The sequence below is a fragment of the Watersipora subatra genome, chromosome 3 (genome assembly GCF_963576615.1).
Source record: "Watersipora subatra chromosome 3, tzWatSuba1.1, whole genome shotgun sequence".
Taxonomy (NCBI): domain Eukaryota; kingdom Metazoa; phylum Bryozoa; class Gymnolaemata; order Cheilostomatida; family Watersiporidae; genus Watersipora; species Watersipora subatra.
In genome coordinates, this window is record NC_088710.1 from 36,947,417 (window position 1) to 37,004,761 (window position 57,345).

General features: G+C 37.1%; 1 protein-coding gene across 1 annotated transcript; it reads left to right on the forward strand.

The window, feature by feature from the left end:
- The first annotated feature begins 247 nt into the window (after positions 1-247).
- LOC137391258 (ninein-like protein) lies at positions 248-30,178 on the forward strand. The gene is made up of 20 exons (XM_068077673.1): positions 248-349; positions 1,944-2,095; positions 2,481-2,647; positions 6,134-6,296; positions 6,832-7,020; positions 9,686-9,843; positions 12,378-12,505; positions 15,062-15,162; positions 16,598-16,690; positions 17,814-17,964; positions 19,331-19,428; positions 20,528-20,629; positions 23,586-23,789; positions 24,423-24,521; positions 25,513-25,694; positions 26,003-26,063; positions 26,276-26,494; positions 27,320-27,803; positions 28,843-28,947; positions 29,419-30,178. Exons 1-20 carry the CDS (start codon positions 250-252, stop codon positions 29,637-29,639), a joined length of 3,177 nt encoding a protein of 1,058 aa, XP_067933774.1. The 5' UTR covers positions 248-249; the 3' UTR covers positions 29,640-30,178.
- Positions 30,179-57,345: the final 27,167 nt, after the last annotated feature.

Here is a 57,345-nt window from a genome sequence, read left to right on the forward strand (position 1 = left end):
TGAACGCATTTGAAAATGCATTTTGTAATCAGTTCAGCTGCTGCTTAGATGCATTCATTATACTAACAACCCATCAATGACTAAATGGTTTAAAGGTACACTCACTCTTTTCGTGTTATCTTCATATTTGCACCATGCTTCGGTGAGGTAGTGCAAATAAAACCTGTGACACGCATTTCTGTAGATGGTGAGAACAGAAAGTTGGACAATACTCCTATAAATAAAGATTTGGCTTCCATGACATCACTTATGGGTGAACTAGGAGTTCATCCTTTGTCAGTTTCAGACAACAGTGGTGCCGATGTCTATGAAGGAGAAGGTCTGCTTAACAAGTCTATGGGTACTCCAGGTATAGTAGTTCATCAAAGTGCTACCGTAACGTGAAGTTAAACCTTTAGTCTCACCTGACAGGATATTTGCAAGTAATTCATTTACTTTTGAACTATTTATTTACTTGTACGGCTTTCAGAAAGTATCGTTTCATTATCTATAAATCTCAGTGTTTGTCTGTCATCTGTCCAGTTATAGTGATCAAGTTTTAGGAATGAAAAATCCACTACGCGCTGGATTTGAACTCCGCACCTCCAGTTCTGGAGACAGGCGAGCTAACCCACTAAGCCACATAGCATACTTGTGACGCAATGGAATAATTTTACACATACTTATTACATCGGTTAAAATATGCATTATGACATTGTGTGACGCGTAACGTCACATGACCTGGCTTCATGGCTTTTATTACAGTAAGTTTACTAGTTTAGCAATATAAGCAAGTTTAAGTCACTAACTCAAGTTACTTAAATTAGGCAATTTGCTAATTTTGTCATTGGTTAATTAGCCAATTTAGCCAATGACAACTATATTCTCTGCCACTGTTTATAAGCTGTTTTTTATTACCCGTGCAACACTGGGCATTCAACTAGTACATTCTATAAAGAAGACTTTTGACTAGGTGATTGCATCTGGATTAATAAGGTTTTTCGGCCTTCGCCACACGTGTGAACAAATTTCATTCCCAACAAAATTAACAGTTCTTAATCATTGTTACCAAATGAAATGCTGAATAAAAGACAACTAGACAAAATGGCTGATTAGGTTATTTTTATTTATATTTCTCTAAGTTATCATAAGTTTCCGTAGGATTTTTATATTAGTTAGTAGCTATTGAAGCATTTCATGCGTCTTTTCAATTGGGACGAAAGACAGCAGCCGGCCCAGGGCTGAGGGAGCTGTTACGGTCAGCCAGCCGTGCCGAGATTAGCAGCACAGCCCAGTCCCACCAAGCCCAGAGGGACTTGGGCCTGCCCTGACTGACCGAGGCCCGCCCTGTCGGACTGAGGCCAGAGGAGACTGGGCCAGCTCATGATTTGTCCGGGCTTGCTGGAAGCACGGCTGCCATTCAGTGAAGGACAAGCCGGCCACCGATCGAGCTTGCACCAAATAGACCGACCTGCTGCCAAGCGGGCACTAATTGAACTAACTTGCTACCGAGCCGGCCATGAATGGGTCAGCCTATTACCGAGCCAGCTCTTCCGAAGAAGTGGCTGAGTCTGCCAGCGAGAAGGATATAAGGATATACAAATACTGTATTCCTTATGATGTATAAGTAGTTCGATGAACCAAGAGAAGACAGAGCACGGGAGAGCTTTGCATTGCAGCTCATATTTGCACACACATTCTCTGTATTTATATTTTATATATTGATTGCCAATGTATAAAGCCTTATACTCTAAAGTGGTTTGGTTCTCTGTGGAGTAATAATGGGTCACAATGGATCCTTTACGCGTTGAAAAACTGAATTTCAGAATTATCCTATCACCTACTGTACTCGCGACAATTACTCATGTGTGTAAAGGTTTTTACCCTTATTGACATCTATTTCTGTTGCAGTTTAAATTATGTGAAAGTTTTTGAAAAGTTCATATTTGCAGATACTTTTGTAGGTCCAGAAAGCGATGAAGATGCTGACATAGACAATGCAGCGGTTCTGAGAGAGATTTGGACTAAACAAGGGGTTGGCAAGGATGGCTATCTGTCAGTCGATGAATTTGGGGCAATATGTGAAAATATGGGTTTGGATAAAATGTCAGACAAGGTTTGTCTTGTTGGGGTGCTTGTAAATTGAAGTTGATTTGTTTCATGATTGTTTTCTTGATTATTGAGCAAAAATATGGCATATGGTTTTTTCAGTATACAGTTTTTATTTTATAGTTTGTAATTTTAATGTTTTTTTTTAATTGTATGTGTTTTGTAATTCCTAATAATGGTAATGGTAAAAGTAGGTTTCAAAATGCATTCTGTATTGTAGCTGGCAGTTGGTTCTGACAGAACTACAAGACAAGCTACTTTCTTCTTTGTAGCTTATGTCTTGTAGCTGGCAGTTGGTTCTGAAATTAGTTATTTTCAACTCCATAAGCATGTATAACACCTTAGTTGCGGTCAAAGATGAAATATTTCTTTCATAAAGACTAATTTTTTAGGACTTGCATGAGCTCTTCGATAAACTAGATGCAGATAATGATGGCAGAATTGGGTTTGAGGAGTTTGTCGCTGGACTCACCCAACGAGGAGGCCAAGACCTGTCCACTTCCAGACCCCATAGTTCCCAAGGCAGACGTCCGCTCAGATTTGGGTCTATCACAGATCCGTAAGTTTTGGCAGTATTATCTTTTGTAAGTAGATTTTGCTGTTGTTTTAGTCTAAATTTTATTAATTTCCCAATTTCCATCCGAATTTCAATTATTTCTCTTAGTTTTATTGTAGAATTACTGTAAAACCTCTATTTGAAGGCTGTCTTTATATGAACACCACCTCTAATAGAACGCCCCTATGGGAAAAGGGTTGAAAAATACAGCGCCACCCTTTAATTGAACATCACCTCTATTTTATCTCCACTTTGACATTCTTTGATCTTTTTGATCCCATGATAGAAAGTGATCAGTAAAGAAGTGTCCGCAAAATGGTACTAATAATTTTATAATAATTATAACAATACTTACATTCATTATAATAATACTAATAATGTTTTACCAATAATGATTAATTCTTTCGTTGTTTTGGTTGTCATGGTTTTACTGACAATGTACCTGAAAAAATCGATCGTAACAATCATCAGAATTAAACTTTGATTCAAAGTCATTAGGGTCTAAATCTGACTCAATGTCTTTAGATTCATCCATAATGGTGTTTGCGATTTTACCTGAAGTCTTTGAAACGGTTTGATGAGCTATGAGAATACTCTTCAGAAACACCATACGACGTAATAGCAGCCATTGTTGATATGTCTGTATTATACTTAGTAGCAACAATCACATGTAGGCATTTGAAAGCGTATTTTTATTTTATAACCACATGTATATTTAATAATGTTGCATAAATTTCATTTCACGCATTGATATGTTTGCTACAGTTTGCAGCCTGAACTGGCTTTTTATGTGCACTAGAAGATGAGTTATGGGCGTCAACTTTTCGAAAGCCGAGTTTGGATAACGGCTATGATGCTATCAAATAATATTTTATAAATCCACCAATTTATAAGTTAAAGTTATAATCATAATTTATCAAATGCTGCAAATATATATTCAAAAACCCGTGACATAAACTAAAAACATTTATAATACATGCAGAAACAAAAATTAGCATTTTTCAAACTAAAATATTGCATCGTTTGCTCGATCAGATGCGTTCTGATTGGTGCTTGTTTGGACTCATTTCATTTTCTTCTGGCTGTTCAATACTTTCTACAGTGTTTTTTGACCTTCGCTCTTCATCTGCACTGTTGAACTAGTCAATATTAGTGTCCAAAAGTTTTTTGGCAGGGCAAAACTGTTGCTCGTTGCTATTTAGAACACATACTTTTCGCATAAATAAAAAACATTTTACAGCCTGCTCATGCATGGTAAGCACAAATTTTAGCCTCAAAATAGCAGTACAATTGCTATTGTAATTACTCAAGCCAATAATCAAAGCTGGTTGTCTAACTCCAAAACTTCACAGTTTTTTCTTTGAGAACACAAAATCGAAATAATTACTAACTGTGTTTGGCTATTGTTTTATGTTGCATCACCTGTGAAAGGCTTGGATAAATTTATCTATTCAAAATTCTGATGAGCTATTCGAACAATACAATGCCACCCTCTATGTAAATGTCACTGCTAATCAGATGCCAGTGTAGGGGAAGGGTCAGAAAATTGAGCATCGTGGCCATAGACCTATTAACTATACCTATTAATATATAAACCTATTAGGTATAGCTAATAGGTCTATAGTCGTGGCATTCAAATAAAGATTTTACAGTGCTTCTACGCATTCCAACTTGATTGTCATTTGCTAATTTTAGTGTCTTCGAGGCAAGATTGCTTTTGATCTTGTTTGTGATCGAGCTACACGGCGCAATCTAATTCATTTTCAAAAACAGAGTAGCTAGTCTGTCTGTTCATAGAGGTTTCACTAGTCAGTCTGTTCTTAAAGTACTTACTAGTCTGTCTGTTCATAGAGGTTTCACTAGTCTGTCTGTTCTTAGAGGACTCACTAGTCTGTCTGTTGATAGAGGTTTCACTAGTCAGTCTGTTCTTAAAGTACTTGCTAGCCTGTCTGTTCATGGAGGTCTCACTAGTCTGTCTGTTCATAGAGGAATCACTAGTCTGTCTGTTGATAGATGACTCACTAGTCTGTCTGTTCTTAGAGGACTTACTAGTCTGTCTGTTCTTAGAGTAGTCACTGGTCTGTCTGTTCATAGAGGTCTCACTAGTCTGTCTGTTCTTAGAGGACTCACTAGTCTGTCTATTCATAGAGGACTTACTAGTCTGTCTGTTCATAGAGGTCTCACTAGTCTGTCTGTTGATAGATGACTCACTAGTCTGTCTGTTCATAGAGTTTTCACTAGTCTGTCTGTTCTTAAAGTACTTACTAGTCTGTCTGTTCATGGAGGTCTCACTAGTCTGTCTGTTCTTAGAGGACTCACTAGTGTGTCTGTTCTGAGAGGACTCACTAGTCTGTCTGTTCTTAGATGACTCACTAGTCTGTCTGTTCTTAGATGACACACTAGTCTGTCTGTTCTTAGATGACACACTAGCCTTGGTATTTCGTGATTGTTAGTTTTGAAAAGACCATTATTCTTGCGGGCAGAAAAACCAACTAGTTCATGTCAGGTGTGTTAGCACAATTCCAACCCATTCTCGTATCTGCCACTTCTCTATATAGTATATCTTTGCAAAAAATAGGTGATTGAACATAGTAAATCATTTCTTATCTCATCAAATACCATCCGTCGGTTAATAACATACCTTACAATTAAAACATACAGCGTGATTACATCTATAATGTCTTCAACCAAATTAGCTATGCCACTTTCTTTTATATACATGTGTATATTTCTCAAAGTATGTCTGTGGATCTGTCATTTCGGCTATAGTGCACGCTGATTATTTAACCTATGCGGCCGCGCGTTACGATTCCCATGTTAAGAAATATTTTTCGTATGGTTCGATTACTATATCTGGGGTCAAGGCCAATTCTTCTCTTGGCGGGCAATATAATTGTCCGCGCGAGAAGAATACCAGTACCAGTTTTGTCGTTTTCAAAGTTTGGATGGATAGCTTCTGGTGGAACAGTAACGTTTTTATACACACACACTTCTATGCAAGAATTGTTATTATTAATTCTAAATTTTCAGGATTTTTTTCTCAGTTCATATTAATTGTATCATTATCAAATCATATTTTATTTTAATCGTAGCAAAACCGACTTAATTTAGCTAATTATTTCACATTTACATCTAAACCTTTTTATAGTCGTTTTATTTTTTTTAAAGTATTTGACCTACCTGAAACATTTTCCTCATGATATAAAGTTGAAAAGTTGTTTGTCAACGTTGAAAAACCTTTACAGTTGTCTTTATTTTCTCTCTTAATTTATTTCAATTACACAAAACGCTTTTCTCATGATATATAGTTTGAAAGTTGGAATGGCAAATGTTGTTATATGCCAAATACAAATCAATTATTTGACCAAAGACTTTTTCATTACCCTGGCAACGCCGAGTAGCACCTATAGTACATATTTATATGCATGCCTTTCACGATGACAAAAACATGCTAGAACAGATTTTATTTCATGCTTTACTTGCATTTAGCGACAGAATGACCCAAACCCCAAGCATACTATCAGCCATCACTGGCTCAGGCTATTTTTCGTGTATAGACTCTGAAGCTACTGGTTATGCGAAATCTGAAGACATCATTGAATTCTGGGAAAGCTTTGGTATAGCTTATGACGATGTCATCGCCATATTTGATGTAAGTTGTACCAGTTTATTTTGACACTAAATGTTTTGCGCCAGCATTAGTACTTGTTGCGTTATCACAAGAAACCATCACTTTGTTTTTTTATGACCGATCTTTCATTGCATCGTTTATTACATGGAAGGGCATTACACTTTCTTCTTTGTATTCAAGACATCGTCTCGTAGTTTCTGCCTTTATCATTTCTCTCCATTACACTCCGACATGATTTTTATTCCAAGTTAAAATGTAGAAAGCTGGTTAATAGTATAATTGTAAGTATGTAAATATACATGTAAATAAATATTTATGATGATATAATTACACAACCGGAGTATGTGAACTCTACTTGGAAGTTAATTAAATTGTGAAGGTAGCCAAGTCTGTGCAGATCATCAACTACGATTGATAAGCTTTAGTTAAATCTTCTCTGCTCTCTGATCATATATGTATATATATTTTAATGATGTGTTTAAATGAATGACGACACCTACCAAAGATACGGTGAAGCAGAGAACTCGGTATATAGGATGTACCGGTTTTTCTGCAGTCACTGGCATTTGACGTTCATGAGAAAATGAGTCTTCAGGAGTTGTCGAGCGCTCTCGAACAGGAACTGCTCAGTCACGATCAGAACTCGCTTGTTTACCAAGCAGCCATCTACTCGTGTCGTCATGAGCTCCGATACATTAAGGGTTTGCTTGAGACCAATTCTATGGAGATGGAGAAACTGTTGGAGGTTGGTGACTAAATGCATTTGTTGATGTTTGAATCTTATAAGATTCATTTGAATTAAAATAAATTGAAATAATCTACCAATTTTATTTAACTTTGTTACATATTTGCATTTTGTTTGCTGTCATGGTTAACATGGCTCCCATACATGTAGATCAATTTTGACCTCCAATGCTTTCAGAGCCAAATATATATTTCCTATTATGGTCGGTCATTATAATTTAATTATTTGTACATTTGGAATGAGTTATCTTGAAAATGCAAGCGCAGTAAGAGACTGGGTGCATGCAGCGTTTTTGATATGTTTTGTATAATATTCCGAAAGTGTGTTTTAATATTTTGTGATTATGTATTCATAATTAACACTACATTCAACGGTAACACTAAGAATGAGCGATAATTTATGCCAGTCTAAGAAGCAGCTGTTCACACGTTATAAGAGTTTAATAATGTGATTGTATATGTGAGACAGAATGATGATTAATGCCGTTGTTGTGTTTAACATATCACATCTAATCAAACTTGGGCCAAAAATGCCGGAGAGCAAAAGTTTTTCAAGTTTCTAAGTAGTTCTAAAGTTTTGCGTTAGTAATTTGCTCTATTTGAGCTGGTATATAAAGGTTTCTTCAGCAGAATTGAGCTGGTAATGTATTGCTGACATCATGTTAAACCTTCATTGATTTAACCTTTGACCTCAATGATTAGATCTTTGTTTTTAATTACCATCTATTTATAGTAGACATTCCTATAAGGTATACCTCCTACAACGTAAATTTCACATAATGTAAAGAATTTATGTGAAATTTTTGCTTTGTGCTAGTTAAAAAATTCCATATAATGTAAAGTATCAAGTCTGTGGAAACTTTCAAATTCTCTTTGAATAGCAAGAATCTCATGGTCAGCCTTAGAAACATCGCTTTCTCTTTTGCCACACTTGGGAAAGAAAACGAAGTACGTCTCTATTACCTTATATATACACACAGTCTAGTTCGCTGTGGAAGAACGTCAGGTGTCTCGATAAAGCATAGAAAATCAGTAGCTCGGCAATCAATTATTCAGTATTGCTACAATTGTTGGAGTGTCTGTCAACCAATCTGAATTTCATGAGGGGGAATACCGTCGAGCTATCTATTATCGTAACCCTGGAGATGAATAGACTGATGGACAGATAGACAATGCTTCCATTATAGTGAAATAGATTTTTCTTTTACTTTATTGCTTTATTATTTATTTACACGTATGGATTATTTTTCATTGTTTTCTATGCAAAATAGACTTTGCTGTCTACAAAAAATGGGACAGATCATTGTAAATTGATGTATGAGTTGTGCGCTCTCCTTTACTTATTTAAAGGGAGGTGTATGCCCGGTGTTGCACGGCTAATAAAAAAGGTTTTTGCACAGAAAATCAACATTTAATTACCATCCAACCTTTACATGAAGGTGTTTATTTATTTCTGTGCGTATACCCTGAGTTTAAGAAAGTTACATATATTCATAGCATGTTGGGAAGTCTAGGCACGTATTTTCTTCTGGTAAAATTTTTTTTTTAGTAAATTGGTTCAAACCTGAAACGTATGTCTGTTAACCAATCACCATTAAAGATTGGCAGATGCAATAAGTACACATACAATTATTCAATTATATCAGAAGTAGGCCATGTGGCTTAGTAGTTAGTTTGCCTGTCTGTAAATCTGGAGGTTCCGAGTTCAAATCCAGTGTGAAGTGGATTTTTTGTTCCTATAACTTTATTAGTATATCTGGACACACGAATGACAAACAGACAAACACTGAGATTTATATATATAGATTACTGCAATCATGGATCATAAACCGAGTAAACAACAGTGATAACAAAAATGAGAAAAGTTATCGATACAAACAAATAATACTATAATTATGGTACATCCAATAGATTAAAAAGTTGAGTCTAGTTTTTTCCTTTTTGAAGGTCCAATTGACAGAGTTCTGAAAGATTTTTGAACGGATTAGGCAATTTATGTACTTTACCGTTCATCTAACGTAACATTTTTATAACGTATTATTTTCATTATGAGGATTCAAACGGATTATTTACATTGTAGGAGCATCTATCGTATGTAAATTTCAGTGTTTGACTTTGTCTGTCATTCGTGTGGCCCGTTATAGTGTTTACAATCTTGGAACGAAAAATCAGCTTCCCACTGGAATTGAACTCGAGCTTGGAACCATCAATTTTGCAGACTGGCAAGCTAACAACTACACTGTCCTTGCCATGCTATTGAATAGTTGTGCACATACTTATGCAGTGCTTGCGAAAATATTATTGGTTACTACTAGCACTCTTCACATTTCACCTAGTTTGCTTAAAGATCATGACTGCGTGAGAGATCATGACGCAATCTTTTTCTTAACGCTAGCTCTCAAGTTATAACAACAGCTCTTATTATAGTAAAGACTTAGACTAGCTTAAGCTACTCAAACTCATTTGGTAAAAAAAACTTGGCCAAGTTAAAATGAATTTTTTATGCAAAAACTTTTTTAATTGCCCATGCAATGCCAGGTATTCTTCTAGTTATGCAAATAACTCATTATAATCAGTTTTTCTAGGAAATCGTCAAAATTCAATGTTAACAAATTATGTAAAATTAGGTATGCATGTTTGTCTCACAGTAAATTTGGTACATGTAGGACATGGAGTCCTGTAAGAAACACAATGCAGCATTAATTAAAGAGGCAGATGAAAGACTAAGCACCCAAATTAAACAACACGAGGTGCAAATAACCGGCATGGAGAGAAGAAGTCAAGAGCAATTGCGATCCCTTCATGCAGAGTTCGAAAAAGACAGGTGAGGCATATTTGAAGAAGAAATGACCCCAGGATACTTGACTTTGCAAAGAGTTGTCTTTGACAGCAAAGCATAGCTAAGCTTCCTCAGGTATAGTTGTCAGGTATATATCCTCAGGTATAGCTGTCAGGTATATATCCTCGGGTATAGCTGTCAGGTATATAGCTGTCAGGTATATACCCTCGGTATAGCTGTCAGAGTCAACTCTATAAAAACTACTTTACAAACCGTTTTTATTGCCTATTCAATGCTGGGCATTCAGCTAGCATATTCAGCTATATAAACTTCTGTGTTTGTTCGTCGCTCATCTGTCCAATAATGGCGATAAAGTTATAGCAACGAAAAATCACCTTCATACTGGTTTTAAACTCGCAACATTAAAATCGCAAGTCGACTAACAAGCGCGCATTAACCACAAGGCTACGCTGTTCTTATCATTCCCATTGCTCTTACATTGTACTCTATATCCTCTTTGGGTTACACAAGCCCGGCGTTTCCCAAAAATAAGTATATACGGTATATATATATATACCATATATATATATACATACATGTATATACAGTGCGTATTAACTTGCAGTGCATATAATAAGTGATAAATATAAGTTTACACTGCATATACAGTGCAGTGTAAACTTATATATACATTTTTTGTAAATGTATATATCTATATATTTCTCAAAGTATGTTTTATGTCGTGTGTCGTATGTCTGTCTGCAATCTGGCTATAACTATTAAAATCTTGATATTGAACTTACGCGTCCTGATAGATTTGAACTCACGACGAATGCATCGACAAGTTTCTTAACTGGACGCTCTATCACTGAGCTAGGCCAGAATAGTAATCAGATATGTTTTTATATACCGCATACACCATGCGCGTGCTAATTATTTTAGCCTTGCATCTGCGAGTTGCGATATCCCTGTTTAGAAATATTTTGGGACCCAAGTATGTGCAACCCGATGCTTCGTCGTTTTTTTCTCGTTAGGCTAATTTATTCCGCTCTACGATATCGACAATAATTTATCTCGAACCTAGAATTTAGCGCTTTGTATACGATTATATACAGTGGGACCTCGGTTCTCGAACGCTTCAGTTCTCGACCAACTCTGTTTTCGATCAAAGATTCTGAGATTTGTTCGTTTCGGATCTCGAACATAAATTCGGTTCTCGACCAAACCGGGGCATTCGCATCGGAGTTGAAACAGCTCCGGAAACAGTATGGAAAAATTTGTTAACAAATGGAGAAGCAATTTACGCTTGATAAATTCTTTACAAAAAGAGAGGAACCATCTGGGACGACGTCTCCTCTACCAAAGAGATTTGCTAGGGAGATAACTCCTCCAGACGACTTACCCTAAATTGTTTTGGTGGAGGATCCTCCTTCAGAGATGTGAAGTAAACATGCCATTGCTGTTTATATTTTCTTTTTCCTACGATTTTTTATGTAACTGATTTGTTGCATCTTTTTGCTGTTTCTTTATCAATTTCTGCAATATTTGTCATTGCATCTTAACCTTCAATGTTTATGATGATTCAGAAGCAAAACATACGAAACGTTTATTTTTGTTTTCTTTTTTCATCATCATAAATTGAAAACCTTTTATTAAAATTAAACACGATCTAATTTTACCTGTTTTTATTTATAGTATACAGTAAAGTTTTTGGGGTGAAATGTTGAAAAAATACTTTACCAAAGCTGTTTTTTTGGCCTGGAATGGTTTAAAATTTACATAAATTTGTTCTAATGGGAAAACTCTCGAACGACTCATTTTTCGAACAACCTTCTGGAACAAATTATGTTCAAGAACCGGTGTTCCACTGTACTTTATTAAAATGTATACGCGCTGAAAGTTATGAAACTTTAAATTTACAGTAGTTTGAAAACCTTTACAGTTGTTTTATTTATTTTTAATTCAGCTGTCTTGCACAAAACTTTTTTCTCATGCTATGAAGTTTGAAAGTCACAGTTGTTTAACAAAGTTTGAAAACCTTTACAGTATTTTTTTTCTTTATTTATCTGAACTGCTCAAAACACTTCTCTCATGATATGTAGTGTGAAAGTTAGAATGGTAAATGTTGATATATGTTAAATACAAATCAATTTTCTGTCCAAAGGCTTTTTGTTACCCGAACAATGCTGGGTAGCACAGGTAGTATATATATAAAGATGGCTTGCAGCAAGCATGAAACTATTAGTAATGAAGTGTTTTATCTAAAGTTATAGTCTGTTTTACTGACATATATATACTATTTATTATCACCAGTACCCTGGCACACTAGTGTGCCATGAGTTATTATCAGGTGTGCTGATAAGGCTCGGAGAATAACTATCTACACAGATAATTTGGTGAACAGAAGGTAGTCTATTGGCTGAGTGTTAGAGTGTCAGATTATCAAGCTGTAAGTTGTAAGTATGTTTGTCTACCAAGCTGAAGGTGATGGGATTAAGTCTCGCTGAAAGCACTCGTTGATAACCTTCAACCTTGGTTTCGGATAGATGGACAAGAATGGAGTATGTTGTTGGTTTTAGAGAACTGCTGACAGCTGCCGCTCAAACCGAAAAAGCAAAGCTCGAGTCGGAAGTGAGTCAATTGAAGGAAGAAGAGAGAATACTCAAGAAGGAACTCGTATTCCATCAGCGAGAAATGGAAAACTTAGGTATGTTGTTTGAATATTCGATATAAATGGTTGTAATGATACCTGTAACTATGGTAACTATACAAACATGGTTAGCTAGCTGAATAATTAACTTAGCTTATAGTTGAATAACTAGCTGGTTGACTAGACTAGTTTAAGTTACTAGCTTAAGTTGTTCAAAGTCATTGGGTAATTGTTGCCTGGGTATTAAAAAAGTCTTTGCCAAGAATTTATTTTTATTTAACATATAACAACGGTTACTGTTCTAACTTTTAAACTTCATATCATGAGAGAAATGTTTTGTTCAATTCAAATCAATTAAAAGAAAAAATCAAACAACTGTAAAGGTTTTCAAACTTTTTCAAACAAATGACTTTCAAATTTCATATGGTAAAAGTTTTTTTTTTAAAATAAATTAAGAGAACACAAAAAACAACTGCAAAGGTGTTCAAATGTAGATGTGAAATAATTAGCAAGTAATCGCTAAATAAAGTCTGTTTTGCAATGATTACAGTGAAAAATGATTTGGTATACAATTGTATGATTTTAATTTGTTTCAGTATTGGCATCGTAAGGCGAAAATATCGTATAGAGTGGTATAGAAACCCATAGTTATTATCTAATACAAACACCCCCTGGTAAAAATCATCAAAATTTTATATACACACTGTACATATTCAAAGTTAGTAACATAACAATATGTTAACCTTAGTAACTATAGTTATTAAGGTTAACATATCGTTTGTTAACCTGTACTAAATTCCCACTAAATACACTAAAATTACCTACAGTGATTTTAGTGTATTTACTGATTATGACCTGCAAGAAAATGTAACATCACAATGTGCTACATGCACTACGTAGCGTGGAGAGCCATTACCTTCGAAACAGACATATAACATAAACCCTGAGTTAACTTTAAATAAATTTAGCCTACTAAACATGTACTTGAAGCTAGTTTTAGTATGTATTTTACTAAACTAAATTTCAACTTTGTGATAGACTAAAATTTTATCACTCATCTGTTTTTGAATTCGTTTTCACTAACTTAGAATGAATAACGCTGAACTGAGATAACAAGCACCGAATATCTCTTTTAGACATTGTAGGAGTGATTTTTGCGAATAGTATATTCGCATTTTCGTTATTTCAGCGTAATCAGTACACCGACTGATAAATTTTAATTTTAAGAGAAACTTTAGTTGATGTCGTATTGGAGAAAGAATTCGCCCCAGTATGGTGAGCACGAACAATCGTCTTGTTCCATAAACTAAGGCGAAAAAATCCTATAATCGGGCATTGTAACCAGTGGGCGTATTGTATTAATTAATAATTCATTGTACGCAATAGCGAAAAGGGTATACAGTGTATGATAAGAAGGTGCGATAAGAACAGTCTAGCCTTGTGGTTACGTCCGTTTGTTAGTTTGTGATTTGAATGTCTCGAGTTCAAATCCAGTATGAAAGTGATTTTTCGTTGCTACTCCTTTATCGCTATAACTGGACAGACGAATGACAGACAGACAGACAAACAAACGATCTCAATGTTGGGTGTTACAGACACTCAAGTTTGAGATTTGTGTGTACCGTAAATCCTCATGCTCAAACCGCGTGGCTTGTGCTCACAAACAGATGACTCACGAAGGAAAAATGATCCTCCAACAAGCCGTCTGTAGTATCTAGCCGCCCTTACGAACAAGCCGCATATGCCCACAGGCCGCGGCTAACGACTGAGGTTTTGTTTTCCTTGACCCCTTAGGGAGCGAGAGTGTTGAGACAGGTTTTGCTATACCCCCGTCCTCTTGAATAAGAAAAACTGTTTTGCACTCAGTTTGGTCCATAGTTTCTGCTTCAATGTCAGCAGGTATTAACACGCTCCCAACCACTTATCTCGCACTCGTGCGTCACGAATTCATCTCGACTTAGAGCGATAGATTCTTCTTTAGTCTAAAGTATTCCATAAGCCTGACCTTGAAAATAAACGAGTAGGTCGCCAAAACCCCCATATATAAAAGTGTATCATGATTGAGATTCTATGGTTATAGCGCAGGAGCTGAGTAGAGACCGCATTTATCGAGAAGCCGCCCTGAGCCTCAGGTAGGTTTTAAAAGCATGGCTTTAAGCCGTGGTCTATAACCTTGAACCAGAAGCCCCGCCCAACGACAAGCCGCGCAGCTTGAGCATGAGGACTTACGGTATATACATGTATATATATATGAGTATTAGTGGAGAGTTATCCTATCTTTATGGTCAACCATGAGCAATTCTACTATTAAACATAAATAAATATGATAACGTAACTAGTAAAAAGTGAAGTAATTGTTAAAGCAAAACTTATCTGGTAAGTCAAATTATATCTACTATATATACTGTTGCAGTAAATAAGTTTTCAAAAGATGATTACTCATGTAGAGTTAATAAAGGACGCTTAACAGAAAGTATGGAGCTAAATCTACAGTGATATACATATATTTTTATTTTAATCAATTTTTTATAGCATTTTAATGATGCACTCTTAGTAGAGATGTTTGCCTTGTTTACCTGATGATGTAGTTAGTAGCTACATTTCTGCACGCAGAAAAAGACTTGCATTCACATATCGAGAAAAACTCAGGTCTTGCAAAAGACAACCAAAGACTAAGGAGGGAGTTGTCTGCTTTGAATGAAATGAAAATAAAGGTAAGTCAAAGTATATATTTAGAATTCAGTGTTCCTAGAGAGTGTTTTGAGTTCTCTCTAAAAAAATCTTCAGGTTGTTTTATACCTTACAAGGATACAAAGAGCTTTGTTGATACATGTATGCTATTTTGTTAATATCATACCTTTGTTATTGGCTGCCTTTGCTATAATATATGTTTATATATAATATATTATTATATATATAATATATATTATTATATATGTATTATTACAGCCTTTACAGTTGTTTTTATTTTCTTTTAAGTTATTTCAATTACACAAAACACTTTCCTCATGATATGTAATTTGAAAGTAAGAATGGCAAATGTTGTTATATATTAAATACAAATCAATTTTCTGTGCAAAGACCTTTTTATTATTGTATCGTCATATTCAAAGTTTGGATGAATAGCTTCTGGTGGAACAGTAAGCTTTTTTATACACACACTTCTATCCAAGATATGTTATTATTAATTTAATGTTTTGAGATTTTTATTTTGTTTTCTCAGTTCGTATTAATTGTATCATTACCGAATCATATTTTATTGTAATCGTAGCAACACAGACTTAATTTAACTAATACTTGCTAATTGTTTCACATTTGCATCTAAATCCTTTTATCCTTTTATATTTGTTTTATTTTTTTTTAATTCATTTGACCTGCACAAAACATTTTTCTCATGATATGAAGTTTGAAAGTTACAGTTGTTTGACAAAGTTTGAAAACCTTCACAGCTGTTTTTATTTTTTCTCTTAATTTATTTCAACTACACATAACACTACAAAAAAACTACACAATCGATACTGGTGCAAATGTAAAAAGGAGATATTATACTGTCTTTGTCTGACCGAACGGAGAGAGAATGTCGAAGCTCTTCCCATCAATGTCTGCATGAAAAGAATTGCTCTTGACCCCATATAGAGTAATTGAACCTTACGAAAAAAAGAATTTTTTAACAAGGGCATCGTAACATGTGGGCGTATTGATAAAATAAATAGCGTGTGGTTACGGTATATCAAAAATAATAACACCTTAGATTGAAAGTTCTTAACAGGGGCTTTGTAGCATGTGGGCGTATTGATAAAATAAATAGCGTGTGGTTACGGTATATCAAAAATAATAACACCTTAGATTGAAAGTTCCTAACAGGGGCTTCGTAACGTTTTGGTTTAATGCTAAAATAATAGCTATAGGTGAACAATCAAAACAACGAATACACATACGACAAATTTTGAGAAATATATATAGATATGTATATATATCATCTGTTAGATACAGTATATGGTATGAACTTCCCAGTTTTTGCACTCGAGTCTACAAAACATTTCCTATCATGACCATGATTTCCATATCCAAATTAGCTGCAGTGGGAGTGGTGTCACAATACTTCATTACAAATGTTATTGGTTTGGACATGATTCTCTGGATTGACAGATGGAGGAGAGGGAGACTCATCGCACCCAACTTACAGACACCCAACATCGGTTTACTGAGCAAAAGATTCTCTCTTTGGAAAATGAAAACAAAGTAAGACCTGTTTAGTCTTCACTCATTCCTTCAGCTACATGTACTGTATGTATGTACGTATATGTACATGTACTGTATGTATGTACATGTACGTGTATGAATGGCAAGTAAATTAAAGTTAATATTACCAAGTGATACTGTCTAAAACAGACAAGTCATATAATGTTAACAGTTAATATTAGCCAATTGGATTACATCTAATAAGAATTAAAGATTTATGTACTAGCCAATCACTAATGCTCTTACAAAATCAACAGTATCAGAATGTTTCGGTCAGCCTGTTAACTAGCTTTGAATAAGAGTTTGTTATAACGTAACTTTGGTCCACAAACATGCTTCATCTTTTGACCTCTGCTATCCTAGGTCTATTCTGATATAATTGCTTTAATTGCAAACTTCAGTCTGAATATTAAATTAAGATGTGGATAGTTTGTGGAAAAGATGAAAACAAATGTAATAACTAAATCTTTCCAAGCAGGTTTATTTACCAACCTAAACTACTTGGCTGAGAATTCAGAATATTTTTTCAAATTCCTGCCTCATATACTTGTTAAATGCCAGCCTAACCTAGCTTTTGAGTTTAACAATAGCATATCTTTGCGTTTATAGAGGGTCATATAGTTTGTACATGTAGACATTTATCAATTGCATATCTTTGAGTTTATAGAGGGTCGTATAGTTTGTACATGTGGACATTTATCAATTGCATATCTTTGAGTTTATAGAGGGTCGTATAGTTTGTACATGTGGGCATTTATCAATTGCATATCTTTGAGTTTATAGAGGGTCGTATAGTTTGTACATGTGGGCATTTATCAATTGCATATCTTTGAGTTTATAGAGGGTCATATAGTTTGTACATGTGGACATTTATCAATAGCATATCTCTGAGCTTATAGAGGGTCGTATAGTTTGTACATGTGGACATTTATCAATATCTTTGAGCTTATAGTGGGTCGTAGTTCATATATTTAGTTTGTTGGTGGATGGTGAAGCACTCCTGCTATTAAACAATTTCAGTAAAATACTGACTGTTTATCCATGAATTTGCTAGACAGTCGCTGTAGATAGACAGTCAGTATCACTACATCACTGAGTCGCTGTAGATACTGGATTATTGTAGGCACTCAGGGACCGAGAGGACGAACTCGTTCTTGAGCTTGAGGAAGTGAAGACGAAGAAAAGTGCAGGTAAAAAGGAGGGTCGAATGTCACGACGAGGTTCGCTGCTCTCTGACTACACCATGATGAAGAAAGAGGAAACTGGGTGTTCTGGTGAGCTGAAGCAAGCTTCTATTTTAGCTGTAAGGAGCCAGCAATAGAACTCATTCAGAGATATTCAAGCTTTCCTTGTTCAGCTTGTTATTATACCAGCATTTGAGTTCCTGCTAGCAGTGAAATAGTACTGGCAGTGGGCTAAAACTAGCAATGAATTAGTACTAGCAGTGGGTCAACACTAGCAGTGAAATAGTACTAGCAGTGGACTAACACTAGCAGTGAAATAGTACTAGCAGTGGGCCAACACTAGCAGTGAAATACTACTAGCAGTAGGTCAACACTAGCAGTGAAATAGTACTAGCAGTAGGTCAACACTAGCAGTGAAATAGTACTAGCAGTGGGTCAACACTAGCAGTGAAATAGTACTAGCAGTGGGCTAACACTAGCAGTGAAATAATATTTTAAGACCACTATCAAGCAGTGGTCTTAATTGGTGTTTCTTTTTGATAGATTCTGATTCTAGATTTTGATAGCAGCATAACTGGTTAAATGTTTTTTGCACAAGTAGAAGTTATCAGATAATCCTTGCATAGGTTCTTTTCTCAATCTTAAGGTTGGACTGTGTTGACAGCAAAACGTTATTAACTTGCTCGATAAGAATATTTCTTCTCTATCAGTCATGATTGTGTGGGAATCGACCAAGTCTTATCATTCGCTTCAGCATTTTTCACCAATGCTGCATAAGAATTTAATTGAACAATGTTTAATTTCATTTCACTTGTTTAATCACTGGAACATTCTTTTTACCAACACAGTGTACAGGGAAGGTGTAATAAACAAGTCTCTAGCAGTCAAAATAGTTTGTACTATCGTTTGTATGTGTGTGTTTGCGTGCATGCATGAGTGCGTGTATGCTTGAGTGCGTGCTTAAGTGTGTGCATGAGTGCGTGCATTAGTGCATGCATGAGTGCGTGCATGAGTGCGTGCATGAGTGCATGCATGAGTGCATACATGAGGGCGTGCATGAGTGTTTGCATACATGAGTGTGTGCATACATGAGTGTGTGCGTACATGAGTGTGGTCTGTGTATGCATGAGTGTATGCATGTGTACGTGCATTGGCATCTGCTTGCGAGAGTGTGTGCATGCATGTGTTCATGCATCCATTTGTGTGCACATCTGTATGCACGTGTGCGCGTGCACCATTTGTATGCATGAGTGTGAGTGCACTTGCATGCCTCTGTGTGAAGCAGACATAGAAAGTCAAGACGTTATGCCATGCACATAGGATAGCTATGCGTTTGTTTGTTATAACAATCGGTGATTTGAAATATTCTGAAAAAGATAAGTCTATGATCTTTGGCTACTTTGAGGAATTTTTAGCGTTGGTGACTCTCTTTGCACAGCACAATATTATGTTATAGATGAGTCAGCGGAGGAGACGGAGGAGACAGCGAGTCAGGACACAGAAGATCTGCTCAAGCTTGAGATTCTGAAGCTAAAGGATGAACACTCTGAGGAGGTTAGGTTGCAGTGCAATATGTAGAGGAGGTTAGGTTGCAGGGCAATATGTAGAGGTGGTTAGGTTGCAGGGCAATATGTAGAGGAGGTTAGTTTGCAGGGCAATATGTAGAGGAGGTTAGGTTGCAGGGCAATATGTAGAGGAGGTTAGGTTGCAGGGCATTATGTAGAGGAGGTTAGGTTGCAGGGCAATATGTAGAGGAGGTTAGGTTGCAGGGCATTATGTAGAGGAGGTTAGGTTGCAGGGCAATATGTAGAGGAGGTTAGGTTGCAGGGCAATATGTAGAGGAGGTTAGGTTGCAGGGCAATATGTAGAGGAGGTTAGTTTGCAGTGCAATATGTAGAGGAGGTTAGGTTGCAGGGCAATATGTAGAGAAGCTTAGGTTGCAGGGCAATATGTAGAGGAGCTTAGGTTGCAGGGCAATATGTAGAGGAGGTTAGGTTGCAGGGCAATATGTAAATATTAACGCTTGCTTCAGAATATTGTTGTTCATTTCTAAAACTTAAGTTTGGGAGAATCAGTTTACTGCTTTTTTTTGGTTTCTATTAATTACCGACTTGATAAGCTCGCCATTACAAAGTCAAACCTCCGCTTTCAAATCTTCCAAGATTTTCTTCTCATCTTAGAAGCATCAGGTGTTGGAGCAAATGTTGGAAACTAATTCTGGTGGTCAGACCAATATTGGCCTTAATTTTCATCGCATGTACGTTCATTTTCGTTCATGTGTTGATGTGATCATATGTGTTGATATGATCATACGTGTTGATGTGATCATATGTGTTGATATGATCATACGTATTGATGTGATCATATGTGTTGATGTGATCATGAGGTGCAACCAACTTCAAGTAAGGATCTTTTGTTGGTATTTTAGTTTTTATTGTTTATTGTAAAGAGGTATTCGTTTAAACTTGATCTCATTGCATTGTATTTTTGTTTCGCAAGTAAGCTTGCAATTTAGCACACATTTCCTGACTATCTATATGACTATAATTATTATCATCTTGTTATAGTTAAAGCTATTATCAATACTTTGGATGCCGCAGCCACTTTTTGTATTGACACCATTTATATTATAAGTTTCTTTGTTTATCCCTAGATCTTGAGGTTAAAGAAAGTTCGTACTACTGAAACAGCAGATTTACAAGATGCCTTTAAGAATGAATTGATGGAAATAGACATCAAACATAAGAAAGCAATTGTAAGTAGCTAATCATCTAATCATAGACCTATAGTACCTTCAGGTCACCTACACATGTACCTGCATTAGCTGCCACTCATCTAATCATAGACCTATAGTACCTTCAGGTCACCTACACATATACCTGCATTAGCTGCCACTCATCTAATCATAGACCTATAGTATCTTCAGGTCACCTACACATGTACCTGCATTAGCTGCCACTCATCTAATCATAGACCTATAGTACCTTCAGGTCACCTACACATGTACCTGCATTAGCTGCCACTCATCCAATCATAGACCTATAGTACCTTCAGGTCACCTACACATATACCTGCATTAGCTGCCACTCATCTAATCATAGACCTATAGTATCTTCAGGTCACCTACACATGTACCTGCATTAGCTGCTACTCATCTAATCATAGACCTATAGTACCTTCAGGTCACCTACACATATACCTGCATTAGCTGCCACTCATCTAATCATAGACCTATAGTATCTTCAGGTCACCTACACATGTACCTGCATTAGCTGCCACTCATCTAATCATAGACCTATAGTACCTTCAGGTCACCTACACATATACCTGCATTAGCTGCCACTCATCTAATCATAGACCTATAGTATCTTCAGGTCACCTACACATGTACCTGCATTAGCTGCCACTCATCTAATCATAGACCTATAGTACCTTCAGGTCACCTACACATGTACCTGCATTAGCTGCCACTCATCCAATCATAGACCTATAGTACCTTCAGGTCACCTACACATATACCTGCATTAGCTGCCACTCATCTAATCATAGACCTATAGTATCTTCAGGTCACCTACACATGTACCTGCATTAGCTGCTACTCATCTAATCATAGACCTATAGTACCTTCAGGTCACCTACACATGTACCTGCATTAGCTGCTACTCATCTAATCATAGACCTATAGTACCTTCAGGTCACCTACACATGTACCTGCATTAGCTTCTACTCATCTAATCATAGACCTATAGTACCTTCAGGTCACCTACACATGTACCTGCATTAGCTGCTACTCATCTAATCATAGACCTATAGTACCTTCAGGTCACCTACACATATACCTGCATTAGCTGCCACTCATCTAATCATAGACCTATAGTACCTTCAGGTCACCTACACATGTACCTGCATTAGCTGTTACTCATCCAATCATAGATCTATAGTACCTTCAGGTCACCTACACATGTACCTGCATTAGCTGCTACTCATCTAATCATAGACCTATAGTACCTTCAGGTCACCTACACATGTACCTGCATTAGCTGCTACTCATCTAATCATAGACCTATAGTACCTTCAGGTCACCTACACATGTACCTGCATTAGCTGTTACTTATCCAATCATAGACCTATAGTACCTTCAGTTTACTTAAATATGTTTTCCAGTCTTTGGATGCCTGACAGATTATTGAGAGGTTTCCCTTTGCATTTGCGAACAAAGGCTTATGTGCGTTATTATCAGTTGGTGTCAATATTTTAAAATTAAATTTGCAAGTTATGTTAAATTGAGTCTACAAAATCAATTTTTTTGGTGAACATTTCATGAGGTCTGATCTGGATGAACTAGTATGAAGGAATTTCCCAACACATCATCCTAACCAAATCATTGATTGATTGCATACAACATCTCATCATAGTATCTCATCTCATCTCATCATAGTATCTCATCTCATCATAGTGTCTCATCTCATCATAGTATCTCATCTCATCATAGTATCTCATCTCATCATAGTATCTCATCATCTCATTTAGATGAATCTCATTAGTTAAAACCTCAGCTTTCAGGTTTTTGCTGAGCAAACCATTTATAGTAAGACATACAATATAGCTTGTGTAAGATACAGTTTTCAGTTTGAAGTTTTGAGTTGATTCTCTGAAATCAAAGATGTCCAACCTTCATAGATCGGGGTGTTTTTTTATCATCTAGCCACCAGATTTGGTCAGCCATGATAACTATATATATGTACAACTGTAATTCCAGCACTCATTGGGGCAATGAGCACAATAACACCTGCGCATAAAATGTGGCTTGCCCAGATACCGGCCGCCGTAAGTTGCAAAATCGTGTGCTATTGGGAACAGCTAAGATCTTGAGGCGAGTGCTCAAAGTCCCAGGTCTACCAGGAGACCTAAATTAAAGTAAAAATTACCACCCATGTGGGTTAACCGGGATGAGGAAACAATTTTTTTATATATACATGTATATACTAACTGTTACAGTATTTAAGGATTATGTTATGGTATTTAAGGATTATGTTATGGTATTTAAGGATTCTGTTATGGTATTTAAGGATTATGCATCTTCTAAGCTAAAATGATTTCGTTTAAATAGATGAGCCTAAAGCTTTAATTGTAATCATCATGCATAAGGTTGATATCCTTTGTATATAGTAATATTACTGAATTGAATTTTTACTTCTACTGCCATAAGGTAGTAGAAGTAAATACCGGTTGTTGTATAAGCAGTGGTTGTATATGACTATGGTTATGCCACACTTTGCGTTGCTAGTGTTACTGGTAGTGTTACTGGTAGTGTTACTGGTAGTGTTACTGGTAGTGTTACTGGTAGTGTTACTGGTAGTGTTACTGGTAGTGTTACTGGTAGTGTTACTGGTAGTGTTACTGGTAGTGTTACTGGTAGTGTTACTGGTAGTATTACTGGTAGTGTTACTGGTAGTGTTACTGGTAGTGTTACTGGTAGTGTTACTGGTAGTGTTACTGGTAGTGTTACTGGTAGTGTTACTGGTAGTATTACTGGTAGTGTTACTGGTAGTGTTACTGGTAGTGTTACTGGTAGTGTTACTGGTAGTGTTACTGGTAGTGTTACTGGTAGTGTTACTGGTAGTGTTACTGGTAGTGGTACTAGTAGTGATACCGGTATAAAGCGTCGAATGCACTCCTGTATGCACTCCTGTAAGCACTCCTTTATGCAGGCTCATTTGGAGGAGCAGGTCAATGAGGAAAAATTAATCAGAAGTAATCTGGAGTCTGATTGGAGGAAAAAAAATGAAACGGAAAAGGCTCAATTAAAATTGTCAGCATCTCGAGAGAGAATGGAATTGATGAAAAGGTTACAGGAAGAAAACCGTGATCAGATGGTAACAGTGAGAAGAGAACTTCTTGAGCAGCACAACAAGGTGATTGTAGAATTGTAAATTGCCTAATCAATATAACTCAACACTTCGCCTATTGAATGGGACAGCTATGTGAGATCTCCAGATACAACCTCATTGAAATATTATTTGTAGATGCAAGCCGATACTAGACGGAATTTTTGTTTTGAGTTAGTCGTATCAAGACGGCGTTTTGTGTTTTATATTGTTACTGAAAATGCAGGGTTTTAGACATGATAGCTCATTGAAGCAGCTATTATGGCAACCATTATGCTTTCCATTGCTGACTAGTTGAGCAAGATACATGTGTAAACGCAATAGATTTAGTTTTCTATTTCACTTTCTATGTCCATCAACACAGAGCAGGACAAATGAGGTGGCTTTTAGTAACAAGACTCGTAATTCCAATTTATTGTAAGTAGCACATTTTATTTTGGGGCAGAACATATGTTGCTAGCACCACTAAATGCTACATAAGATATCTAGATAGCACTGCTGAATGTTACATAAGATATGTATATAGCACTGCTAAATGCTACATAAGATATGTAAATAGCACTGCTGAATGTTACATAAGATATGTAAATAGTACTGCTGAATGTTACATAAGATATGTATATAGCGCTGCTGAATGCTGACTTTGCCCCATCACTGTAGGAATTCAAGTTGTTGAAAGAACAGCATGCTCAGGAGAAGCTGACAATGGAAAATAGATTTAGAGAGCGGATAGAGGACTATGAGACTATGTTTGATAGGGTACGGTCGTAGATATTCTCCACATCTATTTTTGTGCTCATCACTGTCTTATCATTGCATTTAAGGTTTCCTTTTAGACAAGCCAATTTTCTGACATGTGAATAGATAATGGTACATCAATTTTAGACCTACCTATATTTTATTTTAGACCTACCTACCAATTTCAAGACCTACCTATAACATCATCCCTAGTCAAGTGCTTTATATAAGTCGCATAGATTATAGATATAAACTACATATCTTGCATATATATATAAGCTATACAGCTTATATATATTACTTATTATGTTATTCATTATAATATATATATTATGTAATAATGTAAATTATCGTCTGCTCTGTTCACTATTGTGAATATTGCTGAATATACACTCAGCCTGTCTCATATGTTGACCGCTTGTTTTTAACTTGTCAGCTGAATATACATTCAGCCTGTCTCATATGTTGACCGCTTGTTTTAACTTGTCAGCTGAATATACACTCCGCCTGTCTCATATGTTGACCGCTTGTTTTAACTTGTCAGCTGAATATACACTCAGCCTGTCTCATACGTTGACCACTTGTTTTAACTTGTCAGCTGATAATACACTCAGCCTGTCTCATATGTTGACCACTTGTTTTAACTTGTCAGCTGAATATACACTCAGCCTGTCTCATATGTTGACCACTTGTTTTAACTTGTCAGCTGAATATACACTCAGCCTGTCTCATATCCTCAGCAGAACTAGTAAATATAACTGCTCTTAAACCTTCAGAGCACAAGATAAACTTCTGTTAAATTTGTTACTTATTATGAAAATTATGCGAAGTTTTGTTATGCGACATTTTTCAGTTCAAAATGCTGCTATGCTGCATTGTATGATATATTCTCATCCACTATTATAAAAATATGCTGCAATGTGTTGATATATAGTATGCTGTGTATCGTTATATAGTATTTTGTTACGCGTTTATATTATATGTGATTATATGGCTTATGCTATGGATTCAGGGAGCGAACTCACTGAGAGGAAAACTCCAAGAGAACTTTTACCAGCTTGTAGAGGAACAAGCACAAAATGAAATTGAAATCGAAAAGCGTCATATGGAGGCTACATATGAAACGGAGAGAAACGAATTGTTTGAATTGCTGAACAAAGAGAAGCACTCTTTGGAGGATCAATTTAACAGCAGGTCTTGACAACAAAAACTTTTGTTAAACTAAATTTTGCTGTTTTTAATATCTTTAGCAAGCTATTTAAATTGGCGGTATGCTCTAATCGTTACAACAAAAAAATTATAGTAAGGTACAGTTAAGCTACCTTCATTCGAATTTTTGCAATCATAACTTCAATTATGTTGGCTTGTATGATGTTTCAATACATTAAGCAAAAGTTGAACATTTTTTCACCTGAATAAACAAATTGCTACATTTCTTATGCATTCGTTTAAAGTAGGCTTTATGGACTTCTCACCATCGACTCTTTGCATTTCCTGTTTAGGTTGTACGCACTAGAAGATGAGATGGATGATATTGAGGAGAACGTGAGAGCGGACTGTGAGGTAAATCTTCTCTCTTCCCCCGCCAACGGCTACCTGACGCCATATTTTATTACGATTTCAATATTCTTATTCTATTTAAGAATTAACCTAGATATAGTCTAGAATATTTAATTTTCACAAATTGATATGTGGTATTATACTTCATCTTATTATCGTTCTCTATTACATTATTATTATATTTATTGTGTTATATCGCATTTATCAATATACAGGAGGAGTTTTGGGAGCAGCTCCAGGAAGTGCAGCACGCCTTCGATGAAGAGCGAGCAAACTATGACAAAGAAGTAGCCAACTTGAAGGCAGCTATAGCGAGCGCTGAAAAGAAAGATAAAGATGCCGCCGCTTTAGATAAGACCGCTTTGCTGAAAGTGAAGGAAGATAGAGATAGGGCAATCCATGAGCGAGATGAAATACATCATGAGAAAACAAAGGTGCTCGCTTGTACAACACTGTTTCAGTGTGGTTTATATGTCTTGCATTAGATTCCTTGACTTTCAAGTAACCTCTTACTGTAGCTTTCTTAATGCATAAACTAAAATTGGACAGAAAATTCAATCTATCAAAATGCTTAGTTTTATCTTTAGTTTAGGTCATAGTTTTTGATGGCTGATTTCACTAATGCTCTTGAATTGTTTTCCAAGTTTAGAAATGTTCTGCCAAGACTTCTGTTTGATAAAGCAGTTTTTCTTGCAACAATCTCAGATGTTTAATTAAACTTCTGCCATTAAGTTGGTTTATGCGTTACTCATGGCATCTGCCAGAGTGCATTACTCATGACATCTGCCAGAGTGCATTACTCATGGCATCTGCCAGAGTGCATTACTCATGGCATCTGCCAGAGTGCATTACTGATATGTTCATTCTTACTGTAAAGATCATGGATCCATTGTTTCCAAACATGACTCGTGTATTCTATGTTTGATAAAAGCGAAAGGTAAGAGGTGAAAGTTAAACAGATCATCTTGAGGTGTATTTTACTAGCTGCTACACCAAGTACATTGAGTATATTAATTGAATTGCTGATTGCTAAGCAATTTCAACCTGTCATCATGGATACATGTAATAATAATTATGATTTACTGATGCCAGAGCCTAGTGATCTTGGGTCGATTCTTAAAAACAATGCGAGGACCCAGCAAGCCCGTAGCTGTTCTGGTAGAGTTGTAAGTTGATCTCTCATGTATTATAAATTATGACAGATGTCCACCTTAACTTACTTAAATAAAGATTTACTAGTTGATCATTATTACATTTAGATAATGCTTGAAAAGAATCAGCTACAACGAGAGCACAACAAAACTCAATCGCAACACAAGCAGACAGTAAATGAACTAGAAAACAGAATTGGAGAATTGCAGAAGTTATCTGCCCCTGCTACTCAATTGAACTTGAACAGTTCATGTGACTCTTCATCAGGCGCTTCAGTCACGCACATCCTACCAGTTGATGGAAATTCCAGCTTTATTGAAGAGAAAAAGTCATTGGAAGCAGCAAATGCTTTGCTGACTCAGCGCTTGGAGCAATCGGATGAGCAGCTTTTCGAAGTGACCTCTGAATTGCAATTGCAAAAGTCTCATCATGAGCGTGAAGTGAGCGACTTGAAGCTCTCCGCGCTAAACGCTGTATCTTCAGATACTTTCAGAAAACTTCAAGAAAAGTTTGATAAAGAAAGAAAAAGATGCCAAGAGTTGGAAAAAGCTTTGAGCATTCGGTCAACTGAGAGTGGAAAACTTTTGAGAGGTTGGTAGTTTTATAGAGTTTGAAGAGTGCTTCCCCGCAATAGGTTCATATATACTTGTATATCTAAGGCTTAGAAGGCTCGGTTCTATTCTTTGCATCAATGACAATCCTATTTTGAATCATACCATACCATCAAATAATATTGCTTGTAGCCTCTTCTGAGATTGAATACACAGAATAGTAATTTACACTCTGGTAGAAAATGAGGGTTTTGAGCACTTTTAAAAGCTGATTATTATGAAGGCAACAGTATGCGTATCGCTATCAGTATGCATATCACTGTCCGTATGTGTATCACCATCAGTATGCATACCGGTATGCGTATCGCTATCAGTATGCGTATCGCTATCAGTACGCGTATCGCTATCAGTATGCGTATCGCTATCAGTATGCGTATCGCTATCAGTAGGCGTATCACTATCAGTATGTGTATCACTATCGGTGTGCCTATCACTATCGGTATGCATATCACTATCAGTATGCGTATCGGTATGCGTATCACTATCGGTATGCGTATCGTTATCGGTATGCGTATCACTATCGTTATGCGTATCGTTATCGGTATGCGTATCGTTATCGGTATGCGTATCGGTATGCGTATCACTATCGGTATGCGTATCGTTATCGGTATGCGTATCGTTATCGGTATGCGTATCGTTATCGGTATGCGTATCGTTATCGGTATGCACAAGTCTCAATCCATTTTTGTGATTGCTATAACTCTTGTTATATTATCTGATGCACTTTATGGCCATTACTTTACACTTATTAATCAATTATTGCTTTTATTGAGCAGAAGATTGTTTCACTTGAAGGGGCCACTTGAACTAAATTATGCGTCCAAGTTGATGCTTTAAATTCATAGAATATATAAGAAATATTTGACAACCTGCAATAGACAGGGAAGAATCCTCATTTTTCCAACTTTTGCCATAGCTTTATTATAAAGCTGGCTTGAATAAAGTTGTCCTCTGCCTGGAACTCACGGATGGAGTTATATGTTATATAATTCACTACGATATTTCAATTATTATTAAAGACAACCAGGAAGATTGCTATAAGAAGATGAAGCAGGTGGAGTTTGAGAGAGACGAGTATGAAACTAAACTGCTGGCCATGAGGAAAAGTTTGGCCGAAGTTACTGGTAAGGCTAACCCCGAGCTGTCTAAACCTGTAATTATTGTTAATGCTATTCGCTTTCATGTTGAATATTTGGAGTTGTCACGCTGTATTCAGACAACTGCACAAGTCGGAAAGTACAAGTCGGTCTACATGTATATAAATACATGTAGTCGGTGTCTGGTTAGCAGGCGATGTTGATAACGATAACTATCTACAATGCCTGACTTACTCTGCATAGCTACAAGGTTACTTGATAGAAACTGCTGTAAGACTTGTTATTTCTTGTCGTAAATCAATAATTTAATGAGTAATCGTGTAGTAGATTTTAAGTTTTCAAATATTGATATGTTTGAGGCTAACTGCGCAGGAAGTTATCGTGCTCCGAGTGTTCACATTTGTTGTTAGTCACTTAGGTAACATTTATTGCTTAAGGCGCAGTGCTGAGTCAGTTGAATGAAGATTTGAGTATAATCTCTATATCCATATTCTTTAGAGCGCCTTAAACAACAGGTAATAAAGTCTACCAAATCAGACAACTTGGTTCGAGAACTATACATCGAGAATTCTGATCTGGTTGAGGCCCTTTACGTTACCGAGAAGAGACAGAAAGGCGCTGAAAGAAGAGAAATGAAGCTACAAGTCAAGTGTGATTCTCTCGGCTCAACTTTCAATAAGTTTATGCCAGCAGCGTTAGAAGCAGTCTCACAGGGTTAACCTTTAGGAAGGTTCGTGATGCTGTGAAAGTTAAAAACCGTGAACTCACTTTCTGTCTCATCGTGCATAAACCTTCGTAAAAGTTTTGTATCATGTTATTTATCTAATGATGGTATTCTGCTGTATATAATATAATATTCATTTAATTCTTTACACTTTTTGCTTCCGTCCTTTGTAAAAATTGTTACTTTATTGTAACCTTCATAATTATGGGCATTTATATTTGTACATAATTGTGTGGAACCCAACAAAGGTTTTCATTTCAAATACTTTTATTTTAGAAACACTAGTTCGGTTCGAGACAATAAGCTGATGGTTTTTCATCAGTTGATTACATTCTGATATACATTTTGTAGAATGTTTTGTTTGAAACATTATGATTGTTTTCAGTGTTCTCCGCTATAATAATTAGCAGATAGGTGGTACTTTCGTGAGATTGTCCTACCTTCATACGCATAATTGTAGGCTTCGTATTCAAATATATTTTGTTTTTACAATTTTACGTGGTGTTTGACTCAAACGAAAATATAAAACTTGCGAGTTAATTTGCTCACTTCTTTCTTTGAACACAATTTTACTTCTTCTCCAACCAGCCGATTCGGCTTCGTTTCTTCAGTGAAATCCCATTGGTTGCTTTCTTCGCCTCGCTGCGATTTCATCACAGACATGTTAAGCTTGTGGTTGCACCGTTTAAACTTGGCCATGGTTTACATAGCTGTGTATTAGCTTATTGCAGGCTCAGTAAGTACTGGATCAAACTAGGATGTACCAAATTGTATTGTGCATATCCTGCATTAACTAGACAGCAGAACATGTGGACTATTCCTTCATATTGTTAATGTCTGTAGACAAGCCTTCACACATTTTTTATCACAATGAATATCACTTAATGCAGACACCACAATTTCCTAATACTGTAGCCATTAAAATTTAAACACTTCTCGCACAAATTGCTTTCTAAACCGGAGTGAAGCTGTCTAATTTTTAAATATTCAGGAACATAGCTATCGTTACAAACTAATATGTATCAGTGGTATAGGGGCATTTGGTGATAGAGCCTCAACCCTATCTTGTTTTTTACGGGTTGGTGTACCTGCAGCCGTCCTGAACTTTTCGAATTTAGCCTATCGTTCGAAGAATTAGCTGAGTTTTATAAATCCTATTTTATCGAAGTGACATTAAAAAAAAGACTGCAGGTATTCTTGGGAGGCTGAACTAAATAGCTAGAGTTCCATATTTTTATTGCTGGTGTAGATTGGTGTCTAAACTTCCCACTTTTCAAGGTTTTTTGGAAATTAGCCTCATTCTTTTGGAGCATTGATCATGGTCCCCTAATAACCGATTAGACTCTTTACAGGTCTTAAAGTTCTAAAGCTAACATCAGGTGAACCTAATATGACCTTGACCTGCAAAGTTAGGAAATTAGCATAAATTAGTTTTTTTAAAGAAATTACACTGAATCTGCTCAACTCTTATAGAAGTTAGCCTAATCTCGTAGTTGTTTCCTTTTTATTTATAGAGTTATAGAAACAGCGAACCTAATAGTTTATTTATTACTTCACACAGCGACTACACCTAAAGCTGTTTATATTTAAAAAAATTAACCTAAAGTTTGTTGTGAATAGTCGTCCATGTTTACTACCCTTGATATATTTGTTTCATTCCAACGTTGTATTCTGCTGGTCGGTCTCTGGTACCGGTCTCTGGCAGCAAACCGTAAATGAGGTTAGGTATAGCAAAGTAGTTAAGATCAGCTGCAGTTTGAGATGTGCTCTAAAAACTGACTAGACAGTCTGCTCCGATACTTTCACTTCTCAGAAAACAATATCAGATTGCTAGACATTCCGACCATGGTATCAAACTTGCTCGATACAAGGAGATTGTATGAGGCATTATCGGGAATAGATTCAGGAGAGGAAGCCCAACCATGGAAACCAAATACAACATGGCATTTCTGTGTGATCACGACCATCATTTTCTATGTGTGGAAGATGAACAGCGCCCCTCAAGTGACTGCTCGCGCTAAGCTACCAGAGTATTTGTTTGCAATAATGGTGTCATCACTTTGGACAGGCTTAGAGAAGTTACTTACAATGATAACCTGTCTTTTAGATATTCAGCATAGGTTTTGGACTGCCCTAATCAATTACCAACACTTTGGGTTGCCGGTGTAGCGCTCAATCCGTCCAAAGAGGAAAGGTGGAGTCTCTCCGCTACCTATAAGCTAAAGTCATGACAAACTTTCCACATCTCGCCAAGCTAGTTTGAGGGCGTAGGTTTCAAAGATCTGACGACCATGAAAACCGTGTTTGATCTGAGGGTAACAGTGCGTCAGTCAAGACAGGACCAGTTGTAACTACAAACTAAAATACAGACACATCTTGACTCAGCCAGGTACATCCCACCTTTGAACGCCAACGTACAGACCAACATAAGCAGAAAGTTTATAAACATTATAGATACATGCTTGTCTACTCATTCACTGCAAAAAGTATTTAACAGACACACACTAAAACTCGGCTACTCTTGCATGCCTAACATGAAACAGCACATAGACTCACATAAGAGACGCTTGTTGAACAACCAGCAGAGCACGACTACAATTAGGGCCTGCAATTGTAGAGTAAGGAACAACTCGCCACTGGACGGAAACTACCCAACCACAAACATAATATACCAGGCCATAGTAACTAGGGAGGACACAGGCACCGAGAGCACCTACATAGGACCATGCACAACTGACTTCAAATCTAGATTTAAAAACCACAAGGCCTCATTCATGCGCAGTGACAAACAAAACAGCGCAGAACTCTGTAAGCACATCTGGCAACTTAAGAATGACAATACAAGCCACAGGATTAAATGAAAAATAATGCAGAAAGCTATATCTTATTCAAACCAAACAAAAAAATGCCATTTGTGCCTTACTGAAAAGTATTACATCATTTACAGGCCAGAAACAAAAGAAGCAAGATGAACAACACATGCCAACACTCCATGAAACACCTTTTTAGCCAATACGATCCAGGCAAAGGCGGAGCTACGAATACCACCAACAACACCAGGAGAGGCAATTCTACCAGTCGTTTAACGCAAGTCACCTGATGAGTGCAGAAGCACGAAACAGACCTGTCATGACTCCAGAGAAAAACACCAATCTGGAAGGAAGATAAGTAACATTAACCTATTCCAACACTCTAGTTAGTTATAACACTCCGTATTTTTTAGAGCGTAGAGTGCTGTTAGTGTTGTATTATGGGATTTGTTAGGCTCAGGCTATATTGGTGTCTGAGCTCAAGGCAGTACAGGTGATCTTGGTAATTATGGTGAGTGAATAAAGCTGGATAAAGCTAGTGGGTAAAGCGAGTAGATTAGGTAGTATAAGACAGTAGGCCTATGGGGAGGATATGAGGAAGTGTTACGAAATACTGACGTTCTTTGCCTTTTTCACATCAATACATGTAAGTGTAAACATTTATACAACATGGTGCAGGTGACGAAGCTCTAGATTTTTTTTGTGTTATTGATAAGGGATAATTTTCTGGCTTCGGTGTAAGTTTAATGTTTGATAGGACTCTTTCATGGGCGTGCAGGTGAAGGGAGGTGTGGTAGTGTAGTGTTGTGCGGACGAGTTGTAAGGCTGTGCGGTGTCGGAGAGGTGAAGTGTCGGTGATGGAGAGGTGGAGATATTTACTATTTATTAAGTGTTCGGAAAAGGTGAAAATTGCAAAAATTTATACGAGAGGGGTAGAGTGAATTTGTGGTGGAAAATAAATATATTGTGTTGTAATGGAGAGCAGTTACCCAAAGCTGGTGTTTGGTGAGCATGGCGATGGCTCGTGGTAGAGATTCGTGGAAGAAATGAATTTATGTATGGGGAGTGCAGTGGAGAGGTTATGAAGTTGATGAGGATGGTGACAGAGTGTTTATGTATGGAGAGTGCAGTGGGGAGGTTATGAAGTTGATGAGGATGGTGACAGAGTGTTTATGTATGGAGAGTGCAGTGGGGAGGTTATGAAGTTGATGAGGATGGTGACAGAGTGTTTACGTATGGAGAGTGCAGTGGAGAGGTTATGAAGTTGATGAGGATGGTGACAGAGTGTTTATGTATGGAGAGTGCAGTGGAGAGGTTATGAAGTCGATGAGGATGGTGACAGAGTGTTTATGTATGGAGAGTGCAGTGGAGAGGTTATGAAGTTGATGAGGATGGTGACAGAGTGTTTATGTATGGAGAGTGCAGTGGAGAGGTTATGAGGTTGATGAGGATGGTGACAGAGTGTTTATGTATGGAGAGTGCAGTGGAGAGGTTATGAGGTTGATGAGGATGGTGACAGAGTGTTTATGTATGGAGAGTGCAGTGGAGAGGTTATGAAGTTGATGAGGATGGTGACAGAGTGTTTATGTATGGAGAGTGCAGTGGAGAGGTTATGAAGTTGATGAGGATGGTGACAGAGTGTTTATGTATGGAGAGTGCAGTGGAGAGGTTATGAAGTTGATGAGGATGGTGACAGAGTGTTTATGTATGGAGAGTGCAGTGGGGAGGTTATGAAGTTGATGAGGATGGTGACAGAGTGTTTATGTATGGAGAGTGCAGTGGAGAGGTTATGAAGTTGATGAGGATGGTGACAGAGTGTTTATGTATGGAGAGTGCAGTGGGGAGGTTATGAAGTTGATGAGGATGGTGACAGAGTGTTTATGTATGGAGAGTGCAGTGGAGAGGTTATGAAGTTGATGAGGACGGTGACAGAGTGTTTATGTATGGAGAGTGCAGTGGAGAGGTTATGAAGTTGATGAGGATGGTGACAGAGTGTTTATGTATGGAGAGTGCAGTGGAGAGGTTATGAAGTTGATGAGGATGGTGACAGAGTGTTTATGTATGGAGAGTGCAGTGGAGAGGTTATGAAGTTGATGAGGATGGTGACAGAGTGTTTATGTATGGAGAGTGCAGTAGAGAGGTTATGAAGTTGATGAGGATGGTGACAGAGTGTTTATGTATGGAGAGTGCAGTGGAGAGGTTATGAAGTTGATGAGGATAGTGACAGAGTGTTTATGTATGGAGAGTGCAGTGGAGAGGTTATGAAGTTGATGAGGATGGTGACAGAGTGTTTATGTATGGAGAGTGCAGTGGAGAGGTTATGAAGTTGATGAGGATGGTGACAGAGTGTTTATGTATGGAGAGTGCAGTGGGGAGGTTATGAAGTTGATGAGGATGGTGACAGAGTGTTTATGTATGGAGAGTGCAGTGGAGAGGTTATGAAGTTGATGAGGATGGTGACAGAGTGTTTATGTATGGAGAGTGCAGTGGAGAGGTTATGAAGTTGATGAGGATGGTGACAGAGTGTTTATGTATGGAGAGTGCAGTGGAGAGGTTATGAAGTTGATGAGGATGGTGACAGAGTGTTTATGTATGGAGAGTGCAGTGGGGAGGTTATGAAGTTGATGAGGATGGTGACAGAGTGTTTATGTATGGAGAGTGCAGTGGAGAGGTTATGAAGTTGATGAGGATGGTGACAGAATGTTTATGTATGGAGAGTGCAGTGGAGAGGTTATGAAGTTGATGAGGATGGTGACAGAGTGTTTATGTATGGAGAGTGCAGTGGAGAGGTTATGAAGTTGATGAGGATGGTGACAGAATGTTTATGTATGGAGAGTGCAGTGGAGAGGTTATGAAGTTGATGAGGATGGTGACAGAGTGTTTATGTATGGAGAGTGCAGTGGAGAGGTTATGAAGTTGATGAGGATGGTGACAGAATGTTTATGTATGGAGAGTGCAGTGGAGAGGTTATGAAGTTGATGAGGATGGTGACAGAGTGTTTATGTATGGAGAGTGCAGTAGAGAGGTTATGAAGTTGATGAGGATGGTGACAGAGTGTTTATGTATGGAGAGTGCAGTGGAGAGGTTATGAAGTTGATGAGGATGGTGACAGAGTGTTTATGTATGGAGAGTGCAGTGGAGAGGTTATGAAGTTGATGAGGATGGTGACAGAGTGTTTATGTATGGAGAGTGCAGTGGGGAGGTTATGAAGTTGATGAGGATGGTGACAGAGTGTTTATGTATGGAGAGTGCAGTGGAGAGGTTATGAAGTTGATGAGGATGGTGACAGAATGTTTATGTATGGAGAGTGCAGTGGAGAGGTTATGAAGTTGATGAGGATGGTGACAGAGTGTTCATGTATGGAGAGTGCAGTGGAGAGGTTATGAAGTTGATGAGGATGGTGACAGAGTGTTTATGTATGGAGAGTGCAGTGGAGAGGTTATGAAGTTGATGAGGATGGTGACAGAGTGTTTATGTATGGAGAGTGCAGTGGAGAGGTTATGAAGTTGATGAGGATGGTGACAGAATGTTTATGTATGGAGAGTGCAGTGGAGAGGTTATGAAGTTGATGAGGATGGTGACAGAGTGCCTATGTATGGAGAGTGCAGTGGAGAGGTTATGAAGTTGATGAGGATGGTGACAGAGTGTTTATGTATGGAGAGTGCAGTGGAGAGGTTGTGAAGTTGATGAGGATGGTGACAGAGTGTTTATGTATGGAGAGTGCAGTGGAGAGGTTATGAAGTTGATGAGGATGGTGACAGAGTGTTTATGTATGGAGAGTGCAGTAGAGAGGTTATGAAGTTGATGAGGACGGTGACAGAGTGTTTATGTATGGAGAGTGCAGTGGAGAGGTTATGAAGTTGATGAGGATGGTGACAGAGTGTTTATGTATGGAGAGTGCAGTGGGGAGGTTATGAAGTTGATGAGGATGGTGACAGAGTGTTTATGTATGGAGAGTGCAGTGGAGAGGTTATGAAGTTGATGAGGATGGTGACAGAGTGTTTATGTATGGAGAGTGCAGTGGAGAGGTTATGAAGTTGATGAGGATGGTGACAGAGTGTTTATGTATGGAGAGTGCAGTGGAGAGGTTATGAAGTTGATGAGGATGGTGACAGAGTGTTTATGTATGGAGAGTGCAGTGGAGAGGTTATGAAGTTGATGAGGATGGTGACAGAGTGTTTATGTATGGAGAGTGCAGAGGAGAGGTTATGAAGTTGATGAGGATGGTGACAGAGTGTTTATGTATGGAGAGTGCAGTGGAGAGGTTATGAAGTTGATGAGGATGGTGACAGAGTGTTTATGTATGGAGAGTGCAGAGGAGAGGTTATGAAGTTGATGAGGATGGTGACAGAGTGTTTATGTATGGAGAGTGCAGTGGAGAGGTTATGAAGTTGATGAGGATGGTGACAGAGTGTTTATGTATGGAGAGTGCAGTGGAGAGGTTATGAAGTTGATGAGGATGGTGACAGAGTGTTTATGTATGGAGAGTGCAGTGGAGAGGTTATGAAGTTGATGAGGATGGTGACAGAGTGTTTATGTATGGAGAGTGCAGTAGAGAGGTTATGAAGTTGATGAGGATGGTGACAGAGTGTTTATGTATGGAGAGTGCAGTGGAGAGGTTATGAAGTTGATGAGGATGGTGACAGAGTGTTTATGTATGGAGAGTGCAGTGGAGAGGTTATGAAGTTGATGAGGATGGTGACAGAGTGTTTATGTATGGAGAGTGCAGTGGAGAGGTTATGAAGTTGATGAGGATGGTGACAGAGTGTTTATGTATGGAGAGTGCAGTGGAGAGGTTATGAAGTTGATGAGGATGGTGACAGAGTGTTTATGTATGGAGAGTGCAGTGGAGAGGTTATGAAGTTGATGAGGATGGTGACAGAGTGTTTATGTATGGAGAGTGCAGTGGAGAGGTTATGAAGTTGATGAGGATGGTGACAGAGTGTTTATGTATGGAGAGTGCAGTGGGGAGGTTATGAAGTTGATGAGGATGGTGACAGAGTGTTTATGTATGGAGAGTGCAGTGGAGAGGTTATGAAGTTGATGAGGATGGTGACAGAGTGTTTATGTATGAAGAGTGCAGTGGAGAGGTTATGAAGTTGATGAGGATGGTGACAGAATGTTTATGTATGGAGAGTGCAGTGGGGAGGTTATGAAGTTGATGAGGATGGTGACAGAGTGTTTATGTATGGAGAGTGCAGTGGAGAGGTTATGAAGTTGATGAGGATGGTGACAGAGTGTTTATGTATGGAGAGTGCAGTGGAGAGGTTATGAAGTTGATGAGGATGGTGACAGAGTGTTTATGTATGGAGAGTGCAGTGGAGAGGTTATGAAGTTGATGAGGATGGTGACAGAGTGTTTATGTATGGAGAGTGCAGTGGAGAGGTTATGAAGTTGATGAGGATGGTGACAGAGTGTTTATGTATGGAGAGTGCAGTGGAGAGGTTATGAAGTTGATGAGGATGGTGACAGAGTGTTTATGTATGGAGAGTGCAGTGGAGAGGTTATGAAGTTGATGAGGATGGTGACAGAGTGTTTATGTATGGAGAGTGCAGTGGGGAGGTTATGAAGTTGATGAGGATGGTGACAGAGTGTTTATGTATGGAGAGTGCAGTGGAGAGGTTATGAAGTTGATGAGGATGGTGACAGAGTGTTTATGTATGGAGAGTGCAGTGGAGAGGTTATGAAGTTGATGAGGATGGTGACAGAGTGTTTATGTATGGAGAGTGCAGTGGAGAGGTTATGAAGTTGATGAGGATGGTGACAGAGTGTTTATGTATGGAGAGTGCAGTGGGGAGGTTATGAAGTTGATGAGGATGGTGACAGAGTGTTTATGTATGGAGAGTGCAGTGGAGAGGTTATGAAGTTGATGAGGATGGTGACAGAGTGTTTATGTATGGAGAGTGCAGTGGAGAGGTTATGAAGTTGATGAGGATGGTGACAGAGTGTTTATGTATGGAGAGTGCAGTGGAGAGGTTATGAAGTTGATGAGGATGGTGACAGAGTGTTTATGTATGGAGAGTGCAGTGGGGAGGTTATGAAGTTGATGAGGATGGTGACAGAGTGTTTATGTATGGAGAGTGCAGTGGAGAGGTTATGAAGTTGATGAGGATGGTGACAGAGTGTTTATGTATGGAGAGTGCAGTGGGGAGGTTATGAAGTTGATGAGGATGGTGACAGAGTGTTTATGTATGGAGAGTGCAGCGGGGAGGTTATGAAGTTGATGAGGATGGTGACAGAGTGTTTATGTATGGAGAGTGCAGTGGGGAGGTTATGAAGTTGATGAGGATGGTGACAGAGTGTTTATGTATGGAGAGTGCAGTGGAGAGGTTATGAAGTTGATGAGGATGGTGACAGAGTGTTTATGTATGGAGAGTGCAGTGGAGAGGTTATGAAGTTGATGAGGATGGTGACAGAGTGTTTATGTATGGAGAGTGCAGTGGAGAGGTTATGAAGTTGATGAGGATGGTGACAGAGTGTTTATGTATAGAGAGTGCAGTGGAGAGGTTATGAAGTTGATGAGGATGGTGACAGAGTGTTTATGTATGGAGAGTGCAGTGGAGAGGTTATGAAGTTGATGGGGATGGTGACAGAGTGTTTATGTATGGAGAGTGCAGTGGAGAGGTTATGAAGTTGATGAGGATGGTGACAGAGTGTTTATGTATGGAGAGTGCAGTGGGGAGGTTATGAAGTTGATGAGGATGGTGACAGAGTGTTTATGTATGGAGAGTGCAGTGGAGAGGTTATGAAGTTGATGAGGATGGTGACAGAGTGTTTATGTATGGAGAGTGCAGTGGAGAGGTTATGAAGTTGATGAGGATGGTGACAGAGTGTTTATGTATGGAGAGTGCAGTGGGGAGGTTATGAAGTTGATGAGGATGGTGACAGAGTGTTTATGTATGGAGAGTGCAGTGGGGAGGTTATGAAGTTGATGAGGATGGTGACAGAGTGCCTATAATTATGAGTGGTAGAGCTAAGGTAGTGCCGCTATTGAGAGATATTGGGCATAACGGTAGACAAGTCTTAAGAGGTGCAGGGTTCAAAGTAGATGCTGCAAATTCTACTAATGAAGAGGCAGTGGAGCTTTTGCAGGGTTACTATAGTAGACAAGAGAGTATGTTTGTAAAGGGGCATAAGTTTCTGAAAGCTAGGCAGGCACTTGGGAATGTGATAGAGAGTACTTACAACGGGTAGAGAGTACTTACAACGGATAGAGAGTTTAAGCAAATATGCCGAGGTAACCAATAATGATGATAGGGTAAGGTTTGTCCTAATAAAGGCAGTTAACGAGTTGGGGGATAGAAAAGTAAGTAGAGATCTGATGAAGAACGCCAATTTAACTTGGGTATTGTTACATGAGGTATTGAGGGTTCGTGAGATGGCAAACAATTCAGATAGATTCTTGAGGACTGAGGGTAGAAGTACTGGCTTAAAAAGCGAGATTAAGATGGAGGTAGCAAAGGTGTCAGAGTTTGATACTCGTGCGCAGTACCGAAGTGGCGGTAGGAATAGAAGCTATGACTCAGTGGTTAGATCTTTTCCTAGAAGTAGCCCTAGGAGTGGTAGAAAGTATTACGGTAATAGTAGTGAGTAGCGTGATGCTAGTAGGTATAGGACACAAGGTTGGGAGTGTAACAAGGACAGGGACAGTAGGAAGTATAGAGACAATAGCAGGGAAAGGTATGTCTCTAGATATGGAGAAAACAGTAGAGAAAGTAGTAGAGATAGAGTTTGCTACAATTGCATGTGCAGTTGCCATGAGATGCGGAGTTGTCCCTCCATTAAATGTTTTTCTTGTAGGCAACGAGGACACGTATCCTGATATTACGGGGATAAGAGTAGAGAAGTAAGGTATGGCAGTTGAGATAGCAGTAGAGAGAGGTATTGGGACAGAGAAAGTCCTCATAATGTAAGGGATGAGTGGAATAGACCCAGAGATTACAGTATGAACAGGTATGAGAGAGACAGTTGGTTTGAGAAGCGCGAGATGAATAGGCATGATGAAAGGTACAGTGACAGTAGCAGGGGTAAAAGTGCAAGATTTGCTGGCTCTAGAGATAAATATGGTAAAGATCAATGACTAGGCCGGAGAATTGTGCAGTATTTAGAAGTTAATGGAGTAAATGTGGAGTTTACGTTTGATACTGGGGCTGAGGTGTCAGTAGTAACCAAGGCAACAGCCAGTGAGTTAAACCTACGGTTAAGGAAACCATGGACAGTTTTAGAAACTGCTGATGGTAGTGAGTTAAAAGTGGTTGGAAGTGTAATAGTTCATTTGGAAAGTAAAGACAGGCATATGGATGCTGAAGTTCATGTGGTGAAAGGATTGAGAACAAACTTTTTGGACATAACTGAATTGAAGCAGCTAAAATTATTTGCTGTTGTAAATGCGTTATGCGAAAGCAAGTTTGAGCCTGTTAAGGAGTGTAGAAGTATTAAGCCAGTCAAGCCGTTTTTGCCGAGAACCGTTATTGCTGGGTCACGTTTTGTTTCAGAAGATGTCAAGTTGCAAAACCTGACAAATAAGTCTGACAGAGAGAGCGATGTTAAAGGTTACACAGGTCAAGATTTGTGGACTTGTGAAACCAAGGGAGTGACAAGTAGTGGATTCGCATAATAGGAAAGTATACCGAAAACCAGCTCAAGGACAGTGGTGGAGAAATTGGTAGTCAAGGGGGGACAGCCCAAAGCACCAGAGAGATGAAAGTGTCTATGGGACATAACAGGAAACACAGTCACGCTGACGTAAGCGAAGGTGCTAAGAAAGTAGCTGAACCAGTATCTGTAATGGAAAAGGTTTGCTCTTTTTTAGCTGAGGTATCCAACAACGGAATGCTAGACAGAAATGATCACGAGAGAAAGGTCGCAGAGATTGAGAGAGAGAAAAAGGAGGTGCGGAGGAAATCGAAGGAGAAATTGGTTAAGCTAAAAGCCATACGTGAGGCAGCAATCATGGAGTTGGAAAATGTCAAGGCATTCAGGGTAGCTGTGCAGGAGTTAGCCGAGGGTCAGAAGAGAATTGTTGGTAGCAGAACTGCACTGGTGGCGAGTGAGGTCGAGCTAGATAGGTCTGAGCCTATGCCTGTGGCCTAGCTCTGTAGTGCCATCTCCTGTGCAGCCGATTACGGCCCAGGTGGAGACCTCCTACAGGATCCTACAAAAAGAAAGGGCATGTCGTATTATGGGATTTGTTAGGCTCAGGCTATATTGGTGTCTGAGCACAAGGCAGTACAAGGGGTCTTGGTAATTACGGTGAGGGAATAAAGCTGGATAAAGCTAATGGGTAGAGCTAGTAGATTAGGTAGTATAAGGCAGTATGGGGAGAATATAAGGAAGTGTAATGAAAGACGGACGTTTTTCGGCTTCTTCACGCCAATACATGTAAGAGTACACGTTTATACAACAGTTAGCAGTAGGCCTGACCACTTATCTATTATATATATATATATATATATATATATAAATATTTAATGGCTTTACATATATATATTGGCTATATTGGCTATATATATATTTAATGGCTTTACATTTCTATTTTATTTATGTATTTTTTAGTCAGCATCAGTTTTTTATGACCATATATACAAACATTTTTATTTTTTTTACTGAGATAAATACACACACTTTAAATATATATATATATATTAATATATATAATAATTTAGCATGAATATATATATAATAATTTAGCATGAATATATATATAATACTTTAGCATGAATATATATATATAATTTAGCATGAATATATATATATAATTTAGCATGAATATATATATATATATATATAATTTAGCATGAATATATATATATATATATACGAGCATATATATATACATATATATGCTATATATAGAGCTATGTATACTTATAATAGAGACATATATATTCCAAAACCAGCTAAAAGGATATTCATGTATATACATTTTTTCATATATACCTATATACAGCTCATTACTTTTGTGATTTGAGCACTCTGGTGACAGCACATCGACTTTCTTAAAGTCTGTGAGGCAATTTAGTTATTTTAAGGCAGGAAGTCAACTCTCATTGGTACTGGGATTTGCGTCTCTTGTCTGCTCTGAGCTGCACTGATGGGGCTTCAATAGCCGAAACAGTACTGTATAACAGTGATGTATGTGTATATATATATATATATATATGTATATATATGTGTGTATATATATGTGTGTATATATATGTGTATATATATATGTGTATATATATATGTGTATATATATATGTGTATATATATATGTGTATATATATGTGTACACATATATATGTGTACACATATATATGTGTACACATATATATGTGTGTATATATATGTGTATATATATATGTGTATATATATAAGTGTATATATATATATGTGTATATATATATACACATATATATATATATGTGTATATATATATATATAATATATTCTGCTGTTCTTCTGCATATGCCTAAACCCTCTAAGCAATATGCTGGATACTCCATATGGGTACCAGTTTAAGAGTGGCACCAACATAAACCACCTCTTCTACATGGATGACATCAAGCTGTACACTAACAAAGAAAGGGACATTGATTCGCTAATACATTTCACTCAGGTATACAGCAAGGACATCGGAATGACCTTCGGTATTGAGAAATATGGAAGGCTAATTCTTCAGAAAGGCCATTCTATGCTCACAGATGGCCTAAGAATGCCAAATGGTACCATCAAAGATATAGAAGAAGGGTACAAGTACTTGGGGATTATGCAAAGCAACATCAACCACAAAGCCGAGGTACGTCACAAAGCCATTACCGAATACAAGAAACGCCTTCGGCAGGTCTTACGAAGCCAGCTCAATGCCAAGAACCAAGTCATGGCAATAAATACCTACACACTGCCGGTAATAAAATATCTAGCAGGCATAATAAAGTGAACTGAGGAAGCCGTCAAAGAAACAGATATAGCAACTCGTAAACTGCTGACCATGCATGGAGCACTCCACCCAAAATCTGATACTACTAGATTGTATCTTGATAGGAAAGATGGCGGTAGGGGACTCAAAAGTGTACAGCAGACAGTGAAAGAGGAGGAACAAAGCATCAAAGCATATGCAGCCTCCATGGCCATTTCAGATAAGTTGCTAGCTGAATTTCAATCGGCTGCTCCTACAACGGACCTACTCCCTGATAATGAGGAAATTGACTGGCACACGAAACTTCTTCATGGTGCTTACCACCAACAAATATCTAAGGTTGGCGATCTTCACCAGACATATATGTGGCTGAACAAAAGAAACCTAACGGCCAGTACAGAGTCGCTAATCATGGCAGCCCAGGAGCAAGTGCTCCCAACAAGGCAACTCCAAACAAAAATCTATCACACTAGAGACGATCCTAGATGCAGACTGTGCAAAGATGCACCTGAGACCATCCAACACATCATCAGTGGATGCATGAGCGACATAATCATGTCGCAGGTGCTGTGTATAGAAGTATATGTGATGAATATGGCCTTAATAAACCACAACCCCTGGTGGGAAGCTCCTGGTAAGGTCAATGAAAATGACCGCGCTAAGATCCTCTGGGACTTCTACATCCGAACTGACAAACATGTCTTAGCAAACCAACCAGATATAGTGGTGGTAGACAAGGAGAACAAGAGGGCTACTATAATAGATATAGCAGTACCCAATGACTACAATATAGCCAGCAAAGAAAAAGAAAAGATAAAGAAATATCTCCCTCTTGGAGAAGAGATTGAAAAATGCTGGAATGTAAGAACAACTGTAATCCCAGTAGTCATTGGGACACTGGGCACAATAACACCGGCGCATAAAATGTGGCTTGCCCAAATACCAACAACAATCAACTCAGGTGAGTTGCAAAATAGTGCGCTAGTGGGAACAGCTAAGATCTTGAGGCAAGTGCTCAAACTCCCAGGTCTCTGGTAGGAGACCCGAGTTAGAGCAGAATTTGCCACCCATACGGGGTATCCGGGGTGAGGAAAGAATATATATACATGTATATATATATATATTCTTTCCTCACCCCGGATACCCCGTATGGGTGGTAAATTTTGCTAAAACTCGGGTCTCCTACCAGAGACCTGGGAGTTTGAGCACTTGCCTCAAGATCTTAGCTGTTCCCAATAGTGTGTGTGTGTGCGTGCGTGCGTGCGTGTGTGTATGTATATGAGTGTATGTATATGTGCATGTATATATATTTATATATATTAATATACTAGTTGTGCCTACCGGTATTGCCGGAGTATTAAAGATCAGCTTATAAACAATGAGAAGTGATGAGAGTTGCCTACCACTTGCTATTAGCCTGGCCCATTGCCAATGGAAAATAGTATTAAAAATCAACTTATAAACAATGAAAAATGATGAGTTGCCTACCACTTGCTATTAGCCTGGCACATTACCAATGGAAAATTCAGTAAGCTAGTTAATAAGCTAGGCTTCTAATGACGGTACACCATGACATTGCGGCAGTGTTGTCTAGCTACAGCTATTCTAATAATAGCTCTAACTGGAGGGACACACATACTTTTAGAAATATATATATATATATATAGATATATATATATACACTGAAGATATATATATACACTGAAGATATATATATATATATCTTTAGTGTATATATATACATATATATATATATCTTCAGTGTATATATATATATATCTTCAGTGTATATATATATCTATATATATATTTCTAAAAGTATGTGTGTCCCTCCAGTTAGAGCTATTATTAGAATAGCTGTAGCTAGACAACACTGACGCAATGTATATATATATAATATATATATATATATGTGTGTGTCTGAAGATTGCTCTTACCAAGCATGAAAATAATAGTAATCAAGTGTTTTATCTAAAGTTATAGTCTGTGTTATTGGTTATATATATATATATATATATATATATATATATATATATATATATATATATATATATATATAACCAATAGTTATTGGTTATATTGGTTATATATATATATATATATATATATATATATATATATATATATATATATATATACAGTGAAATCTCGGTTCTTGACCACAATCCATTCCAGAAGGTTGATCGGAAACCGAGTTGTTCAAAATCCGAAACAGGTTTTCCCATTAGAATTAATATATGTAAGTTTTAATCCGTTCTAAGTCGATTTAACAACTTAAGTAGAGTATTTCTTAACATTTACACCATAAACTGTACTGTATCCTGCATACTATTAATAAAAACGGGTAGATATAGATCGTGTTTAACTTTAATAAAATATTTTCTATTTATGATGATGAAAAAATAAGTAAAGTAAACATTTTGTATGCTTCACTTTTAAAACATCGAAAACATTGAAGGTTACGATACAATACCAAAAATTGCAGAAATTGATAATGAAACAGCAAAACAATGCAACAGATCAGTTACATTGAAAATCGTGTGAAAAAGAAAATAGAAACAGCAATGGCACGTTTACTTCACATCTTTGAAGAAGAATCCTCCTCCAAAACAATTTAGGATAACTCAACTGGAGGAGTTGTGTCTCTAGAAAATCTCTTCGGTAGAAGCGACGTCCTTCCAGACAGCTCTTTTTTGTAAAAAATTAATGACGCGCAACTTCTCCCTTTTTTTGAGAACCTTCCGCAAGTGGCTCATAACAATGTCATTAAACGTATAAACATGCTGTTTCCTGAGCTGTTCCGAACATTTGATTCAAATGCGCATGTTCCGGTTTGGTCGAGAACCGAATTTATGGTCGAGATCCGAGACGAACAAATATTTTTTTTGTTGTAAACCGAGTTGGTCGAGAACCGAAGCGTTTGAGAACCAAGGTTCCACTATATATATATATTTATATATATATTTACGATATGCTATTAACTTTATAGAGCTAGTATCTAATATCTATTATTAGAGACATATATTCCAAAACCAACTAAAAGGATATGTATAAATTTTTAAACTATGTATATTAAACTGTTTACAAGGTAGATGGAACGTCAAGTGATGCATAAAAGAAAAACAATCTACAATGGAAAGAAAATTGTAATAAAAAGAAGATAGAAAGTGGGGAGATGAAAAGACAAACAATGTAGACTCAATTAATAATGTATTTCTGTACTATAATAACTTGCATACAGGATACATAAAACATCGGTTATAAGAGTGGTAAAAACCAAATAAAAAATGTACGTTAGACAGGAAATTGTAACTTAAAAAATAGTTGATGGAATGAGTAACCACAAAGTAGATGAATGGTCAAGTCATTCATCTTCTTCCTGCTCTGTCGTCATCAGCGTTATCATAGATAACGCTCAAAGCCATGAGCGCTCTCTATGATAAACCTATGACAAACATTCTACTCAGATGAGTCGTTGCATAACCCTGCCTCACTCTTCTATCATCCACTAGTTGATAAACTGATCAGATCGAACCTCTCTAAAGAAAGCAGTACCAGATGCCGCACAGTAGTGTCAAGGGAGAAATGTTATTTTTTTGTTGATTGATAATTATTAATATATGAATATCTCTTTGTCAAGAGAGAAATGTTTTGTTACTATGTTTTGTTAGTTTTTAAAAAAATACTATAATAATATGTATAGACCTAGAGAGACATTCCGTCACTACTACCATCACTACGACACTAAGAACACCATCACGAAGAACACATTTTTTGCCCTTTTTTATACAGCTTCAAAAGTATAGGGTTTGATTCAGAGTGAAAGAACCTTTCTGCAAATGGTTTAACAATCAAATTTTGTTTTATACCAACTACATACATATATGTGTCTTTAAAGGTGACAGAAGTTGTATCAACTAATACCTAACTAATTACATACTTTCTGCTTTCTGGCTTCCAAGAACCATTCTACAGCTTAAAAACTTTCTTGACCTTAATACGTAAATAGGTTTTTATACCTGCTACTTTTCACATTTTATTTAAATTGCAGCTCAGTTTGTGTACCAAAACTGTAGGGAAATCACAATCACAGCAAAGACAGTGTTTAAAAATTGGTGAAGATAAATCAAAGCAAACAAGATTTATTAATAAAAACCTCAGGAGAATATAGAAGGTCAAGTTCAAGGATGTTAACAAGAAAATTTTTAATAATGATTAGATTGCCATTGACTAGTTTTAAGTAAAAATTAATGCAATTTATTTTAGCTATGAAAATAAAAAAGGCCATGCATCTGCAAGGAGAGTTTGTGAAGTTGTAGAGTACGGCTAATGCATTACCGCTTACAATTCCTTACTGACTCTGAACTCGGTCAGTTTTCTGTTGCTGACCTAAAAAAACACAACCTTGAGGCACTAGAGTCTCTTGTGATTATTAATCTTGAAAGACAGCAAAAAATATGATTTATGAATTCCTAAGCAGTAGCATTAGACAAAAGCTTCTAAAATATAAGGTTATTTAGTATGGGGAAGCAGAAAACCTTTCATATACGAGGAACTAGTAAATCTCAAAACATGCTGTCAGTATTGCGAATTTGGAATTATTAAATATTGTTTTAACAAAAAACCCATTGCAAACAGATATACAGTTATAATGCTCAAAATTTATAATTCTCTTTATTATCACTCTGTTGCCATCTATACCGACATCATGACATCATAACTAATCTTGTTTGTTTGGTATACTTATTAAGCCTTACACCAAGTACAAAGAGATAATATGATAATACTGGCACATGTACTTGCGAGAAAAATGCAACAGCTTGTATTTTAAGCGATTGCACTTAAAGATGCTCAGTAGGAATTTCCTAGGAATTTAGAAAAGTGACGATTGTTGAGAGGATAGAAAAGGGAACTAAAAAGATACGAGGCTAACATGGCTAGCGGAGCACTCTTCTACATCGAGATCGAACGTGATACCTTTACTCACTGTCTTAGCAGAAATGCAGAAACTGTTAGACTACTTTTGCACAGTGTAGTTGGTTTTGCTGTTGTAATAGTTGCTGTTGTATGCGCCATTATATCTCAGGTACATGTACAGTAGATTGACTTTCGGGTATGTCATATTACTACTAGCCATTGTGTATCTATGAATGTTATTAAACTGCATATATATATATATATATATATATATATATATATATATATATATATATATATATATATATATATATATATATATATATTGGTTTGGTTGAGCACTCTGTGAGAGGTGCGGCACTATTAGCCTTTGTGCAAAGCTCATCACTTTTGTGATTTGAGCACTCTGGGGCCAGCACATTGACTTTTTTAAAGTCTGTGAGGCAACCTAGTTGTTTCATGGCAGGAAGTCAACTCTCAGTGGTAATGGGATTTGTGTCTCTTGCCTAAGCTCTGAGCTGCACTGATGAGGCTTCAATAGCCGAAACAGTATTGTCTGTAGCATGAGTATATATACATGTATATATAAGATTCAAGATAGAATGTCTGCACGCAGACTCAGATGTTCCGAGCCCAATTTCAGTGTATATATATACACTGAAATTGGGCTCGGAACGTCTGAGTCTGCGTGCAGACATTCTCTCTTGAATCTTTTGCAGACTCAGATGTTCCGAGCCCAATTTCAGTGTATATATATACACTGAAATTGGGCTCCGAACATCTGAGTCTGCAAAAGATTCAAGAGAGAATGTCTGCACGCAGACTCAGATGTTCCGAGCCCAATTTCAGTGTATATATATACACTGAAATTGGGCTCCGAACATCTGAGTCTGCGTGCAGACATTCTATCTTAAATCTTTTGCATAAATATTATTGGCTATTACTAGCGCTTGAAAATCATGACACGTAACAGTTACATGCTGGCTTAACAGCTCGTATTATAGCAAAAGTTTAGACATTTTAGACACCCAAATTTGCCAATTTGCTAATTTTTTCATTGGCTAATTAGTCGACTAAGCCAATGGCAACCAAATTACATGCAACCGTTTATAAGCTGTTTTTTAGTCCCTGAGCAGCTCTGTGCATTCAGTTAGAATATACTCATGTACCTGGTATATATATAAACTAGAGGAATTCTCGGCGTTGCAAAGGGCATTAATAATCAGCTTATAAACAGTGACAGGTAATGTAGTTGCCTGCTATTAGCCTGACATACTGCCAATAGCTAATTTGAGTAAGCTGACGATGCGAAACTTACTAATAAGAACCCGTGCGAGCAAGCATAAAATGATGTTGCGATGTAACGCAGAGCGGTATGCATACTTTTACCCGCATAACAACATATGAATCCATCCCAATGAATCCATCAACCTTGCGTAGCTCAATGGATTAGTGTATCATCTCGGGAACGGGAGGTTTAGAGACCAAATCTTCTGCGATACGGCTTTTTCATTCCAAGATTTTAATAGCTATAGCTGGACAAAACGAATTGCACACAAACTTTGAGATGTATATTTATTTGTGAGTGTCTACCATCCAGATGTCTAGTTATAGCAATAAAAGACTCAACCAAAACTGCTTTGCACTAAATTTAAACTTGCATCCACCAATTTTGCAGACAGTGAGCTAACCACTCCACCAAGCGGCCACATTTGCTATACAATGGAATAATTTTTCACATAGTTATTACACCTGCCAATCTTTAATATTGATTCGTTAAAATAACACGTTTTATGCTTCAGCTAGTGCGCTTAAAGATCATGATTGCATAAGAAATCATGATGTAATTCTTTTTCCTAACACTGGCTTCAGAGAGATGGACATTGTTCTTATTATATTAAAGATTTAGGCTAGCTTGAGTTACTCAAAATCATTGGATAAAAAGCTTAGCCAGTGGCAACTAGATTACCTGCCACTATTTACAAACTATTTCAATTTTTGAGCAAATGTGTAGCGTAAGAATATATTAGTTTTCCGGAACACATGCACTAATCCCTGACCTATAAAGCAACTGTGATTCAGTGGTAAGTGCAATGGCATATAATCAGTAGGTCAGTGGTTTGAATCACAGAAGGATCAGTGGTGGTGTTAGGAAGGGCATCCAGCCACAATTACAACAGTGCCAAATGTCATGCGCAGATAGATGGTCACAGTACGTTTAGTTCCAGGATAAATCTGGTTCGAAATAGCGTGCCACGCCTGCAACAGAGAGGGAATAAATCTTGATCATGAAATTGAATTAAAAAAAATTAAAGATGTGCAAAATGTTTTTTAATAATCTGATTTAGTTATGCCTCAAGCTATCAAATACTGGAATTATTCATTGGCCGTTCACACACAGAAATAAACTAATACCTTCATTTATAAGTTGGATAGTATGTAAATGTTGTATGTGTTGATTAAAAATACCGTAAAACCTCTTATTGAACGCCATGACGCTTTATTTTTCAACCCTTCTTTTGTAGTGGCGGTCAATTGGAGGCGGCGTTCAAATAGAGGCTGGTGGTGTATTTTTCAAATGGCTTGTTAGAATTTTGGGAAAATTAATTTAGCCCTTTTACGGGCAAAGCGAATGACGCCTATATTTTGCCCTCCTTTTACAGTGGAGCGATATTAAACCTTTTGGATGCAATAAATCAGCTAATTTGTCCCTGCAACTTTTCTAAGATTTTTAAATAAAATATCTATTGGGAAGCCAAGGTATATCTCTACCAGTTGTCATCTACTGCTTGCAATTAATCTGTGATGATATTATACCCTGTGCCTTGTTTTGCAATTTGTTAAAGCTTTCAACTTTTTATTTCATGCTAAATTTGAAGGCATATTTGTATACATGTATTACATATATTTAACAATGTTGAACAAAATATCATTGCACTCATTGATGTTTGCTACAGTTTGCAGCCAAAACTAGCTTTTTATGTGCAATAGAAGAGGAGTTATGACCGTCGATTCCAATGTAAGCAGTGTTAAGATAACTGCAAAGATGCTATTAAATAATATGCTATAAATCTGCAAATTTATAAGTTATATAATGACTAGCTGTGCCACCCGGCCGTTGCCCGTGTAATAGAAGAGTCTTTGGACAGAAAATTGATTTGTATTTAACATAATATAACAATATATTGCCATTCTAACTTTCAAACTACATATCATGAAAAAGTGTGTTTGTGTAGTTGAACTAAATTAAGAGAGAAATAAAAACAACTGTAAAGGTTTTAAAACTTTGTCAAACAACTGTACCTTTCAAGCTAGTGGCCTGGCATATTGCCAATGGAAACTCCACTAAGCTAGTTAATAAGGTTAGGCTTCCAATGACAGTGAGAATTCCATGAAATTCCATGAATTTGAGTCTTTATTGTTGTCAAGCTCAGCTGTTCTAATAATAGCTATAGCCGGATTTCCAACAGACAGACATACGGACTTTGAGAAATATATATATAGATAATCGATCAAATGCTACAAATATACCAGTGAAACCTCTAATTGAATGCCACCTTTATCTGAATGCCACCTCCAATGGACTGCCACCCTGAGAGAAAGGTTGAAAAGTAGAGCGCCACTCTCTAATGGAACATCACCTCAATTTCACCGCCACTTTGACATTATTTTATCTTAACGAGCCCATAATATCAATTGATCAGTGAAAAAGTGCCAACAAAATCGTATTAATAATGAATCGTTTATATCAATAACAATCAATTCTCTTGGTGTCCTATTCTAAAGCTTCTCATTTTATTTTCGATAAAACTGAAAGCAACATCATAAAAATAATTATTAATTGCCTCAGGTTAATAGTACTTTCTTGTTTAACACGGTTTTGATAATTCAAAGTACTTGTTGTATATAAAAAACAGTTTACATTTACGATGGTACAAAGGTTACATTTAGCGAGCAAAACTCTTATGCATTGCATTTGTGCTAAATGCAACGCGTAAACGTTTTGCTTTGCCAAAAAATTGTTTAGACGCTAATATCAACTATTTCAGCAGTGCAGAAGAAGAGTTGAGGTCAGAAAACATTGTGAAAGGTACTGAACAAAAAGAAGATGTTCGTTCCATTAAAAGCAACAATCAGAATGCGGCTATCCGACAAATGATGCAAATATTTTTGTTGTAAAAACATTAATTTCCTGTTTCTGCATGTAATATACGTACGGCTCGTTTATGTCACTTGTTCATGGATATATACCGTAAAATCCTTAATTAACGCAATGGGGCTCTATTTTTCAACCCTCAATAGAAGTTGGCCGGCCGATTTTGCTGACTCTTACATCCTGTAACTTATAAATAAAAGCGTCAGAGGACCGGGAGTCTTTTGTTGCATGTCAACCTTTAAGCTTAACGATAGCATGAGTTGTCATTACGCAATTGATTAGGCTTTGAACTGTTGAATGGAAGTCCTTGAGTTCAATTCCTGGTCTCTGATGTCTTATATGGTGTCTTTGGACCACATCACTTCAATAAAAGTATACATAGTAACACCGAGCAGAGGTTTTTCAACTGGTAAAAACGAATATCATCGATTTATTCGTCATTAGAATCTGAAAAAGTTGATACATGTATGTTTATAATTATAGATATACTTTATATATATATATATACATATACTAGATAAGCACCTTGCGTTGCCCAGGTATTAAAAAGTTTTTGCACAGAAAATTTATTTTTATTCAACATGTGCAATATTTACTATTCTAACATTGAAACATTAACAATCATTAAACCAAAGTCAATTTTAGCATTGGAATTTGTAATTTCAAAACTTCAATAAACTTACGAAAACATCAAATAAATGTACAATAAACTAGCATGTTAATATATTTCAAGAACTGGATGTGTTTCAGCTGTCTTTAAGCACTACTTTTAAAAAGTGATAGAAGCCAAATGCAACTGTAAAAAAGCTTGTTTTTAGGAGAAAGGATTTTGACTGAAACTGAGTCTATAATGGCTAAAGAATTATAAAGTTAACAACTAATTACATGTCCCCAACCAATGTTAACAGTGAATTACATGTCCCCAACCAACATTAACAGTGAATTACATGTCCCCAACCAATATTAACAGTTAACTACATGTCTCCAACCAAAGTTAACAGTTAATTACATGTCCTCAACCAATGTTAACAGTTAATTGCATGTCCCCAACCAATGTTAACAGCTAATTACATGACCCCAACCAATGTTACCAGCTGATTAGGTGTTCAACAATGTGTGCTTCTATAAGTTTCTAGATCTTCTACTACGAGCTCATTCAATCAAATTTTTTGACTTTAGAGTCCGTTTTTCAATTATTAATAGGATAATTAATGCCTTACTCTTGCAGATACTCTGGAAAAGGATGATGCGTCTAGGTTACCCACAACCTGCGAGCTACATGATCGTTCTTGACAATCTGGATATATGCTACGCTCTCTATGCTGTCCTTCGACTCAATATACCTTATCTTAGTGTTGATCGTATGTATTTGTACGAGCTGTTCTATTTGTTCTAAACTTGCAAGCCTTTACAGAGCTCATCCCTTCTTCCCTACTCGAGGCTAGTTTATCAAGTTGACTAATGGTTGCTAGTCAAGAATAACTTGTCTTTCAAAAAGCCAATAAAACTCTTTTCATTTTCCTGTAAATATCCTGTTAATAGTTTCGGCAGTTAAATAAGTTTTTGCTTCAACTTATGTGTTAAATGTAATTATTGCCATACGTGACTGAATAACCTATGACAGTAAGATTTGACTATATCTTGCCTGTAGTGTCAGCCATTTTGCAACACGCTATCACAAGTGATGAAGATCGTACGAGATTGTATAACAATACAACCCTAAGCATACCATTGATTTTTTTAACATTATTAATGAGGTCGATTAACCCAAGGCAGCAATTCACATTTAAATAATCAGGTTAGAGATTGAGAGAGGTTTCTTGAAGGCTTTTATCGTCTTAACTGTGTATACAAGAAGCCGCTGAACTATAGGAAGCGAGAGCAAAGATGATTGGCTGTGTAATATACATATTATATGAGTGGTGAAGAGGATTTGAACCTATATCACTCAAGTTAGAAGCTAGAGTTTAGCATGTATGCCCATGTCTATCACAAAGGTAGAATATCATATTTGAACCTACATCACTCAAGTTAGAAGCTAGAGTTTAGCATGTATGCCCATGTCTATCACAAAGGTAGAATATCATATTTGAACCTATATCACTCAAGTTAGAAGCTAGAGTTTAGCATGTATGCCCATGTCTATCACAAAGGTAGAATATCATATTTGAACCTACATCACTCAAGTTAGAAGCTAGAGTTTAGCATGTATGCCCATGTCTATCACAAAGGTAGAATATCATATTTGAACCTATATCACTCAAGTTAGAAGCTAGAGTTTAGCATGTATGCCCATGTCTATCACAAAGGTAGAATATCATATTTGAACCTACATCACTCAAGTTAGAAGCTAGAGTTTAGCATGTATGCCCATGTCTATCACAAAGGTAGAATATCATATTTGAACCTACATCACTCAAGTTAGAAGCTAGAGTTTAGCATGTATGCCCATGTCTATCACAAAGGTAGAATATCATATTTGAACCTACATCACTCAAGTTAGAAGCTAGAGTTTAGCATGTATGCCCATGTCTATCACAAAGGTAGAATATCATATTTGAACCTACATCACTCAAGTTAGAAGCTAGAGTTTAGCATGTATGCCCATGTCTATCACAAAGGTAGAATATCATATTTGAACCTACATCACTCAAGTTAGAAGCTAGAGTTTAGCATGTATGCCCATGTCTATCACAAAGGTAGAATATCATATTTGAACCTACATCACTCAAGTTAGAAGCTAGAGTTTAGCATGTATGCCCATGTCTATCACAAAGGTAGAATATCATACAGAAAGCAGTCAGAATAAAAATTATTCTGATTCTCAGCCCTCATCATATGACATGGTTGTAGAGAGATGCTGCTGAAATGAATAGACTTTGTAATGGAACAAACTTGACTTCAGTGTAAAGGCAATTTCTGGATTTAAAGAAAACTTGATTTCTAGTTTTTTAATTTTTGTGACTACCTGGTGTATTGTGATATCAATTTATTTGAAAATTATCATCCAGTTTTGGGAGATGCTGTCTCTTTGTCTGACTGAAGAGAAAGTTTCACCGTCATTCATTTTCTCTTAGTGCTTTATGGTTAAGTACAGATCTTGTGTCTTTCATTTTTTGTTCTAATCTGATGAATTGTGTACGACAGCGATTCTTTCTTTGTAAAGTTGATAATGAAGTTTAACAGCACTTGAATTGTGAGGAGCTCATAAAACTTACCCAACAGGTACTCGCAAGCTTTGAGTGTGACGCGGCTGTGAAGCTATAAAGCATAGCCATTGCATAGCCTCATCACGCGTAGGACTTGCGGTACCTTGTAAATGTGCTTGTTTATTTTAGCTGCTTAGTTTATTTTAGCTGCTTATACCAGTGGGATTTATAAGTACAGAACTGTAGTGCTTGGCCACATAGACCTGTTTCTCGAGTACGTCGAGCAAGTCATTCTGATGGCGTATGTGTGGATAATAGTTCAAATATCATGGCTTCAAGACTCAGATGTTCAGAAGACTTATGATCATAAAGGGAAAAGGGTAATAGTTACAGCCGTTACTTTTTTTCCGATGCAGATTGCTAGCAAGTCGATATTAGTAGGCGTATTTCAATATATCCAAAAGTTCATCACTTTGACAAATTCTGGAGGCTGTCAACATAAGAAATAGTACCAAAACTCAAGGAGACTTCAATAAATAGCTATTGTTGTTAGCATGAGATGTTTTTATTAAAGAATTCCATTTTATGAGAGTGGCAGCTTTATTCCATGCATATATATATATATATATAGATATATATATATATATAGATATGATATATATAAATATGATATATATATATAGATATATATTTATAAAATGCAAGAAAATAACTTAGCTAAGCTACGATGCTGAAGTTAGGGCAAGCAAATTGCACGTACATGACCAGTGAGTTTACCAAGCAGTCAAAATAAAGATACAACTTTATCAAAGTCCCCAGTGGGGTCATGTTGTTTTGTTTTACACACTGGACCTTAATTATGACAGGCAAAAGCAAATAAAATTTTGAATGGCAAATATCATATTATATATAGTAATAAAGGTAATATCATATTTGCTTCCATAAGCTCATTGTTGCCATCAAATTGATTAACTCAATTTGGAATTAATCTTTATTCAATAATTACTTTCAACACTATTTTGTATTTGTCAAATAATATATTTACCATTTCCATGTTTTAGTAGTATTTAGTCAGCACCAGTTTAGTTAGTCAAAATAATTCAAGATGGAGTAAGTTGTGAAGTATTTTAAGATGCATTTAAACAAGATTCTTCTGTCAGCTGAATTAGCAAAGTTAAACCAGACCAGCCTCAGAATGCTGCCATTGCCTGCTTTGGGTTTGAAAAGGCGATCAGCATGTAAAAACAGACTTGAGGATACTAGATCTAGTAGCAGTTTTATTTAGGGCGTGTTTTCTCGATCACTCCATATAGTCGTTTATTTGTAGAGTGTGGAGTCAAGAAATAATAAGAGCTATCTCAAAGAGAAACTGTTGTCAGGGTTTCCTATAAAAATTACCATCATCTTTCTTGCATCTCTTATCTCATGCGCCCCTTCACTTCTGGTCTGGAGAACCATTAGTAAATGGAAACCTTGTGATGCCACCCAACTAATAATTGTACTCACACGCACCGAGTATGGAAGATCGGATACATTTCTCATTTTATATTTAGCCTATTCTATTCTAGTAGGATATTTGGTGCCTTTTGGGATTACAGGCTATCATACCTCCTTAAAAGCATACAAATTGTTTAAATCCAAGAGAGGGGATGCAGACAACCAATCAGCAACAACCAATGCAAAGCTTCAAATTCCAGACTGGCTGATGCTGTTCATTCCATCAAGTTACCTCGCTGTGCTGGTTTACCATGGCATAGAGAAGTACAGCT

Bases quoted from the DNA above. Each gene is read 5' to 3' on its own strand.
- LOC137391258 (XM_068077673.1), top strand. From the start codon at position 250: ATGGGTGAACTAGGAGTTCATCCTTTGTCAGTTTCAGACAACAGTGGT. The intron at 15,163-16,597 runs GTAAGTCAAAGT...CTGGATTGACAG, and splicing joins TGAATGAAATGAAAATAAAG to ATGGAGGAGAGGGAGACTCA. The intron at 28,948-29,418 runs GTAAGGCTAACC...CATATTCTTTAG, and splicing joins AAGTTTGGCCGAAGTTACTG to AGCGCCTTAAACAACAGGTA.